The 72,089-nt window shown below is 38.7% G+C and overlaps 2 protein-coding genes across 3 annotated transcripts; one reads left to right on the top strand and one right to left on the bottom strand.

Annotated features, from left to right (window-relative positions):
* Positions 1-79: 79 nt before the first annotated feature.
* On the bottom strand, positions 80-1,315 carry LOC104434662 (chitinase CLP). Its single transcript, XM_010047547.2, has one exon. The coding sequence runs from the start codon at positions 1,313-1,315 to the stop codon at positions 80-82; it is 1,236 nt and encodes a 411-aa protein (XP_010045849.2).
* Positions 1,316-53,667: 52,352 nt separating this feature from the next.
* LOC104437117 (disease resistance protein RUN1-like) lies at positions 53,668-58,922 on the top strand. 2 transcript variants are annotated; one of them, XM_039305928.1, is made up of 5 exons: positions 53,668-54,160; positions 54,273-54,892; positions 55,750-56,866; positions 57,226-57,597; positions 57,685-58,922. In XM_039305928.1, the coding sequence occupies exons 2-5, from the start codon at positions 54,342-54,344 to the stop codon at positions 58,885-58,887; spliced, it is 3,243 nt and encodes a 1,080-aa protein (XP_039161862.1). In that variant the 5' UTR covers positions 53,668-54,160; positions 54,273-54,341; the 3' UTR covers positions 58,888-58,922. The 2 variants fall into 2 exon arrangements, with proteins under 2 accessions (XP_039161862.1, XP_039161860.1); XM_039305926.1 differs by having other exon boundaries at positions 53,668-54,892.
* Positions 58,923-72,089: the final 13,167 nt, after the last annotated feature.

The following is a 72,089-nucleotide window of genomic DNA, read 5'->3' as shown; positions in this document are numbered from 1 at the left end:
ATTTTACATAAACAAGTCCATGAAACTTTATTTCAACAAAGTGAACATTGTAACGTTCATCAAGAAAGAAAGAAGCAGCTCAAACAATGCCTGAAACTGTGAAATTGAAGCCACCACATGTAGCCCCGTAAGGCAGCAAGGAAGAGCTGAAACCCAATCTTGACTGATTGAAATCAAATTGAAGCAAGTTATTCTCAATTTGATACGTCCCGATCACGACAGCTTGCTCTGCAGTTTCCCCTCCATCAACGAAAGCCAAGCACCCAACATTGTCATTGACTTGCTTTATCGAGTTTGGTGGATAGATGGTCCATTTCTCTCCTTTTCCTAGCATCAGATCGATCTGGGGAATGTGTAGCCCATTGTTGCTCGATCCCATAGTGCTAATATTGAAGCACAAACGAAACGGATCCACATTGGTCACTTGAACGATGCCTTTGGCCGCCTTCTTAAAATCCCTGATAAAAGTCTTGTAAATGTTGCTCTTTAGTGTAGTGTATGGTACAATAGTACTAAGCTTCACGCTCTGATTGACATTGAAGCTCTTCTGTGGAACATTCATGGCCTTCCCATTGATCGATATGCCAGTGAGGTTGATATAATATCCCAGCAAAGTTGGATCAGCTTGCAAAGGAGTGTAGGTGAGTACTTTTGCCGCATCAAAGTCTGTCGAAGGACCAAGATTGTACGGACCATCACCGAAGAATATAGCCCCACTAGCTTCACTCGAGCTTGGGAGGCAAAGTGCAAACTTCCTCGCGACCAACTGGTCAGGAAGATCGCTGAATGCATATGGCAGAGCGAGAGAAGACCACGACAAGGCACCAACGCCAATCACTTCTTCAGGTAGAGACTGCAGAAGAGACAGCGGAGCACATGATACATACAAGCGATTGAAATCCATAGCTCCCAGGAGAGATCGGCCATCTGTCCAATATAGGACCATATCTTTGTAGGTCATTTGCGACGGAGCACAGGACTTGGTGATCGGGTTCACGGGCGCATCGTTGCAGTAACACTGACTCTCTGTAAACGTGTTATTGACGGGACATGAGGGAGGGATGTAGGTCCGAGCAGTGGAGCATGCGCCGTAGTTACAACCGACTGGAAATTGAGGGGATTGGCATTGGTACCAGGTAAAAGGAGCGTCGAAATCAATGATATAATGCTCCCCACCGTTAAGCGTGATGCTGTAGAGAGAAGTGTTTGTGTCTGTGTGTTGGAGGATGGGTGCTACAAGAATGTGAGGAGGTTGAGCGAAAACTTCAGTGGATAATGTCCACGCGAGAATTAGCAAAAGAAGAAGAGTGTTCATTTTCATCTTTTTTGGAACGTGGGAATGATAAGTGATTTGAAGGTTGAGAGGAGGAGGGTTACATAGAAAAGAACATGGTTGACTTTTGAGATGGGGGCCAAGGGGTATCTTGTCAAATTCCGAAGCTTTTTAAGGTTGAAGGGAAGCAAAGTACTCCATTGCCCGAAAAGATATATAAAAAAGCCGTCCAAATGCTCCAATTGGATCTCGGGCCGTTTGTACATAAATTGCGGGCAATGTGGACGCTCAATGAAGTATTCCTGAAATCTAGGGAATTCCATCGGACTTTCAGAGTGCTTGTACGTAAAGTAGAGTGTAAATTACATGTATATGACCTTTTCTTAGTTTATATATGGGACATGTGCACCCTAAGCTCTCGATTTCTACGAGGAAACCAACTAAGTCCTAAGTTTTTTTATCGATTTGACAAATCCTAATTCTTCTTCAAAATGTGCAATCACGTCATTTCAAACCAATGAATTGAAATATTGTGCTACTAACAAAAGGAAGAATTGGTTGAAAGTGCTTTTAGAGGGAAAAGTACAAAAGAAGTTCTAAATTTATTATATTGGTATTAATTTAATCATAAATCTTTTTACTTGGACTAATTTAGTCTTAAGTATGTTCATATTTATACCAATTAAGCCTAACTTGTCAATTTAGGCCGGAAATTACTAATTTAGACGTTGGCCATTCAATATGACATAGTTGATACTAATATGGACATTTTTTTAAAAAATTCTTATTGATTATTTCTTTTCTTTTCCTTTTATCCTTCTTTCCTTTTTTTTATTTATCTCCCTTCACAAGTTGCTAGCCATCTTCACCACCCCCAACGAGGATGAGGCTTGGGACACCCTCATTGGCCACAAGCAAGACCCCTAACAATTTGGGCGACCCGGTGACCTTCGCCAGCCATCAAGAAGGCTAGCCACTAATGGAAGGAAATAAGGAAAAAATTAAAAAAAAATAAAGAAAAAGGAAAGAAGAAAAGAAAAGAAAAAATTAATCAAAATTTCCAAAAAAAAATATTGAAAAAAAATTAAAAATGTCTATGCTAACACTAGTTATGCCATATCAGAAGGCCAGTGTTCACATTAAAAGTTTCCAACCTAAATTGATCAAATGGATTTAATTAATAAAAATATGAAAATGTTTAGGATTATATTTAATTTAAATTAAAAGTTTAAATTGAATTGGTATCAATAGAATTGGTTTTTGGCTTCTTCTTTTTTTATAATACTTTTCCCATATTTGGCTGTCACTTAGTGGGTGCCAAACGATGGATTGGGTATAAGAAAAGCATGACATGCATAAGGTCGATAATTCGAGGTAGTGGGCACTTTCAGACTTGCGTAAAGGGACATCTGGATTCTCTTCGAATTAGTATCAACAGAGTTGCATTTTCTTTACTTGGATGGAGGTGCTGACTAGGGCTGCCCAATTGTACCAATGATCATGTGCAAGTCATTACTGAGGGTTGAAAATGGCATGCCTCTTTAAAATTTCTACGTATAATCTGATATATAATTTAATAAATCATTTTAGTGGATCTGTTTAAAATATCTAAAATCACTCATACATAAAGCCATAGCTTTAGCCAGCCTTTTAGCTAACATCAGTTCGAAAGAATTTGAGATGCTTCCTTTGGCTTTACTTGTCAATGATAAAAGTAAATCACAGCTTTTGAAAGAATTCCCACATTTTCTATATTGCACAAGTTGAAAGCATCGATGTACCGACTGGATTATATTAGGTTCATCACAAGCATCGAAAATGAAGGGAGAAGTACTAGAGCCGGTGATCATCAAGGGTGGATTTTTTTGACGTCTAGGGATCGTTTGCTGATTCGTCTATTCTACAGCTTTTTTTTTTTTTGGTCAAAAGATAGCATTCTATTGCTTAATTATAGAGGAGACTTACAAAAAGCAGATGCGGAAAGATCTGCACATAAAATGTTCCATAGTGGTAAAGGTGGGGAAAACAGCCAATTACGTGGAAGAGACCGATGGCAGTGTTTCCTTGCTATCTAGTCCGCAGCTTCATTCGTTTGGCGGGGGCAATAGGTCACCGAAATATCTTTATTTCTACTGAGCCCATTTCGGCACCTCTGCACTATCTCCACAAGATTCCAATCTGGTTGAGTCCGGCCCATGATCATGTCCACAACGGATGAACTGTCACTTTCAATAATCCACTTTCCTGGTCCTGTTCCGAAGACTTGCACGTGAGACGACTTGAGTTCGTGCGTATAGGAGATCCCATGTAGGATTGCTTGGGCTTCCGCTTCACTTGCCGAGGAAACCCTAATCGTTGCAGTGAAACCCTCGAGCAGTCTTCCTTCCCGATCATGAACAATACCCGCCGCAGATCCGAGAAATTCACCGGAGCACCATGCCACGTCGACATTTATTTTCAGCCCATCCCCTTCCGGAGGCCTCCATCGGTCAGGTTTTGCTAGATCCGTTGATTTTTTGCTTCTCTCTGTTTTTCCTCGACTGAAGAACTCGTTTTGTTCCCTGGTTGTACTCACCGGATCTACGGGTCTAGGTTCTTTGGATCAGAATATCCAGTTGTTTCGCGCCTTCCAGATGTGCCACAAAACCATTCCCGTGAGTTCTCAATCGGGTAAGCTCTGATTTCGATGGAAGGCGTTGGCAATCCACTGATCTGTTCTCCTGAGACTTCCATCTGGTTTTATCTTCTCAAAAATTTGTTCTTCCCATACTCTCTTCGTCCACTTGCATAGAAATAACATGTGTTCTGTCGTTTCAATATTCGACCAACGAAGGGCATAATGGATCGTAACCATTTTCTTTTATGTAGGTTTTCCCTCGTAGGAAGGGCATTCGACGAGACTCCGGAGGAAGGATCGAACTTTCGGTGGCACATGCAAACTCCAAATTTGAGTCCATAAGGTACGCGGTGGTTGATAAGAGCAAGAGGGTCGTTTGCTTGGTTTATCCGCTTTTCCCGTGCTCGATTGTATCCGCTCTTGACAGAGTATTGGCTTGTTTTGTTGCCTGTCCATATTAGCATATCTGGCTTTGCTTGCTGACATATAGGGATTGCTAATATTTCATTTGCAATTGATTCATCATACAATTGAAGAATTAGCTGTTGTTTCCATACTCTGTTCTCTGCATCTATCAGTCCGGAAACCATTTTTGGCTCTGTCTTATTTGGTTGTCCTCCTATTACACCTTGCGTTAGCCATCTGTCTTCTCTGATACAAATAGTTTCTCCATCACCTACTGACCATATTATGTTATCCTTTATGGTGTCTCTGCCAAGCATCAAGCTGTGCCAACCCCATGATGGTCGGTGGCCCTTCGAAGCTGTCCAAACATCCCCATTGGGGAAATAAATCCTTTAGCACTGCTCCATAGAGCTGTGGGGAAGTGGCTAATCTCCAAAGTTGCTTTCCGAGCATGGCTCTATTGAAGGTTAGAAAGTCCTTGAACCCTAAACCTCCTGCATCCTTTCGGGTCTTCAATGTCTTCCAGTTTTTCTAGTGCAAACCTCTTTTTGCATCGCCATTTTGCCACCAGAATGATGCTATTCATTGTTCTATGGCTTTGCAGATTGATACGGGCAGCTTGAAGATGGACATTGCATAGGTAGGTAAAGCTTGTACCACGCTTTTGATTAACACTTCCTTGCCTACCTTTGTTAATAATTTTTCTTTCCAACCTGCTAACTTTGAATTTACTCTGGCTAGGATCCATGCGAACAGCTCATTTTTGGAGTGTCCCCATTCAGTAGGTATTCCCAGATACTTTCCCATTCTCTGTTGGATAGGGACTCTCAATTCTGTGGCTAGATTCTGTTGTAGCACTGCTGGACAGCTAACATTAAAAGAAACTCCTGATTTAGTTAAGTTGATTGTTTGACCCGTAGCATAACAATATTGATTTAGAACTTGGGCTACATTCTGACATTCTAATATAGTTCCATCCAGAAAGAATATGACATCATCAGCAAACATTAAATGTGATAGCTTAGGGCAATTCCTGTTAAGCTGTATTCCTGTGAGTGTGCCTTCTACTAATGCTTTTTTCATCATCTAGGTGAGCACATTTGACATTAGAATGAAGATATAAGGTGAAAGTGGGTCACCTTGTCTCAGACCTCGCGAAGGATGGAAGAAGGGGGTAGGTTCTCCATTTACTTTTACGCTGTAGGTGACTGTTGAGATGCATTGCATAATTAAAGAAACCCATTTGACATGAAACCCCATGTGCAGCATAAGATCCCTCACAAAATCCCATTCTACCTTATCATATGCTTTCTGCATATCCAGCTTCAAGATGGCCTGATTCTTTTTCCTCCTTGTTGTTTTGCGTAGGTGATGCAGTACCTCCTGTACAATGAATATATTGTCCTGGATTTGCCTCCCTGGAACAAAGGCCCCCTACTCTGGTTCAATGATAAGTGGCAGCCATCTTTTCAGTCTATTGGCTAAAAATTTTGATATAACTTTGTAGCTAAAATTGCACAGACCGATGGGTCTGAATTGGCTGATATTTTCAGGACTTTTTACTTTGGGGATCAGCACAAGGTGGGTCTGGTTTATCCGGGGGTCGAGGACTCTTGTCTGGAAGAATTTATGTACTAGCTGCAACAGGTCAGGTTTTATAGTCTCCCATGATTGTTGGTAGAACATTCCATTGAAACCGTCGGGGCCAGGAGCCTTATAGGCTCCCAATTGAAACACTTCTTTGCGTGGATCTCCTCTAAAGTAGGAACTGTCACTAGTTTTCGTTTATATGGTCAGTTATAGGGGATGGACATTGGTTCAGGATAGGCTGGTAAGATCTTTGACCATCGGTTCGTATAGGTTCTCATAATAGGATTGAATGTGTGCTTGTATCATCATGGGTTCTCTAGACCATCTGTTTTCCTCTAATTGCAGCATTGAAATACGGTTTTGTTTTCTTCTATTGAATGTTGTGGCATGAAAAAACCGTGTATTCTGGTCCCCCCACTGAAGCCATTTAATGCGTGATCTCATTCCCAATTGTTCTTCTTGTTTTACGAGAAAATCTATTTTGTTGATGAGTTGCCGCTTTGTCTCGCTTACTTGTTTTCTGATCTGTTTGATTCATCAGACCTGTTAGTGCTTGCTTTAGATCTTTGATCTCTGTGTAGGCATTTGAGAAGTGCTATTTGCTCCACTTAGTTAATGCTTATGATGTTCTTCGTAGTTTCTCTGCAAATGTGGCTGTTTGACTTGAATACTCTGCCCATGCTTGCCGGATAAATGCCTGATACTCTGTATGTTCTGTCGAGAAGACTTCCATTCCGAACCGCTTTGTCTTTTTCTTGCTCAGGATCTGATTGAGAATTAAAGGACTATGGTCCGATCCTATGGCTGGAAGGGCGGACTTCAGCATCATGGAAGGTAACTCGCCATTCTAAAGAACATAGTACTGTCAAGTCTCTTTTTAACCAACTCGCCCCCTCCCGTTGTTTGTCCATGTGAAAGCACAGCCGTGACATTCTACATCCATTAGGGCTAGATCATTGATCATGTTTCTAAATGCTGCAATTCTTCGATTATCTGCTTCCCTTTTTCCCACTTTCTCCCATTCATATTGAATCTCATTAAAATCTCCTATACAGACCCAGGGAAGAGATGACAACGGCTTAATATTTCCCATCACATGCCATAATTCCAGACGCTCGCCAAAATCAGTGGATGTATGGACAAAGGTGATCTGCATAATCTGTTTACTTTCAGGGTCAATACATTGCACGTCTATGAGTTGTTTAGAACTGGTATTCACCTGTAAATCAATCTCCTCTTGCCACATGATTGCCAGTCCTCCTGCTATTCCTGTTGGATTAACCAAGTGTGATTTCTGAAACTGAACTTTTTTGCGAATCTTTTCCACCATGACTTCTTTATTTTTTGTCTCCATTAGAAAGAGTAACTTAGGCCGTTCAAGAGCTATTAAAGCTCTTAGTTCTCGGATTGTCAAGGGGTTGCCCAGCCCCTAACAATTCCAACTAACTATTTTCATGGCTTCTGTGGTGGCTTATTAGGGCTAGCCACCAAAGCCCATTCTTGTCCTTCTTGGACCAGTTGCACTGGGGTCTCCATGAGTTCTATTTCATCTGTAATCAATGGGGGTGATGCTGGTAGGCATTTCTGTCTTTTTGCCTTTTGTACTTTCATAGACTTCTTGCTACTGTTCCCCACTTTTGATAACAAAGGTTTCTGAATTAGTAGTGCAATTTTCAATATCATTCAACCAAAAGGATTTGATTGTATTTTTTTACCAAAAAATAGGATTTCAACATTCGATAGAAAAGTTAGGACTCATTTGTTTTTTACATAAAATGGGAGCTTACTGTGCACGTCTCATCTATAAACTTGAAAAAGCTCGTAGCCTCATACATGTGTAATTAGCACTCTACTTTACACACAAGCACATTCCTATCCACTTCCCTAGATTTGAGGAATACCCCAATTGAAGGTCCATTGCCCGAACTCCATGTACAAATGCACAAGATCCAGTCGAAGCATTTGAAGGTAATTGATATTGTATAAGGCCTTTGCACATGCTATTCTGATGCACCTTTTCAGGCAATGTTGTGCTTTGCTTCCCTTTATCCTTATTTCCCCTTGGAAGAGCATTGCGGAAGTCTCTCATTTCCACAATATATCTCTTGACGCATCGCAAAAGTCAACCAAATTCATTCCTATATAACCCTCCTCCCATCCTTCAAATCTCACATTATTCCAAATCATATGCTTTGCTTTAATTGAAAGTTCAAGAGTGACATCATATATTAAATAAATGCTCAATGACTACTAATTTGCTTTAAGAAGCAAATTGAGATGTACCACGTACGAAAATGTTGGACTTCACTGCATTCTACTTATTCCTTAGCCCTCCATTCACGAAGTTCAATCAAATCGTATCAATTAATTAATTTTTCTTTTATGTGCAATTAACCAAACTGTCTCGCTACGGATAATGCAGAAATCAGCACATCATACGTTGGCATTAATTGTACATATGCTCGAATATCAAGTGATATAAGAGTTGATAGAATTAAGTTTTTTTTTTTTTTTTTTTTTTTTTGTGAAATGACAAACAAAATTTGGTATGCAATAACAAAAGTTGATAAAATAAAATAAATAATTAAACTTCTGCAAATAACTCAAATGAGAGTAAGTCATACCAATCACTATTAGGTAATTTAATTGGGAAAAAGTTGATATGTCATTCAAATAAGGATTACAAACTTTATATAAGAATTGATAGATTTAAGGTATAAGTAAGAAAGTAACCAATAAGTTACGAAGAAATCAAGTAACCTAAATTTCTGTCTTTTCAAATTGAGTGGCTTAATTACGCAGTCATAGTTTGCTTGCACTATATTCATTCTTTTATTTTTGGATAGAACTGCAATACGGTTTCCTCTTTGTTAATCTGATAATAACGATAAACGTATTATTTCTGGTCATTAGAATCACAGATGAGTATTACCATACAAACTATACTCCAGGACACGGACGTTTATCTTCGAATGCTTTATTTTATGCAAACAAGTCTACATTTCGAACTTTATTAGTTGTTTAGAGGAGTAAACATTCATCACGAAATAGCAGTAAGCGCTCAAAAGTAGCTTCCAACAGTGAAATTGAAGCCAACACATGAAGTCCCGTAAGGTAACAGGGAAGAGCTGAACCCTAATCTTGATTGGTCCAAATCAAATAGCAAGAAATTATTCTCCATTTAATACGTCCCGATCACAACTGCTTGCTTTGCCATCTTCCCTCCATCGACGAATGCCAAGCACCCCACATCCTTATTGACTTGCTTTATTGAATTTGATCCGTGGATTGTCCATTGCACTCCGTTTCCTAGTATCAAATTGATCTGGAGAATGCGTAGCCAGTGCCCTCTGGATCTGATGGTGGTAGTATTGAAGCACAAGCCTAACGCAGCGACCTTCTTTGCTTGAGCGATGCCTCTGGCGGCCTTCTCATAATTTTTAAGAATTGCGCTGTAAATGTCGCTCGTAAGAGTAGTGTAAGGCACTATGGAAGTAAGCCTTGCGCTTCCATTGACGTGAAAATCAAAGGCATTCCGTGCATTTTTTTATGGCCTTTCCATTGATCGATATACCGGCAAGGCTGATAAGATATCCTAGCGATGAGATCTCCATGCAAAGGAGTGTAGGACAATACCCCTGCAGCAGCAAAGTTCGTCAGAGGAAGAAGATAGTATGGACTATCACCGAAGAGTATCACGCCACGAGCACGGCTCGAGCTTAGGGAGGCAAAGAGCAAATTTCCTTGCAACAGGGCCGGAGGGATAGGTGAATTGATACAATAGAGAGAGAGAAGACCATGAGAAGGCACCCACGCCGATTGCCTCCTTAGGGAGAGATTGTAGAAGAGACTGCGGAGTGGTTGATGCATTCCATTGACTGAAGCCCATACTTCCTATTAGAGTCCGAAGATTAGGCCAAGAATGAGAGAACACTTGTAATTTTTATGTATTTGGTCGTATCTATTTACATTGTATAAGCTCATATTTATAATATATTGAATGTCTAACTAAGGAAAAGAAAGGGAAGATACATCGAATCAAATCCAATCACACATTGACGTAATTAATCAATTATAATCTCCTATGATCTTGGAGTGATTGATCATAATCTTCAGCTCGATCCTTGCATATCTCCAACACTCCTCCTCAAGCTGGTGGCTAATATATATCCAAGAGACCCAGCTTGCTTAGGAGATATGCGTGTTGTCTTTGACATAATGGTTTGGTAAAAATACCAGCACGCTATTATGCAATCCGATTCCGTTTGTCTTGATTACTCCTTCTTGGATCTTATCTCAAGTGTACTGGCAGTCTACTTCAATGTGTTTAATTCTCTCATGAAAAATGGGACTTGCTGCAAGTTTGAGTACTACATCATTGTCACAAAATAAGTCAGTTGGCCCTTTGACTCGTATCCCAAGATCTAAAAGCAAGCTTCGAATCCAAACTATTTCACAAACGGTTTTAGCCATGGCTCGATATTTAGCTTCGGCAGATGATAATGATATAGTTGATTGCTTCTTCATTTTCCACGAAAGCAACGACTTTCCCAGCTTAATACAAAAACTAGTGATTGATCTCCAACTCATGGGGTATGTGGCACAACAAGCTGTCATTTCTAAATTGCAATCTAGAGAGAAAAGTATTCCAAGACCTGGAGATCTCTTCAAATATTTGATAACCTTCAAAGATGTATTCATGTGAGATTCCTTTGGGTTATGCATAATTAATTAAGTGTCTGTACCACATAACATATGTCTTGCCAAGTCATGGTGAGATATATAAGTTTCCCTACGGGCCTTTGATAGCGGGATGGATCTTCAAGCAGTGGGTTGTTGATCTTAGAAGATGATCCAGTGTCGTAGTCAATAGTAGTTAAGTTGATGATCAGATCGATAGGAATGACAGTCGGTTTAAATCATGATAAGTCTGCTTCTGATATGATCTCTAACACAAATTTCCGTTGACTAAGAGAGATTCCTAGTTCTAAACGAGCAATCTCAATACCAAGGAGATACTTGGGAGGTCCCAGATCTTTAATATGAAAGCTGGAGTGCAGATATTCTTTAAGTTTCTTGATGCCCAATTCGTCGTTTCCCATAATAAGTATATCATCAACATATATCATCAAGTAGATTGATGACATACCTTTTGTCCAAGAGAAGAGGGCATAATTGTGCTTGGATTGCTTGAAACCAATGGCTGTAAGGGCTATAGTAAACTTTGCATGCCATTGACGAGCAGCTTGCTTGAGCCCATAAAGGGACTTACGAAGATGACACACTCGAGACTCCCCTGTCGCGGTAATCCCAATGAAAGATTCATATATATTTCCTCATCAAGATCTCCATGAAGAAAAGCATTGTGGACATCCATTTGATGTAGCTGCCAGTCTCGGAAAGACCATGGAAAGGAAGGAACGAATAGTGACATCCTTTGCAACCGGAGAGAATGTCTCATGGTAGTCAAAACCTTCACGTTGCATAAAACCTTTTGCCACTAAGCGAGTAGCATTCAACAGAACCATCAGCCTTGTACTTGATCTTATATATCCATTTGTAACCGATTGGTTTACGATCAACGGGCAATGGAACTATATCCCATATGTGATTCTCTATTAAGGCATGCAATTCAGCTTGCATAGCCTTCTACCATCATGGATCACGAATAGCTACATCATAGGATGATGGCTCCATTTCCTCTAAGATACGACTAATGCAGCACATATGTTCCGTAGATAGGCAATCAAACGAAACATAAGAGGAGATAGGATATGAGTACCTGATGAGTTGAGAGAGGCACAAACATAGTCCTTCTTCCAAGTAGGGGAACGAGCAATCCGTCCTAATCATCGTGGGGGAATACGATCAGGTGTCAAAGATGATATCTCCGAAATAGACTATGAAGACAATTGTTCTAAATCAGATTTCTCTTCAATTTGCATTGTAGACTCTACAACTGAGTACTTTGGGGTAGATGGAGAGACTACATTGGTTTCGATCATTGGAGAAGAAGTCGGGACATATATATAGTGGGAATTAGCCAATAAATCTTCCTCAAGTAGAAAACATATGTTCTATTGATTTAAGCTTGGAGGTTCACTTGAAGATGCCTCATCTTGAAAAGGGAAAACGTCTTCATGGAAAACGACGTCTCTACTTATGAAAAAGTTACCTATCGATGGCTCAAAGACACGATAACCCTTCTGGAAAGTTGGATACCCCATAAAAATGCATCGTCAGGCTCGAGAACTCATCTTATCACGAGGACCCAAGGCAGTAACATAGCATAGGCAGCTAAAGACTCTCGAGTGATTAACTTTAAGCTTCTTTCCAAATAGAACCTCAAAATGAGTACGTCCATTGAGAACCCAAGTTGGCATGCGGTTGATCAGGTAAGCTGCTGTAACCACACAATCTCCCCAGAAAGTCTCAGGAATGAATGCTTGAAATTTAAGGGCACGTGTGAAAGGGCTAGTATGAGCACCTAGAGGGGAGTGAATAAGTGATCAAAGAAGTTTTTGCAAATCTTATCAAAACAAATTAACTTCTAAGAGTAAACTAAAGTCGTGAACAACTATAAACAGTTATAGAGCTGCGATTTAAAGTAAAGAGTTTAGGGATAAAGAATCAAAACACAAGGTTTATAATGGTTCGGCTTAGACCAAGCCTACGTCCACTCTCCCGCACTGACAACCCACTGGCTGAATTCCACTAAAAATCAAAAGAGATTTTACAGTCTCACGTCCTTGATTCCACAGTGTAGAGACTTTGCTACACTTCCTCAAGATCTCACAAGTATCTAATCTCTCTTTTGAGTACAAAAATCAATTGAAACAACAAAGAACAAGAAGCTTCAGACTTTGGAATTTCTCTATCTTTTCACACACTCGAATAACTAGAGCGTCTTCCTTATATACTCCTCCATGCCTTCATAACCTTTGACACCTTCCAAAGGAATTTTTCCAATCAACCCGTTGAATAGAATCAATTAGGGAGATCTCGAGTTATTTAAGGAATATGATGATAGCCCACCAATCCTGCTTGCCCATACAATCAGGATCTAGGTTTCCATAAGTAGAACCTTCCAAGTATACTTTGTCAATCAACGGATCTAAAATACTCGAATTAATTTCAATACGAATAATAGATCTCAAAGTGCAATCTCCAGCCGTGAGATCTTCTTCAACCGTATGAATCAAATCCTTAAAGATATACCCGTATTTGGATAAGTCTTGTTCAACGGATAATACTTTTTCTTCGTCAATCTAGAAACTGTCAATGATGGTAGACTTTAAATCTTAAGTCTAGAGGTCTTCAGACTTTGACGATAGAGTCTTCAAATCTTCAAACTAGACTGATGGAAACGTTTTGTTAACTTCAAAACAAATAGGAAAGATTTCTCCAACAATCTCCCCCCTTTTTATGATAACAAAACTTTCCTATAGATTTGGATACTTTAGACCTACAAGACATCACTTAAGCAAACAAAGATATCTCATAAAAGATAAGTAGATTAGGATAAAGATAGTAGCGATTTTGCATCCACATAAAACAAGTTAGTCTTGTAAAATCAACTATCTTTATCAAAATCATCAACATAGCTTAAGATATTGCAAGCATTAAGAAGGTCAAACTAGTCCAAACCAATCACAATCCAAACAAAAGATAGAAGTAATCAAAGCCAAATCAAAATCGAGTGTCAAATCAAGACCGACTTCTCCCCATTTTTGTCAACAGCAAAAAGTAGAGAATATAAAGAAAATTGGATAAAATTAAGAGTGTTTGGGAATGCAAACGAGCTGGAAATCTATCATAGACTTGACAGTTTCCTCCAGCATTTTTAGATCCTCCTTTAGTTGCGCTAAATCCTCACCCTTTGTTGTAACTTGAACTTGAATAATAAGGGCTTGAACTTGTTCGTGCAAAGAAACTGAAGTGGCTTGATGAACATTCGGCATGCTCTGAAATTCACATCCCAAGGCATAAATCCGACCTTTGATTTCTAGAAGAAGTTCAAGCAATCTTTTAAAGTTTGCTAAGTTGTTAGTTTGAGTACTTGCTTCAACATGATCAATTTATGGAGTGTTGCCAGATGATGGAACTTCAGCACGAACATCCAAACTTGGAGATGAAGCCTCATTACCTTCTTCAGGAAAATGAGAGTCATGCACTTCCTCTGGATCGGCAGGAGAACGACTAACATCATCACTGGTAAAGGCAAGTGAAAGAGTACGTCTTTTATCAGCAGCCCCCCATGTTTCGGTGCATTCAGGTGGAGAGAAGTACTCTTCTTGCTCTGGCTCTTCTCCAATGTCACAATGATCTTGTCCTTCTTCCTCTGCTGGAGAATCACCATGACTTTCTCCTTTTGTTTGTTCTTCTCTTCGCTCTTCTTCTTCTGTTCTTCCTTCTCCTTCTTCTTTCCTCATCGTGTCCCTCTCTTCATTCCTTTGTTGTATCTCCTCTTTGTCTTGGTTTTCTCTAGTCTTTGTCTCAGGAACAAGACGCTATAAGTTTTTTAAGGCAAGAGTTGAGATAGTGATGTCATCCTCATCTTCCTCATCCTGCAAGATGAGTGCTCTCCTCTTCTTAGATGGAGCTGTCATGGGCTCCTTCCCTTTTCTTTTTATAGCCACAGGGTCTTGTCGAGTCTTGACAAGTGTCTTCTCCTTAAATCACTCTAAAAAAGCCTTGTTTAGTTTCTTCATACGCATCTTTGAAACCATCTTCAATCCTACCACCATTGGAACACTAGTTCAAACACATAGAATTATGGGAGGCTGAATGTTAAGATGTCTGAATAGACGAGTAACAAGAGCAAAGTAAGGAAGTTGTCCCTTGTCCTTTACCATTGACCGATACATGTGAAACATTATGGTATGAGGTAGAGAGAACTTGTAACCAATGTTGATGGCGTACATCAGCTTCGCTTCAGAATTGGAGATATCAGTCTTTGATGTGGATTTGAGTCTGAGATAGTTAACCACAATCTTATGGAGTAAGACATTAGAGGCACTCATCCTCAAATACGAAATCCGGCCTTCTGCAATTTTATCTCAAATAAGCTCCATAGTGGCATGACCAATAGACACGCTGATTGTTTGGAAAATCCCTCTCTCCACTCCAATCACATCAACTAAAGTATCCATATCTACCACATAATCCTGATCTCCAATACTAAAGGAAAATCTATTCGCATCTAAAAAACTTAGATTGGAATATAAATATGTTGTAAGTTCCAAATAAGCTACGGTTGTCTTAGAGCAAAACTGTTCAAGTTGAAGTAAAGAAAATTTCTCCCGTAACTTTACGTTCAATGAATCAAGAAAATCAAAATCCACACTCCTTGGGTTCATCACCTCTCGCTTCAGCAGTTTAGCATAAACTCGTTTGTGTTCCTCAGAACGAAACAGGTCCATTCTACTTCCTCGAATTTTCGCAGTAACACCCATCCTAGACTTAAAATGAGTGAACATCTTTTCATCGTCTTCTTTACCCTCAGGTTGATTTAATCCTCCAAAACATAGATCACTTGGAAAATTCGCAAAAGCCCTTTCTGCCGAATCAGTAGGAGCAATTCCCAAACGTTCCATTGTTCTTAGAAAATCGGTTTCATTTCAGTACCCATTTTCTTTCAAAAATTCATCAATAAAGGTCATTGGAGAACCACCTTCCTTCAGGGCGGTGTAGAGTTTGAAAGTAAATGCAAGCTTAAGAGTCCTTACAGGTTCAACATCGTCAATAATTTCTTCATCTGCCTATTGTTGTTGGGGCTCTTGTGATCTAGCCTGAGAAGAATGGCACGATTAAGAATATTGTTGTTGACTTTGCTACTACCTTGAAGAATCTTCTTCCTCAATCGATCGAAGTGCGTATGACCCTCACGCATATGTTGGGTCCCTTGCTTGCTATCCTTGAGGAATTTCTTTGGGAAGACATTGTCCCGAGTCTTTGAGAGAATTTTCGAACTTGATTCGCGAGAAAGATGAAAACTTTAAGGACTAAACTAGAAAGAAAAAGTAAGAAAGTGAATCTATGCTCTAGGGTTTGTTAGTAAAAATGAAGAAGAAATATAGTATATAAAGCAATCGAAATGAGGTATGATGATCGTCATAAAAGGAAAAATAAAAATGCCTTTTCAAAAATGAATAACTACCTTTTTGAAAATAGATAATTGTCTTTTCAAAAATAATAACTTCCTTTTTGAACAAGAATAATTGCTACAACTTCAAAAACTTGGAAAGACAACATCAATCAATTGGCGATTAATAAGCAATCGTACATTTTCGAGTTTGAATCAGAAAGTTAAATTGTTAGAACCGAAATAACTTACAGTTGTAATTCTTGGTCTTCTGAGTCTAAGCATCTTCAGACTTTAACCCTGAGTCTGAGCTTTTTCAGACTTTAAGAGATAAGATGTTAAGTCTAGAGCGAATAGACTCAAATAAGCTTTTCTCTAGAGGTTTTATGAATATGCCCGCCGGCTGATTCTTTGAGTCAATGAATTGGATCAAGACTTCTCCATTTTGAACATGATCTCTAATAAAATTGTGTCGAATCTCTATGTGCTTTGCTCTTGAATGAAGAATTGAATTCTTTGTGAGATTCATTGCGCTGGTGTTATCACATTTGATCTCGGTGCATGAGTCTTCAATTCCAAAGTCTCTTAGTTGTTGTTTTATTCATAAGATTTGAGAACAACAACTTCCAAGAGCCACATACTCTGCTTCTACTGTTGAAAGAGCTATAGTACTTTGCTTCCTTGAAAACTAAGATACTGTTCTGTTACCAAGCAATTGACAAGTGCCTGAAATGCTCTTCCGATCAACTCTGCAACCTGCTAGATCCACCTCTGAATATCCAAGCAGAGTAAAGTCCCCTTCTGTGGGATACCATAGACCTAAGTTTGAGGTAGTTGCAATGTATTTGATGATGTGTTTTGTGGCGCTTAGATGAGACTCTTTTGGATTAGATTGAAATCTAACACAAATGTAAACACTAAATAAAATGTTAGGTCTAGAAGTCTAGAAGCAAAGAAGTAAACCAATGATACTTTGTACGGCTTCCGGTCAACTTTCTTTCTTCCTTCGTCTTTGTCTAGCTTGAAGAACTTGACATTGGTATATTGGTCTTTTCGCGATTCTCCAATCTGAACTTTTTAACAAGTTCTTTAGCATATTTTTCTTGGTGAATGAAAATTCTTTCCTTCAATTGTTTTGCTTGTAGTCCGAGAAAGAATGATAATTCACCCTTCATACTCATCTCGAATTCATCCTACATAGACTTAGAAAACTTCTTACACAAGTTTTCGTTAAGTGAACCAAATATAATATTATCAACATAAATTTGAACAAGTAAAAGGTTTTTACCTTCCCTTTTAATAAACAAGGTAGTGTCTACTTTTCCTTTAACAAAGTCATTTTGAATTAAAAATGTACTTAACCTATCATACCAAGCTCGAGATGCTTGCTTTAATCCATATAAAACCTTTTTCAGTCTGAATACAAAGTCTGGTTTCCTTGAGTCTTCAAATCCGGGAGGTTGTTCCACGTAGACTTCTTCTTGAATAAATCCATTTAGGAATGCACTTTTGACATCCATTTGAAATAACTTGAAATTCTTATAACAAGCAAAAGCAAGCAATAATCTAATTGCTTCAACCTTACTACAGGAGTGTAGGTCTTATCATAGTTTATCCCTTCTTCTTGTGTATATCATTTGGCCATGAGTCTTGTTTTATTCCTTATCACTTTTCCTTTTTCGCCCATCTTGTTCTTGAAAACCCATTTAGCTCCAATAATAGACTTACATTTTGGTTTAAGAGTTAATTTCCAAACATCATTAATGCTTAACTATCTAAGTTCTTCTTGCATTGCTTCAATCCAGCTTTTGTCAGTTAAAGCTTCTTCTATACTTTTGGGTTCTATTTTAGAAAATAAGTGCCACCGCGCTAGACTCTTCTTGTCTTTTGGATCCGGTACGAATCCCTTCGTTAATATCGCTAATAATGAGTTCTTTAGGATGACTAGACTTATGCTTCCAGTTGCTGGTCATTCTAACAGATTGTTGGTCTTCTTCTTCAGTTGAATCTTTGACATCCGTTCGTTGTTTTTCTTCTGGGGCTGAGCTTCTTCAGGGGAGGTAGACTTTGTAGAGTCTAGAGTAGGCTCAGATTCTTCAGTTTGCGTCTGAATCGATTGATTTTGCAAAGAGTCTTGAAATCTGACATTCATCTTCCACAGACTAAGTCTTCTTGTTGAATATTCTGTAGGCTTTGCTAGAGGTTGAATATCCAAGGAAGATTCCTTCGTCTAATTTTTCTTCAAACTTACCAATTTGATCATTTGCATTTTTCAAGATAAAACATTTGCAACCAAACACATGAAAATAAGAAACAATTAGCTTCTTTCTTTTGAATAACACTCATAGGGAGTTTTCTCTAGAATAGGCCTTAAGAATACCTATGTTAATAATATAACATGCTGTAGAAACTGCTTCAGCCCAAAAACAAAAAAAAAAAAAAAAATATTACTTTTAATTAAAAGTATTCTTGTCATTTCTTGTAAAGATCTATTCTTCCTTTCCACAACTCCATTTTGTTTAAGAGTGTATGGAGAAGAGAACACATGCTGAAAATCAAATTTATCACAGAATTTGGTAAAGTCTTGATTTTCAAACTCACCTCTATGATCTATTCGTATTCTTGAAATAGCATAACCTTTCTCATTCGGCACATTCTTAGCAAACTTTGAAAAATAAGTGAAGGTTTTAGATTTACTTGCCAAAAAGTAAACACAAGTAAATCGCGAATAATCATCCACTATTACTAGGCAAAATCTCTTTCCACCAATGCTTTGAGTTCTAGTTGGTCCAAAGAGATTCATATGAAGGAGCTGCAGCACACGGTTAGTGAAACTTGATTTATTGGCTTAAAAGAACTTCTAACCTGTTTTCCCAACACATATGGTGTGCATAAGTCAGATTTTTGGTATTTTAGGTTGGGTAGTCCTTGAACAAGCTTCTTGGAAGAGATTTTGGCAATTTGCTTCATGTTGATATGGCCAATCTTTCGATGCTAGAGATTCGCTTCGTCTTGTATTGATATCAGGCATTGAGGTCTTTCTAGTTTTATATCCAGAAGATAAATATTCCCATGTCTATGCCCGGTAAAAGATTGAAAGTGGTCTTTACTGTTTCCTGAATATGTCCCTTTCTAAAAATTGATTTTGAACCCAGTGTCGCACAGTTGGCTTATGCTAAGTAGATTGTAGTTTATTCCTTCCACTAAGGAGACATTATTGATTATGAGACCTCCAATCTTTACTGTTCCGCATCAAATAATTCTTCATTTGCTATTTCCACCAAAAGAGACTTTTCCTCCATTGATTTGAACAAGCTTTGTGAAACATCTTAAATCTCCAGTCATGTGTCTTAAATAGCCACTATCCAAATACCATTTAATTTTCTTCTTGATAGTGACCTGCAATTAAAAAAGAAACTCAAGATTTCTTTGGTACCAGCATTTTCTTGGATCCAATGGAATTAGTGCAATATATAGTCTTTGCCCAATCCTTCTTAACAGGTCTCCAAACCATAAGACATTTTTTCTCAAAGTGTTCTGAGCTATAACACTTAGAATATTTGAGAGCACTTCGACCTACAAGTTTTACAAAGACTTTTTGAAAATGATTTCTCTAAAAGGCATTTGTAGGTCTCTATTTGATTATTTCCTTTACTTTTGGAAAATCAATTAGAGGAATGGTTTCGGAAGTCATTCCTAACCCTGATTTGTTAAAGTAATGTTTTTGTATCGAAAGAATATTTTCTAGCTTCACAGATCCTATTGAAAACCTTTTTGAAATATTTGAAATGTCATTTTTCAAACATGTATTTTCTTTTGAAAGAGGGTCTGCATTTTTTTTCAAAATGACAAAATTTTTGTCTAAATTATCAAACTTTTCTTTCTAAGAGATTTCTTGTTGCTTCGGTGTAGAATTCTCCTTTTTTAGCTTAGAAATCCTCTTAAGAAAAGTTTTGAGATTAAGACAGAGTTCATCAATAAATTTCGAGACTTTAGTAAGAATTTTTAAATTGCTAACCTCAATTTCATTGTCTGAGTCTAAGTCTGTATCTGTCTCAAAGTCTGAGTCTAATTCTGATTTTGATTTTGCCATTAAACAAATATTGGCATAATCATCATCACTTTCTTCGCATTCAATATCACTCCATGTTTCTACCTTGAGAGGCTTTCTGTATTTCTCAGTTTTTCCTTTCTTTTTCTTCAACAAAGGATAGTTAGGTCTGATGTGTCCATTTTTCTTGCATTCAAAATAAATCACATATTTATTGAATTCATCATCATCAATTGATTTGTTTAGAAACCTTTGAGTACTTTGTTTCTTCCAATTGAATCTTCTTCTCTTTTTGTTCAGTTTCCTGAACCTTCTTATAATAAGTGCTAGCTCTTCATCGTATAAGTCTTCTTCAGAGTCTGTAACATCATAATCATCGTTAGATTTTAAGGCAATAGATTTCTTACCTTTGGGATCTTCTCTATCATTGATTTGTTCCACTTCATAGGACTGAAGTGTGCCAACTAGTTCGTCTATGGAGAGCGACATGATCCTATGTGTTTCCCTTATTGAAGTCTTTATGTGATTCCAGTTTTTGGATAGTCCACGCAGCAATTTGTTAACTTTCATGGATCCTGAGATTGGCTATCCCTGATACACTAGACCATTTGCAATTTCAATGAAGCGACTAAACATATCAGTGATGGATTCTCCTATCTTCATCTTGAAGGCTTCATACTGTCCGAGTAGAATATTGATTCTCGTTTCTTTCACTCGATCAGTTCCTTCATAGGTAATGTGCAGCCTATCCCAGACTTCTTTAGCTGTTTCACAAGAAGATATTCTATTATATTCAGTGGGAGATAACGCATAATATAAAGAATAAATCGCTTTTACATCAAGAGCTTGTCTCTTGGTTATCTCTTCTTGTGTCATCTCACCAACTTCTACAACTTCTTTTCCCCTCTCTGAGACTGATGTAGCTTTAGGAATGATTCTTTTTTCTACACATCCCATTCTAGAGGATCTTTCGATCTTAAGAATGCCTTCATCTTGTTTTTCCATATGCTATAGTCATTTCTATCGAAGCAAGAAGGTATGGTTTTGCTTTGGCCTTCAACCAAACCTAAAGCCAACATACTAGCCATAGATCTTTAACTCAGAAGTAAAAACACTTCAATTTAATGAGTACACAAGCTCTAATACCAATTGAAATGGCTAATATGAGCACCTAGAATGAGGTGAATAGGTGATCAGAGAAGTTTTTACAAATCTTGTCAAAACAAATTAACTTCTAAGAATAAATTGAAATCGTGAATAACTATAAACAGTTATATAGAGCTACGATTTAAAGTAAAGAGTTTAGGGATAGAAAATCAAAACACAAGATTTATAGTGATTCAGCTTAGACCAAACCTACGTCTACTCTCCCGCATTGACAGCCCACTAGCTAAATTCCACTAAGAATCAAAAGAGATTTTACAGTCTCACGTCCTTGATTCTACAGTGTAGAGACTTTGCTACACTTCCTCAAGGCCTCACAAGTATCTAATCTCTCTTTTGAGTACAAATTTAAGCTCAATCAATTGAAACAACAAAGAACAAGGAGCTTTAGACTTTGGAATTTCTCTATCTTTTCACACACTCAAATAACTAGAGCGTCTTCTTTATAGACTCCTCCATGCCTTCATAACTGTTGGCACCTTCCAAATGAGTTCTTCCAATCAACCCGTTGGACAAAATCAATTGGGGAGATCTCAAGTTATTTAAAGAATATAATGATAGCACACCAATCCTGCTCGCCCATACAATCAAGATCTAGGTTTCCATAAGTTAAACATTCAAAGTATACTTTGTCAATCAACGGATCTAAAATACTCGAATTAATTTCAATACGAATAATAGATCTCGAAGTGCAATCTCCAACTGTGAGATCTTCTCCAACCGTATAAATCAAATCCTTAAAGATATACCCGCATCTAGATAAATCTTCTTCAACGGATAATACTTTTTCTTCGTTGGTCTGGAAACTGTCAATGAGAACAGACTTTAAATCTTGAGTCTAAAGGTCTTCAGACTTTGACGATAAAGTCTTCAAGTCTTCCGACTAGATTGATGGAAACGTTTTTTCAACTTCAAAACAAATAGGAAAGATTTCTCCAACAACGTGCGACTTCCAAAAGATGGCAGTGTTTATGCTCAACAACACATTTTGTTGAGGCATATAAGTGCATGTGCTTTCATGTAGAATTCCATGAGAGGAAAAAGTGATTAACAATCATGATTAGAAAAGTCTTTCCTGTTGTCTGTTTGAATACATTGAATAGATTTTCCAAACTGATCTTTTGTTAGGGTAAAGAAATCTTTTTAAGTGGGAAAGGGCTTAACTCTTTAATTGCATAGGAAAAACCCATGTATTATGAGAATGATTGTCTACAATAGTAAGAAAGAAACGAGACCCATCACGATGTGGGGTATGATAGGGACCCCAAATGTCTACATGAATTAAGGAGAATTATCTGTAGTTCGAGATTTGCTTGTGGGAAACGAGGCACGTGATTGCTTTGTAATAGCACAAACATTACAATGAGGATGTGGAAAGAAAGCATTGTGACCCAAACGTTGGTGAGAAATGATAAATTTATCATTGGCAGCAATGTTACACAATGATTTTTTTTATTCACGGAAATACATGATAAATCAAAAATTTTGGGAAAATTTCTCCAAAAATATAATTCTTACGAAAGGCTATCCAAGCCCATCAGTTTACCAGTCAAAAGGGCCTAAAAGAAACAAGTGTGAGGATGCGGCATGAATTATCCTCATAGGCCATTGATACTAAGATAAGATTGAATTCAAACTGAGGGACATAAAGCACATTTCGAAGGGTAATGGAAGGACTCAGATTTACTGCCCCTATTTTTGTGACATTTTTGGTATTTCCATTTGGAAGTTTCATAGTGACAAAGAAAAGATATTTATGGGTATGAGAATATTTCCAGCAATTTTAAGGTCCTCATGATTTGCTGCTACTGATTTTAAGTAGTTAATTAATTGATATTGTGCCCAGTGACTTGATTAGCCAAAGATTCCTTCTTTCCCTTCTCCCTGGGTTTACCGTACAATTTGCAACAGGTTTCCACTATGTGATGAGGGCGTTTGCAATAGTCGCAATACAATTTCCCTTTTTCTTTAGTATTTCCCTTCAGGGATGATGTGGCATTACAAGGACCATATGATCCTTTTAAAGAAGATGCCATCATGCCATGTTGGGAGCTGTTGGATTCAACTAAAATGATGGCTGAATAATAGTCGTCAAATCAGGAGCATGAATCTGAGCTGTCCATCCGAAAAAAGGTAGGGTTTCCTTCTCCTTCTTTGGATCTTGCAGCCGCTCATGGAGTTTTCTCTCCATGGATGCCGAGGACCTATTTGGTAGGAGAGAGGGTGGGTGAGGGGCCGCCGATCGATGAGAGGCTAGATCCAAGGGTAGCAAACGCTTGTGAGGGGCTGCCGGTCGATGAAAATCCAGATCCAAGGGTAGAAGGTGACTCCATCTCCGGTTCGTGCATGCCTAGCTACTACCATCCTCTGGCTCTTCTCTTGGACTGCCAATTGATAGATCTGCCTGAGCGGTGGCAGCGGCTTCATCACAAGTATTTGCGACCTGAAATGTGGGTAGCTTTTGTTTAAGATTAATAAGAACCGAGTTGCCTTTTCCCTTTCTCGTATGGTTTGATATTGTCGAAGCATTTCCTCCCGTCCCTCGAGCTACTCCTCAGTGGCCTCAAGTTTGTTCTAGAGGGTTGAAAGCCGGTTGAAACATGTTGTAATGGACTAATTTCCTCATTTTAGTTTAGACACGGCTCGAGTGAGCGAGAAGATCTTGGCCCAGTCAAGTTTTTTGTACATCTCGCAGATGTTATCTCATATCATCTTTGAATCCTCGGTTGGTGGAAATATGACAGCCATCTCAAGAGCTAAGCAATTGTTGATCCATGTCCACACAAGCTAGCTACATCTACGCTAGTGTCGTCATGAGCGCTCACCGGACAAGAAGGCTACGGTTCCATCAAGGAACCCGTCTTTGTCTTTTGTCACCAACGCTTGCCGAAGGTCTCAAGCTCGTCGGAGATCTCGAGCCCAGCTATTGTAATTTTCCGGTCCAGTAAGCTACAAGGAGATGAGCTGCAGCTCGGCGCCATCGCCCAGGGACATGTAGAGTGGGTTGTTGGGCTCCGGCCGATCGCTGCTAACTGGAACGGTGAAGGGCAAGAAACCGGGTCCCATATTTGGGTAAGGATTTGCTCCTTGACCCAGAGGACTCGAGTCCTGGGCCTGAACCTACCTAGCCTATCCCAACGTTGAGAGGAATTTATCCTCCTTCGGTGAGCTGGGCTCCAAAACTCGGAAAACCTTCTCCAGATGTGTCATATGAAACCCATGGCTGATTTGCCCTAATTCCTCACGGGCCCTGAAAAGGGAACCATGGGACTGGTGGCCATTGGACTGGGCCGAAAACATTTGCTAGAGCAAGAACCGAATTAGCAGTAATTTGGGCCGTGGAATTCTCCTCTTCAGTTGGGTCAACTAGGTCCGAATTTATGCTTTGTGGTGAATTTGGGATTTCTTCTACTGAAGTGTTTCGTTTGGTGTTCTTGGCCATGATACATCTAATGGTGAATTCCTACTGTTGGCTGATTTGCTTTGCGGGATTTTATTTGCAAAAGCAAAAACAAAAAGAGGGCAGAGGCAATTTGTGGATTTGCGGGAGCTAGGTTGGAGAGGGTGGCTCTTATACCATGTCAGAATTCGAAGATTAAGCCAAGAATGAGAGAACACTTGTAATTTCTAGTAATTTTGTGGTATCTATTTACATTGTATAAGCTTCTATTTATCATACATTGAATATCAAATTAAGGAAAATAAAGGGAAGATACAACAAATCAAATCCGATCAGAAATTGACATAATTAATCAATTATATATCCTGTAATCTTGAATTGATCGATCACAGTCTTAAGCTTGATCCTCGCATATCTCCAACACTTCCTGTGCAAAATCTTCCATTCGTCCAATATAAGCTGAAATCTTTATAGGTTAACTGAGACAAGGCGCAGGACATGGTGATGAGGTTCACCGGTGTAATGAGGCCATGACATTGGTAGTCTCTGCCTATGTCATTAACGATGGGACATAAGGGAGAAAGGTAACTCTGAGCAACGGCGCATGCGGGTGTGTCACAACTGAGCGAACGGGGTGACAGTTGGCCCTGGTACCAAGTGAAAGGAGCATCGACATCGATGATGTAATGTTGGTAATCGTTGAGGGTGATATTGTTGAGGGCGATGCTATAGAGAGGTGTTTTGCGTTTGTGTTTAAAGATGGGTGCTAGAAGAGCGTGATAGGGTGGTGGAGCTAAAACTTCTAAAGGTAATGTCAAAACAAGAATGAAAGAAAGAAGACGATTGTACATTTTTTTTCTCTCTTTAGGAATGGGGATTATAGAGTGATGCGGTACCGAAGGTTCTTTTCTTTTTGTCAGTACGGTACCGAAGGTTCAGAGGGAGATTATATAAAGAAGAAAGAGTTGACCGTTGACTCTTCAGCTGTATCAAGGACTTTACCAGTCATAATGTTCTTTCCAAGGGGCAAAAGCCATCGCAAAATAAACAATCAGTAGAACTCCGCAACGTAGAAGTGGAAAAACGAATTCCTAGATTATCAAAATATATATACACACAGATGTAAATGTCAAAAACCATGTGCAAAGGACCTTTGAGTTTCAATGTCATCCATTGGATCCAATTGGATCACGTGCATCCGTACAAATAGTACGTGGAATACTACTTATCCATGAGGATGAAGCTATTTCCACCTTACAGGATTAAATGTACCTCATTATCATTAAAGAGATAAAATTGCCTTAATCATCCAACTGAAATTTAAGGTGGTGAGCCCTAAATTTATTTCCTTATCTTCTTTTTTCATTTTTTTCCCATCAATAAGAAAATCAAGTGGCATATTCCTTTTTATATTTAAATGAGCAGTACCATTCATTTTAAAGACACTATACTTTCTTCTTGTGATTATAGATTTTACATAGATTGTTGAAATTTAAATTTTGACAACCTATTTAGACATTTATTAAAAAAAAAATAGGGTTCGATCAGGACCCTTAAAACAAAAAATATATGTTAAATTGCATATTAGTATTAGGAGCATTTAACCTAGCCCTTGGATTAGAGTTAAGGGACTAAAGCAAATAGGGACTAAAGGAAAGGGGTTCTGATTTTACTTGAATTAATTGAACTAAGCCTATGTTGTGACCTACCCTTGAGGTGCACTACCTAGGGGTTCGACTAATGGATTATTAATTATAGACTTGATTTGGGCTCTCACAAACTCATATCAATATGCCACTTAGGATTAAAGTTCTTAACATTCAAATGATTTTGAATAAGAAGTCGTAACTAATTAGTTTATGATAAGTCAATTAGAAATCCAAGTAAAATAATGGGAGATTTATGTTACTTCTACAAACTAGAGATTTTGGGTACGGGGACTTGATTACATCATATTTCTCTAATGTCCTTTCGAGACTGTTCTTTTTATATATAAACATTTAGCAGACAGCATAGATTGGTTTTATTGCATTCTAAGCGGACGTGCAAACCAACAATATAACGCCCAATAATCAAAGTAGTAAATAAATTGTATGGAGAAGGTACTTATCTCATAGTAATGAAAACATTTGTGATTTTAGTTAAAAAATCACATCAACAACATAAGATTTTTAAGTAACACATGATTCACTCAATATTTTTAAGGTTTACACTTATTTGAATGAAATCTAAACTATGTAGAATGCAATGATGTACAAAATATACATATACTAAACATGTAATTAAATAAATCTAACATGCAAACTATATGTCATTCAATTTTAATTGAATGACCAAACTCTAATGACAAGCAATAATTAATATGCAATTATACTAACATGTTATAAATTTTAATTTGATGACCTCAAACATGTAATTACCAAATGATGTGCAGTCAATGAATCTAATTTTACATGACATGCACATGATTTTTTTATATATATTTTTAAATTGAAACACATAATAGAAAATACCCACTATTTAAACATGTGATTTAAATATATAAATAAATAAATAAGGTATCTATTATATTCTAGGAAAAAGATTTGCATTTTTATTTTGAAAATTCAGAGTAAATAAATTACTTAATTTAAATATGCAATTTAATCTAAAATAGGCAATTTTATTAACAAAGATCAAATTGAGTTCTATCTAATCTTTTTGGATTTCCATTATAGAAACTACCATGTAAAGATAACCATTCAAATCAAATAATGCAATTCACAAAGCTTACCTTATATGTATAACTTTGGAAACGGAATAACCATCGATCATATCTAAGTGGTTAAGAATATCAATGGAAGGTTTTTCGTTCAAATTTAAAAATGGGTAAATCAACGATCATATTCAAATGGTTATGGATAAGATGGAAGATTTTATGTGCCGTTGGATATCATATTTCATAGTTAGAGATCGGATAGCCGTTCAAGCATGTTGTTAACTTGGGTGATCTTTTGGATTGTGTGGGTATGCATATTCACATTGAATATTCGAAAGAAGATAGCAATCATTCAAAATAGGCAATCGAATATTTCAAATCAATTAAGGATAATATAATCCCTAATTTGAAGATTAGCTTTCCAAATTTGAACCTTGACATAATTGGATTGGAATCGTGATCACAAGGCTCGGCAGCGGCGGTCGACGACCAGAACAGTGATAGCGTGATCAATGGCGACTGGTTAGCATAGCAACAGTAGCATCCCATGAGCTACAACGGGACAGGGGCAAGGGTGCCGTAGCAGTGAGCAGCGTGGGTAGCTCGGCTTTGTCAGATTCCACGGCAGGGCATCGAGCATCATCGTCAAGACAGTAACTCTGCAGGCTGCACTGAGCTTGGTTCACAGCAGGACACGGCAGACCATCAAGTTAGAAGAAGGGAGCTCGGCGTGTCGACAGGGCTTGGGTCTCCACAGCTCAGCACAGCCGGGACAATGACAAGTCGTTGTTGGGGGTATAGCGACTTAGCTCATAGGTTGTTGCAGCAGAAGAGGCGGCAGCAACGTCGTGCAGGTGCAGGTTGCGACCAAGGGAGGAACTGGCTAGGTCTCAAGGCAGCGAATCATCGACGTATGGCGTCTCGGCTTGGCAAGCAAGGAAGCGGGTGGCATTGTCGAGTAGGACAGTGCAACAAGGACAGTAGGGCTCAACTCTGTAAGTGGCTCATGGACAGACATGGCAAGAGGCAAGGCAGTGTATGGCGTCATCGAGGATGATGGCGTGGTGGCAACACGACATGGTAGGGGTCTCAGCTAGGGGTAAGCATGGTCCGGGTTGGGTTAGTCCACCTCCTAACCCTAGGACCAACCTGCATAGTGCTGGTCCTCAATTTTTGGGACCGAGGACCGACCCTATTAAGCTTGGAATTGAGGATCGGACCGAACCCCCGGCCCAATAGGTTCGATCCAGTTCTAGGGTCAACCCGAGACCAACCAATAATTTTTTATTTCATTTTTTATACTCCTTAGAAAAACGATTGAGGACCAGACTAACCCAATGGGTTCAGTCCGGTTTCAAGGTCAACTTAGGACCAACCGATAATTTTTTATTTCATTTTTTGGACTCCTTGAAAGGGCAACCAAGGATCATACCGACCCAATGGGTTCGATGATGAGTGAGGTCAACTAAGAAAGGCAAGCGATGAGGGTCGGGTATGATAAGCGTCAAACAGAATGAGCATCAAATGTCGAGCGGGGAGCAACAAGTCAAGCGAGCATCGAGTGGCATGAGTGACCCAAACCGAGCGAGGAGTGTCAAGTGGCAAGCAGAGAAGTTGTTTCTTTCGATTTTGACAAATTAAAGACTAAGAGGACAAATAAGACAGAAGAGAACAAATATAAGAGGAGGATGCCATAAGGAGCTATTTATGCCTTTTTGGATGCCGTGAGGACTCCTCAAAAAAAAATCCTCATTTGTAAATTATGATTATTGACGCCATAAAAGACATTAAAAATCTAAGTTATTAAAGAATAATATAAAATTACTTAAACTCCTCACTAAAGAGCTGTTTAATGTTGTTGACGCCATTTATTTTAAGGTTTTCTAACTATATATAGTCAGGGTTGGTCCGGGTTGGACCGACCCGAAACTCTCAGGACCGAGGACCAATCCACACAGTGTTGGTCCGGAAATTCTAGGATCAAGGACCGACCTAATCTCCTTAGGAACTGGACTAAGACCGGCAGGGTTGGGCTGGTCCAGGGTCGGTCTAGGGTTGACCCTAGATCTCAGCCAAGGCTTGGCCGATAGCTCATCTTCTCTCTCTTGTCTCACATGTGTCTCTCAAGTGCTCTGGTAATTGTGATTTTCAGACCTCGAATTATGAGGCATAACATCCTATTTATAATGCAATCCTATGTTAAAACTTGATTATGCGACCTTTATATAGGCCTTTTCAATGTAATGGGCTCAATTGGCTCAAGACCTATCATTAATTAATCCTCAAGAGTTGAAATTAGATTACATTAAGCTCAATTCAGCCCTTTCCCCAGGTGAATTTAGGCCACCATGAGCCCCCTAGCTCTAGCCGAATTTTGCCCCAAGCCCCATTTATCAAATTTTTTAGCTCAAAATATCCACCACCAATCTAATGCTAATATGATGAAATAAACTATATAATAGACACTCCAAAAATTATATGATATGCAATTTAATTCTAATATTTTTGTTTAGGGATTAAGGATTAATCCATAATTTTCTATGCAATTAATTATTAAAGGATTAGTCTTGTCAACAACCTATAAGGTGAAAAATCAAGTTGAGCCCATTGGTTCCTCATCATGGCCGAGATTCATATTTGGATGACAATTTGGAAAAAATGATCTTGGGAGTATTATCAAATTTTTGGTCATATAAGGGGGCACATGCTTAATTTTGGAGAGATTCGTTGTTATAAAGTACGTAATTGGAATCAAGAGCTAAGAATAATCAAGCCAAAAAAAGTATATGCACCCACTCACATGGGGAAAGTAAGTTTTGTTTCCTTTCCTGGAGAGCACAAATTTCACACTTATAATAAAATAAAATAAAAAAGAGGGAGGGGGGAGGCGCCTCCACGACTACTCTTGCGTACGGAACACACATTAAAGCTTCATATAAAATGAGAGAATACGCACGGCTGTTCTAGAGAGAAGCTCCCGCTAGTTTTCTTGTCATCGTGTGCTGCCGTTCACTCCCGTCGAAGACACGCTTCACTAGGCTATCGGCTTTCTCGGCCCTCTTGTCATGGAGCCACTTGCGCTGCACTGGGCATATTCTTTCCGACATCAGGGCCCGCCTCATCTTCTTCCACTGCTTTCCACAGGGCGAAATGACGGCAGTCATGTAGCCACCACTGAACGCCCAGGCCACCATTGAGACAGGCCTCGATGCAAACGTGGCATCTTCCTCTGGATCGGTGACTGGACTGAAGTGCATGTTCCCTATGCAGAAGCACGTTGGGGGTGCAACTAACTCAGGCCATAAGGCGGGCTATGGAGGGCGTGGGAGCGAGTCGGAGTTTCCTTTGACGTTTTCACAACAAAATTGTTGTGATAATATTGTATAAGATGATTAGTGACATGAGAAGTAGGGCATTAGCAGTGTCCGATGCGGTGAAACTCACCACTATGGCGGCAATCGGAGTGTTGTCAACACGCTAGCCAGTCTTGGCCTACGGAGGTTTATTAGGATTCTGATTTTGGGATAAGGAGGAACATAAGGGGAATTATGCTCGAACATACACGTATATAGAGTGTTGAGAAACAAGTGTAAAATGGTGTTAGAAAACCTCATCTCAAAGAATTGGTGTGATATGGAACAATGAATATAATCTAATTGGTTCATAACTCATTGACTTAAGTTTTTAAGTGAATGTAAGTCTACCTTAATATGTTGACAGACTCGAACTTGTACTCTCCCTTGGCCATCTCCTTGAGTGAAGATATTGGAATTCTGCTATATGCCCCCAACAAATGATATCAGAGCCGATGGTAGATTGGAGGGCCCCAATCCATTCTAGTGTTTAGTAAATATCTCAAAGAAAAAATCTAATGACCAATGCGATTTTTAGGCAGTGAATGTTGTGGCGTAGCAATGTGGGTTCAATGGTAGACTTCATCATACGGTCTGAGGAAAGAGACTAGGGATAAAGTTGAATGTTGATGGAGATTCAAATTGAAATATCATGGCATAGAATGATACTTGAATTAATAGGGAGCATATCTAACATTGACCTCACATGTGAGGGGAATTATTGAGACACTAAGTTGTGCTAAAAAAATCTTTCCACATGTTCGTGACCAGTGCGTGGTGTTTGGTTATTGGACGTGTAACAAAACATCTAATTAGGCACCATTCGGACGCCTGACTTGTAATGATGGCAAAACACGACAAGAATTCGGTGTTGGAGTTGGTTTTGGAAAGGGATGGTCTTGCATTTGGGATATTTATTACATGCTAGTGTTGAGCACGCGCTACACGTGTGCAAAGTTGAATAGGTATACAAGGAAAAAATTAGTAGGGTGACATGCCTCAGAAAATAAAAAACTGGCGGCTATGTTTTGAGTGGAGAAAAGGGATGATGATAGTTAATTGTTCAGTTTTTCTAATTATTTATGGTAGATAGCGGAGAAAAAGAGACGGTATTTTGGCTTATAAATATTCTAGATCTTGAGCACATTCTATGCGCATCCGTGGTTGCTTTCATGCTCTTCAAAAGTTGCAGTCCGCATCGACATCTGAAAAAATATAGAAAAATTATCAAAACAATTGTAAAGCTATTGTAATTTTTCCAATTCAGCCATAAATCTTTTTTGGCCAATTCAATCCTAAACCTTTTGCAATTATACCAATTTAGTCCATTCAACCAAATTTGGTAAGCAGATGTGACATGTCAATTTTTTTAATTTTTTTCAATTCATTTCTTTCTTTCTTTCTTTCTTTTCTTCTCTTCTCTCCTCCTTCTTTCTCTCCTACTTTCTCCCCCATCTAGTCACTAGACCTCAGCAATTAGCTAGAGGCATTTGCCAGAGAGGGTGAGCCTCACTAGATTGAAGGTGAGGTCAGCCTCACCTTGGGTGGGCAAGGCCTTACCATTGCCTCACCCAACCATGGTGAGGGCGAGCCTCAGCCTTGCCCACGTAGGGCGAGGCTTGTCTTCGCCAACCAATGCCTCTGGCGGGTCGCCAAGGTCCAATGACTGGTTAGGGGAAGAAGGAAGGAGGAGAGAGAGGAAAAAAAGAGAAAGAACAAATAAAAAAAATCCTGAAAAAAAAAAAATATTGAACGTGTCATCGTCTGCCGGTCAAATTTGGCCAAATGGACTAAATTGATATAATTACAAAAAATTTAGGATTAAATTGGCCCAAAAAAAATGTTTAGGACTGAATTGAAAAAAAAATTACAATAAATTTAGGACCATTTTGGTAATTTTCCCAAAAAAAATATCTATGTGAATATGTGTAATTAAATTAAGCAAGTTTACAAAAGGACGTTTGAAATAAGTGGTTGGCAGAAAAATTTCCTTGCCTAATAGTATGGTTAACAATCATCTTTTTGGACACAATTTGTGCAAATTGTGTGTGGTTATGATAGTATATCAGTGGATTCCATATTCTTTCTAGATGGTAAGCTCCTGAAATGTTAGAATTTAGCATCAACCTTGAATTAGTATTGTCTAGCCTCTGGTCCACCTATAAAACTAAACAAATTAAAGATTTTCTTTAGTAGGGACTGTCCTTAGAGCTTGAAAGAAAACATGAGGAGGGAACTAAGAGTTCCTTTTATTGATAAAACCAATAAATATCTTCGGATCCCTTCAGATTAGGGGGTATTGGAAAAGCAGATGTTTGTATGGATTCTGGGATGTGTTAGTGCCAAGTTGGAAAGGTGAAAGGAAAAATTAATGTCTTAAATTGGAAAAGTTTTTTTATCAAAACTGTGATACAAGCCCTACTGCAATATGCTTTGTCCATATTCAAAATTCCAATCTCTATTTGCAAGGCTATTGACAAAAGATTGCCTCCTTCCAGTGGAGAAAATAGTGAGACTAAAGCGGACATTCACTAGAAGAGATGACAGGATTTAGAGTCGAGGAAAGATGATGAAGGGCTGAAATTCAGGACCTAGCCTTCAACAAAACGAATTTAGTAAAGCAAGCATGGCGATTGAGTACCAGCCCCAGTTCCTCTCGGAGCTAGCTGTTTAAGGGACTTTACATCCCTCAAAGAGATTTCTGGCATGCTGAAAAGGGACAGCATTCATCGTGGGGCTGACAAAGTTTGACTTTGGAAAGAGATTCCACGTCACCCTTAATCATGGGGGTAAGTAGAAAATGGAGCAAAAATAAGAACGAGGGAGGACAGATGGCTAAAGAGAGGAGTATAAGAGGCCTTGTGATGTAGAACAATATGCAAATGCCTTTCTGGAAACAATGGAGCGTCATAAGAGCGGGCGGTCCCACAAATCAAAGAGGATTGTGTGATCTTCAAGATTGCAAAAGGGATTACAATATTTGATTCACGTGTTTCCCTTTATTTATTATTAGATTTCAGATATTCTGGTTTATCTGAAATATTCTGGTTTATCAATATCGTTTCTTTAATTTGTTATTAGATTTTAGATTTTCTAGTTTATCAATATCTTTTCAATTTTGTTACTAGATTTAAGTTATTTTGTTATTTTCTAGATGGCGACCTTCTTATAAATAGGCGCCAAAGATATTGTAATCAGCACTTCATTATTCAAAATAAACACCATCTTTTGGAATTCTTTCCAAAGCATCGCTTTCTCTGCATCATTTGGTATCAGAGCAGGTTTCTCCTGTGACGATGGCTAATAACGTTAATGTCAATCTCCCCGTAGCTGAAGGCCGCAGAAACGAGCCTATTACACGGGATGAGTTCAACCAATATGCGGAGCAAACCGAATGGAGGTTTCAAGAATTACTTGTCGCCATCCAGCGTTTGTCTACCAACCCCATACCTAGTGTTCTTCTGGCTGAACATGATCAGGTAGCTCGCGACCCGGAAATAGCTATGGAACGTGGGGCAAATCCCCGACAGAGGCGACAAGCCTATGTCGAGGACTCTGAAGGAGAAGAAGAGTTCCTGGATCGGCCTGTTCGTGGAGGCCATCGGAACCGGGGATATCGACGAGACCCCGAGCAATATCAACTTAAGGTTGACCTTCCGACCTTTAATGGCAATTTGAATATTGAAGACTTTTTGGATTGGCTTTGGGAAGTCGAGAAATTCTTCGATGCCATGGAGATTGAAGAGGATCACCAAGTAAAATTGGTGGCATACAAATTGAAGGGCGGTGCCTCAGCGTGGTGGGAGCAAACGCAACTGACCCGACGTCGACAAGGAAAAGCTCCCATCCGAACATGGAATCGGATGAAGGAAATGTTGAAGGTTCGGTTCCTCCCAACCGATTATGAGCAATTATTATTTCAACAATTTCAAAATTGTAAGTAGCTAAGCCGATCAGTCCAAGCTTACACGGAGGAGTTTCTCCGACTTTCCGCCCATAACAACCTGGCTGAGTCGGAGGCACAACAGATTGCGAGGTACATTAATGGTTTGCGACTTAATATTCAAGATCGTGTTTCACTACATCGTTTGTTCTCTGTTGAGGATGCTCAAGAGATGGCCTGAAAGGTTGAGATGCAATTAGAGAGAACTAGCCCCATTAATCGGGCTAACAATTATTCCGCTCGAGGATTATCTGAAAAGGGGAGACAACTAGATGTTTCAGAATCTTCCAACCAACAAACCAACACTATGAACCAAACTTCGGGAAGTAGTACTGGGGTGCGCAAGGAACCAGTCATCGCAAACAACCGTAACACCAATCAGAGTGCCCAGAACCCATACGCTAAGCCACCACCAATCAAATGCTACAAGTGTAACGAAGTAGGACATCGTTCGAGTGATTGTCCACGGCGGAAGATGGCCAATGTTGTCGTGCACGACGATGACATTTACAAAGATGACTGGATTGATGAGGAAGAAGTGGAGGATGAGGAGGGCGAGCATGTCAATTGCGTTGTTAGGAGACTGTGCTCGCTCCGCGAAGAGAAGACACGCAGCGGAATAGTCTTTTTCATGCCCGTTGTACCGTCAACGGCAAAGTTTACGATGTCATCATCGATAGCGGAAGTTGTGAGAACATAGTGTCCAAGGCTTTGATGGACCATCTACAACTAAAGACAGAGTTACATCCCTCCCCTTATACAATCGGGTGGATTCGTAAAGGGGCCGAACTCAAGGTGACGCAAGTATGTCATTTACCTATTTCAATTGGAAAGTCCTATAAGGACACCATAATTTGTGATGTAGTGGAGATGGATGCATGTCATGTCCCATTGGGGGCGACCATGGCAATACGATGTTGATATCACTCATAGAGCTCGTGAGAACACATATTCTTTTTGTGTGGAAAAAGACGAAAATTATTTTGAAGCCGATGAGTAACACTCCCAGGCCCAAAGAAGCAAAGTGCAGGAATTATGCTAAACGTTCGTAAACGTGAGGGCATGTATATGATTGTGGAGAAAGGTAATCAAGAAGCCATTATTCCAATTCCGGTGGCTCTTCAGCCCTTATTGAGGGCATCTGGCGATGTTATTTCGAAGGATCTACCTGTTGGATTACCACCCTTGAGGGATATCCAACATGAGATTGACTTCCTTCCAGGAGCGAGCCTCCCTAATTTGCCGCACTACCGGATGAATCGAAGGAGAACCAGATTTTGCAAGACCAAGTGGGAGAACCGCCGAAAAGGCTTCTGCGCGAAAGCATGAGCCCTTGTGCGGTACCCGCACTCCTCACTCCGAAGAAAGATGGAAGCATGCGTATGTGCGTTGATAGCCGGGCAATTAATCGGATTCTGTCAAGTACCGATTCCCAATCCCTCGATTGGATGACATGCTCGACCGGCTTGCGGGATCAAAGGTCTTTACAAAGATTGATCTACGTAGCGGATACCACCAAGTACGCATCCGCCCTGGCGATGAATGGAAAACGGCCTTTAAAACAAGTGAAGGTTTGTATGAATGGCTTGTCGTGCCATTTGGCCTCACGAACGCGCCTAGCACCTTCATGCGTTTGATGACTCAAGTTCTTAAACCTTTTATTGGCAAATTTGTGGTGGTCTACTTTGATGACATTCTCATATATAGTCCCGATAACCAACAACATATGGAGCATCTAAGGGACGTCTTATCGGCCTTGCGAGACAACCAATTGTACATTAATTTGAAGAAGTGTAGCTTCATGACTGATCGACTTCGCTTCTTAGGATATATTGTCGGAGCGAAGGCCTTCAAGTTGATGCATAAAGGTAGCTACCATCCGCGATCGGCCGACTCCCCAAACCGTTGGGGAGGCGCGTAGCTTCCACGGGCTTGCGACATTCTACCGACGCTTTGTCGGAATTTCAGTTCTATTATGGCTCGATTGAGTGCTTGAAGAAAGGAAAATTTCATTGGGGTGACGAAGCGAAGCCAACTTTGCTCTCATCAAGGAAAAACTTTCCACGGCACCAATACCGATGCTCCCGAATTTTGAAAAGGTATTCGAACTAGGCGTGATGCTTCTAGTGTAGGAATTGGTGCTGTTCTTTCCCGGGAAGGTAAGCCTATTGCTTATTTTAGTGAGAAACTTAATGATGTTTGCAAGCGATGGTCTACTTATGAGCAAGAGTACTTTCTTTGTAGTACGAGCTATCAAGCATTGGCAACCCTATCTTTATCAACATGAGTTTGTCCTTAACACGACCATCAGGCACTCAAATATATTAAGAGCCAAAGATATCTAAATCGAATGCATGGACGTTGGTCTCCTTTTTGGAGCAATTCAATTTCGTGCTTCGACATAAGGCGGGCCACTTGAACAAAGTCGCGATGCACTTAGCCGTCGTCTTGCAACACTTGTCACCATGCGCACCGACGTTGTGGGCTTTGACCACCTTTGTGCTCTTTATGCTGATGATGAAGATTTTCAGGAAATTTGGGAAAAATGTTTTGAGACAGGTTCTCACAGTGACATGATCGTTCAAGACAAATTTTTATTCTTTGGCAACAGGTTGTGCATTCCTCGAAGCTCTTTGCGGGAACAACTTATTCGAGAGCTGCATGGTGGTTCCCTTGGAGGACATTGTGGGCGAGATAAAACTGTTGCCTTAGTTGAGGAGAGGTATTATTGGCCTCAATTGAAACGGGACGTTGGACGATTTGTGAAAAAGTGCTACATTTGTCAGACTACGAAAGGCCATTCTCAGAACACTGGACTTTACACCCTCTACCTATTCCTTCGGACCTTGGATAGACATTTCAATGGATTTCGTGTTGGGGCTTCCCGAACCCAACGAGGTATGGATTCTGTTTTGTGGTAGTGGACAGGTTTACAAAGATGGCACACTTTATCCCTTGCAAGAAGACTTCCGATGCTTCTCATGTAGCGAGTTTATTTTTTCGAGAAGTAGTTCGTTTGCATGGTGTTCCAAAAACTATCACCTCTGATCGTGATACCAAATTCCTTAGTCATTTTTGGAGGACCCTCTGGCGTTTATTTGGGACGGATTTGCAGTATAGCAGTTCCTTTCATCCTCAAACCGATGGGCAAACTGAAGTTGTCAATCGTACTATGGCGGATATTATTCGGTGTCTTTGTAGTGACATGCCAAAGCAATGGGACCGGTATCTTGCTCCTGCTGAGTTTGCTTTTAACAACACCGTCAACCGTTCCACGGGCAAGTCTGTTTGAGGTTATCTACGGGCGAACGCCACAACATACACTTGGATCTCATGCCTTTGCCCAAAGTCCCAGGATATAGTGTTGCGGCTGAAAACTTAGCAACAAAATTACAAGAGATACAAGAGGGTGTGAAGCAACAGCTAGAAGCTTCCACTACGTTTACAAAGTTGCTGCAGATAAACATCGTCGCCTCAAGGTCTTTGCTGAGGGTGATGAAGTAATGGTCTACCTCCGCAAGGAACGGTTTCCTGTTGGTACATATAACAAGCTGAAGTACAAGAAAGTTGGTCCCTGTCGAATTGTGAAGAAAATCAATGACAATGCCTATGTTGTTGATCTTCCTAGTGACCTCAACATCTCCCCGACATTCAATGTAGCGGACCTATTTGAGTATCATCCTCCAGATACTCCTCTTTATCCTAATCATAACTCGGGGTCGAGTTCTTCTGAAGTGGAGGGGACTGATGTAGAACAATATGCAAATGCCTTTCTGGAAACAATGGAGCGTCATAAGAGCGGGCGGTCCCACAAATCAAAGAGGATTGTGTGATCTTCAAGATTGCAAAAGGGATTACAATATTTGATTCACGCGTTTCCCTTTATTTATTATTAGATTTCAGATATTCTGGTTTATCTGAAATATTCTGGTTTATCAATATCGTTTCTTTAATTTGTTATTAGATTTTAGATTTTCTAGTTTATCAATATCTTTTCAATTTTGTTACTAGATTTAAGTTATTTTGTTATTTTCTAGATGGCGACCTTCTTATAAATAGGCGCCAAAGATATTGTAATCAGCACTTCATTATTCAAAATAAACACCATCTTTTGGAATTCTTTCCAAAGCATCGCTTTCTCTGCGTCACCTTGTTAACCGAGATGAACCAAAATTTGTCTTTGGTTTCATTGCAAGAAAGGAATATAAATGGAATGAAATAGTCTAGAAAGATTACTTTGATGATGAAATAGTAAGAGAAATTCTTGCTATCTCGATCAAACCTCAAACAGAGAATGACCAGCTAGTATGGATGGGCACACAAGCAGGCAAATACATAGTCAGGAGCAGATATGACCATATCCGAGAAACAGGGGACAAGCAAGTCGAAAATAAAGCCTCAACATCCTTCCAACCTCCTCGCATCTTATGGACAGATATCTGGAAGTTAAACACTTCTCCCAAAAATCAGAATCTTTGTGCCAGAATAACCTTCCAACTAAAGAAAACTTGCATTGAAGGAGAATTGTGCTTGACCCTGCACTCCCCTTATGTAATCGAAGCGCCGAAACGGTGGAGCACCTATTTCTGCTATGTTCGTGGATGAAGGAAGTCAAGTCTAACCCGTCACTGAACATTCACGCATAAAGTCAGGGACTAATTCGAATTGAAGCATGGGTTTGGAAAACTATAGCATCTCCCCGAATCTGGAGACGTTTGTTGCGGTACTGTGGAATATTTGGAAGTTGCGAAACCAAGCTATCTTAAGGAACCAAAAACCAGAGCCAAGCAACCTTGTGGAGTCCGCTTTAGCTGGTTTGAAGTGCTTCAGCAGATGGAACCCAGAACCAACCGAATCAGGTAAGACTAGGGATGGCTCGTCATGATTTTGGACCCACCGCAAGCTGAAACACTAAAGATAAACATAGATGGTGCCTACGAACCTGGAGCTACTGGAGGTAAGACCGGTTGCGTCTATTATGATTCTTATAGAAGGTTGGTGGGCAGAGTGCTGTGAGCACTAGTAGCGTCATTTGCGTTTCAGGGTTGGAAGAGAAATAAATTTTTCTATTTCTATTATTGGATAAGTTTCCGAGCAAATATTCACATTTGATAACGATACAAAATTTCTATTCTCGAAATAAAAATTGCTAGATAACAACACAAAATTTCTTTCTCGCGGACAGCAACAAACGGCAGCTAACAACCAGCGAACGATAACAACATAGGGTGATGAGTGAACGGCGACCCAACAGTAGCAACGGACAGCGTCTGGCGATATACCAACGGCAATTGGGTGGACAGCGGATGGCAGCGGGCAGTGTTAGAAGGGTGGCCAGCTAGCAGCGAAGACAAACAAGGAAATGAGTTTTTATTTCTCATTTTTGTTCTAAAAGTAAAGAAAAAAAATATATTTATAATTTCTATTCCAAATTTATTTATGGAGTAAAAATCAATTTCAAAGAAGAATAATTAAATAATTTTACTAAACGGATTTGTGTTCTAGAAACAAGTCTAAAACAAAAAATAAATTCTAAAATAGAAATAGAATTATTAACATGCGCGTTCTTAGAACCCCTAACTCATATGTATTATCAAAGAAACGAGATCCTTGTACTTGACTCTGGCAATTTAGACTTGATCAAAGCTATGGGGGAGTTCAGACTGATTCACGTGGGAAACTCATGCCATTATTCCTGTAGTGCAAGGATTTGGCATTGTCGTTTTCAAATATTCAAATGATCGATTGTGTTGAAAAGGCTAACTCAGTGATGGACTGTATTGTCGAGGCTCACAGGAGAAACTGTCTCTGAATTGCGTTTTGTCCCCTCCGCAACCCTTTTGGACTTTTATGTACTGAAACCCATTAACCAGGGCCTAATATCTTTTCTAGTTAATGAATATTTTCACTTTATGACTCCCAAAAAAAAAAAAAAAAAAAAGTAACATGCATTTCTCTTATTATTTTGACCTTTTTGGCGAGCGATAAGAGTACCTGCAACATCTTGCACGATTGATTAAAAGTGGGTAAAACCCTGCATAGTTGTGCCACATGTCATGGTCACTGCAAGTTTTATCTTGTTTTTCAGATTTCCGGGAAACTCTAAAAATTAGTATTTTGAATTGACGATTATGATGAGTTTTTGAGAGAGTTTAATAATATAGGGTAATCCATAATTATAAAAAGCTAACAAAATGAAATAAGTATATTTTAAAGGATTCACTACAGGAGTCCACATTTTACAAAATATGCGGACCTTATTCTTGGTTAAGCCACATGGCACATTCACTTACAGGCTTTAACATTCAGTTTTCGTTTTATGATCACTTTAACAATATTTTGATCTTATCAAATATCTAATTCTGCATTTGTAGCTCTTATGCATATTTTGGTAATAAACCTATGTTAATGTGTATATATTAATTCAATTATGAAATGTCCATATTCTAATTATGTTAATAAGACAAATTCTTCAATCTAAGATATAAAAAATAAAAAATCAAAATCAAACGCTTAAAACATTATATTCCATGATTACACATATTATGCATCTAAAATTATCAATACTAAAATTATAATGATTCTTTAAGTTGATGAGAATAAAGTCTTAGATCTAAGTTACATAGGCTGATGTCCAAGTAGACTTAAGAAAAAGTTGATGAAATAAGTTCCTCCATATAAGTTACGAGATGCATCACCTGTCAGGACATCACTTTAATATTGAAATTGTAACAGCGTTGTGTGCATTTATTGGTCTGGCTCCTAGTGGGTACCCGGTCCCATAATTTTAGACACCATAATTTTCATGAAGGGCTATGACAAAAGGCTTGACTTTTCCTACTAGTCATTGTTGTTTGTTAGTTGTGCGACTCATCCCGAATCCAAGACGAACCGTTGGATAAGAAGAGAACAACCGGCGTCCAATCGGTAGATGGACTCAAAGTATCAATACGGAAGTAGAGATTGGCCGAAACTTACTTCCTTGAGATTGGCCATCCTGAGAAACTTGGTGTTGAGATCAACGAGAAAAGTCATGATTGACTGGACCCGTTTTAATTTGCAGTAAAATATCTACTTGTCCTGTAATTTTCGGCTTCATAGAGATCAGAAATCTCCTTTTGCTAAATTAGTGCGACTTTGGTGCTTCATTTTTTGTTTGATAAAGTAAGCATAAACTTAATTTGGATTCATAGAACTCTACAAAGCAGGTGGAATCATCTAGGGGTTTAGCTAATGGATTGTTAAGCTTAAAACTTAATTTGCGTTCTCCCAAGTCCATATCAAATTGCAATTTATGATTCAAGTTCTTAACATACTAATCATTTTCATTTAGGAATTGTCACTAGTCAATTTATAGTGGACCGATTAAAAGCCCAAATAAAGTATTTGGAGAAATGTTCTAGTTCTACAAATTAGGGATCATGAATTTAGGAACTTGGTTACACCAGATTTATCTAATATCGGTACTGTTCTTTTCATGAAAAATGTTTGGTAGGCAACTTAAATCAATTTTATTACTCCCTAACATATGAGGTGATCATGCGATTATGCAAACCATCAATCTAAACCCAATAAAGCGATAAATAAAATGAAGGACTAACCTCATATTAACAAAAACATCTGCAATGTTAACTTAAAATCATATTAACAACTTTAGATATAATTTTTAATTAACAAGAAGATTCCATTTTTTGGGATTTTCATTTGTTTAATGAAGCCCAAAAACTATGCGTTATGCATGCAATGCAAATGCAATGACGTACGAAAAATCTACACTAACATGACACGTGACATATAATTAAATAAACCTAATCATGCAAAACTTTATGTCATGCGACATTAATTAAATGACCTAATCTAATGACGTGCAAATATTAAATGCAATTATGCTAACATGTCATATATTTAAATGATCCTAAATATGTGATTGCTAAATGGTGTGCAATGGATGACCTAATTCTAAGTGACATGTCATGATATTTTTATGTTTTCTTTTTCCTTTTTAATTAAAAATTGAAATTAAAATTATTTTTTATTTTTTTATTTTAAAAATTCGGAATAAATAAAATCCCTAATCTAAACATGCAATCTATCCTAAAACAAGCAATATCGTAGCAAGAATCAAATCCAACTCAAATATATTTTTGGGTTTTGTTTTTAAGCAAAGCAATCAAACTATGGATAAATATTTAATTATATAATACAATCCATAATCTTACATTTTCTATCTTAATCAGGAGATGAAATAAACCAATGATCATATCCAGTTTATGGATATTGATGGAATGTTATCCATTAAGTTTGAAAATAGGTAAATCAACGATTGTATCCAAATAGTTATGGATCTAATGAAAAAAATTGTATCTCGTGATTAAAGATCATCTAGCTACATTGTTAAGTTAGGAAAATTAAGGGTATCTTTGGATATTGTGGATATTATATTATTTAATTAAATATTTAATAAAATATACCTATTGCTAACAGAATATATCAATCCATGCAGAGTATATCAAATCACTCAAATGTCTCAAATACACTAATAATGAACACCTTGCTTATTTTGAGGATATTCTTGCCAAATTTGAATGCAACGCAAATCAGACTGCGATCGCAACCGGTTCCTCGATGGCGAGTGGTGATGGGTGGTAACAAGCTCGGCAATGGCTTGGGTTGGGCTCCAGTAGCGAGGACAGCAGTGGTCTCGGTCACGACAGTGCAAGAAGCTCTCGGTAGCCGTCGGGTGATGATTGTCGAAGGCGCACGGTGATCTCTCAACTAAATAGGGTTGTGGGGGTCATTGCTCCCGTTGGAAGAAAAACTCGTCCTCACTATGTCACCGGATAACTAGAAAACCTGCAAAGGACAGATTATCACGACAATAAAGGGCAAAGCTCGGTGGACGCTGGACGTCGATGAGGTGCGGTGGCGCAAGGAGCTGCTGCAACTTCTTCAAGGAAGATCCATCAAATGATCCCAAAGAAATTTTCTTTGGTCTTCTTACTTTGTCCAAAAACAAACCTTGCTAACCCTTCAACTTTTTGACCGAATCTGGCTGGTTTTGTGACGGTCTTATTTGATTATCAAACTTACTTCCTAAGCCCCACAATCAAACTTTCCACCTGTCTATCCTCGATGTCTCCGTGTGTACCAAGGAGAAAACCTGCAACAAAACTGAAGTGAATTGTCCATAGAAAAACCGGTGTTGCTTGAGTCCACCGCAATGAAGATAGGTCGGCGGCAAAACCAGTCTGGTCGTGCAAGGACGTCGGGCATGATTGCGGGATGCTGCTGGACCGGTTGACGGCCTCACCTAGAACTCGACAAATCGACGAATAGAGAAGCCTGGCACTAGTGGTGTCATCTCAGGAGATCACGGTGGTGGATGGCAACAAAGAAAATCACGGCCGTGAGGAATACTCGGCCCTGACTCTCTTTCCCTCAATTCTCCCTTGTGTTTTTCTCTTGCGGGCGCTCTAAAATTATGATTTGCCGACCTCTAATTTGTGAGGCATAATATCCCTTGTATAGTGTAAACCTAGGTTTAACCGGATTACATGGGCTTGAGCTTCGGCCTTTTAATTTGATGGGTTCTAATATCTTAAGGCCATTCCGTAATCATACTTTAGTGAGCTGATTTAAACTCAAATTAGACCAATGAAGGCCCTTCTACCCTATGAATTTCGGCCACCTAGTCCCCTAGCCTTAGCCGAATTTTAGCACCTTTTGTGGGCTCAATTCACTTAATTTTTAAGCTCAAAACCGTCCATCACCAATCCAATGCTAATGCAATTAATGAAAACATAAATAAAACATGCTCCTAAAACTATGTGATTTTATTTAGAGTTTAAAAATTAATCCCTAATTTTCTATGCAATAAATGAATAACTAGATTGCTAAAATTCAGGTTTCAACACTCAACAACTAATGCATTAGAATGTGAAGAGAATGTCCCTATGTCTTCATTCTCATCTCGTCATTCAAAACACTACTTTTGGCCAAATCCATAGTATCCAGGAGCTGAATTAATAAAGACGTTCCCACGAGTCTAGCAAAATACCAAGCAACTATAATGCTAGTATCTCATTATCAAACTCGATTCCCATGACAGCCAACTAATTTATAATTCCTTGAAAAAAATTAATGAATTAATCAAATGAGCACTATCTTGATATCTCAGAGCCCTCATCTGTTCATGAATAACTTATTATTCCCATCTTTTGAACATACAACCGTTTGAGCTTATTCCGCAAATTGTGTGCATATGTTTCCTCCATAATATGGTTCAAAATATTATCATCCATCAACTGCCTAATATAACCACAAGTACTTGACGATGAAATATAGACCATTAAGCGTCAGTTTTATTATTTGGTTTCTCTTCAGCAAATATGGACAAGTAATAATCTTTTACATATAATAGTTTTTCTATCTTCCCTTTCGAAATATGATAATTCGAACAATTCAATGTAACCATTCTACTCATATTTATTTCCATTATTTAACACAAGCCAAAAAATTAAGCAATAGCCAAAGTTCTAATACCACTTTATTGGAAGAACAATAACAACTTAAATAATATTGAATTAGTGAGAGCAAAATAATCTCCTCTCTTGTGCAAACATAATAAGAAATGATATGATAGAGCAATATAAATACTAAGCACGCAAATATAAGGCGATTCTTTATTTGAAAACCTCCTCGATGTGAGGTGATAAAAAAACTACGAGACCAAAGTCCATCCAAAAATCTTCACTATTAACAAAACTAAGTGAGCAAAATTTTATCTAGTAAATACTAGAGGAACATAGCAGCAAAGACATCAAGGATATCATTCTTGGCAATACACATGAATTTCAAGAGATCAAGGATAAATCTCATAAAAAACGTAGGTTTTGTTTAACCCACGAAAAACCTGATGTAGGAAGCTTCAAATGAAAATCAAACCGTTCATATTCGGAAAGAGTGTGCCACAAACACGCTGACAAATTTTAGCTCAATCGGACCATGAATCGACTTCCGATACCAACTTAATATAAATCAGATACTACTCTCAACCCAAATGTTATGTAATGTTTTCTCTTTCTCTCTTGTTACTACATCTCAACTAACGTTCTTTGTGACTACTATATAAAAGATAGTGAGAATCCATATTTCTTTATATGACTTATCATATGAATTCATGCCTTTGGACTTACAATTCATTGGGCTTCCTCTACATCAGAGCGAACCTAACCAACAATTTGTGCGTTGTTTGGTCAAAACGCTAATTAAACTTACCATTTTATTTGTTGGGAAGATGCCTACCTTAATGGTGAATTTCCCTCCCAAAGGATTTATTTTAAATTGTGATATTTTTCTTTATTTTCAGCATGAATTTGTATCTACTCAATGCATAAAATAACGTCCCATTTTGTCATACATGTATTTCAATAAAGGTAACAAAATTTCCCAAGTGGTAATTTTGTATCAACATTAATTTCATGGCAACACACCTATATCATCAATCGGGGAAAAAAAAACCTCATTCTGTGGTATTTTATTCTGAAACGTGATAAAAGGATCATTTATGGTGCACATATCTCAAATGTGGGGCACTATATCTAATAATAGTAAAAATACTTATTTTATTAATATATGCATCATTTTAGGGTATCCATATGATGAGTATGAGCGAAAACTACATTTTTTTTTTTTTTTTTTTACATGTTTTTGTACCTTATGGTATGACAATAAGTCTACATCCAATATCTCGGTCCGTTAGTGGCAAGGAGTGGGGGATTTGGGATGCACCAGGGATCAAACTCCGGTTAATTAAAAAAAGAGTTGACGAAAAGTCTCATTTCGCAGTAAATCTAGCTAAGTGGTAAAAACGTCGTTTCATGATAAGTATGCACCAAAACTGGCAAAAGTTAATCGTGACAATAGATCTAGATTTGTGGTGAACATCTTGTCTTAAAATAAGCCATCTTTTATAATAAATCACTCAACTTTTGAGAAGGATTATCATCGTTTGTATAATGGTTCCTTGTTAGTATTTTCCTTTTTACAGTAATGAAATCCTAATTACAGAAACTGGGTTAACCCATATCCCCTTAGTGGTTTGTTAGTGAATCTTTAGATACTGCCAATAGCGCTGATGGGAGATCATCAACGCTTATCGTCTATTCCCACCCATTCTACTTGAACTTTTTAAATATTGTCGAACTAGTGCTAATATCTGCATACTTGAAAAATTCTAAGAAAATGTCATGATTGATGAACAATAAAAAATTTCCTAATTTGATAAGCATCAAGAAAATATCGAGAGATGAAAATGATACAAGGATTTACAACACCCTTTCACTAGTTGGATGAAGATTAAGGATCCACTACTTTTCCACATTAGAATATCAAATAATTTTTGAAGAAGTTTGAGAATTTTCTATGAGAAGAAGCTATTTCTTTAAGTCATCCCACCAAAGACATGGCCAACGAAAGTTGATATTATTTCTTGGGATCATTGCGATGACTATCATGCAACTTGACCAATGATCGATGCTTGCCTGCTATGAAATGAACATGCCAAATAGTTCTAGGTCACAAAATCTTCACAAGATCCAGCTTCATCATTGAAAGATCCATAGGGTAGACCACTATCACAAGATCTTTTTCATCATAGTAAATTGCAGCTTGCACTCAGTTTAGACCTTAACAGAGGAAGTCCATCACTCCAACTTGGAATCTACCCTAACTTGGCATTCCATCAAGCTCCATTGACACTTTAACAAGCTTTCATCAGTCATCCAAAAGACAAAGGTCGTCTGAATTAAATGCACAAGTTGCTCCAACAATTGAAGAAATAGATAAGCTCCTCAAAGCACTCAAATAGTAGTATTTGAAGAGAAGCATTTTTAATTCTCCTAACATTCCATCCAATTCTTATCAGCTCCTAGATTATACAAGTACTGAAGCTCTAGAACTCGAAAGACTCATCAGTGAATACCGAAGGTAGAAATATTAAGATAACTTAAATAGTTAAGACGATAACTTTGACAAACCTATTTATAGGAACAATGAGTAAAGGAGTTGAAGAAGCAATTTAGATAGAAGAGTCAAATGATCCATATGAAGAAGCTAAAAATTTTCACTCAAAGTACTATAGCATATTGTTTGGCACTATTTTAGTTCTGTTCACAACACTGTAGCATATTATTTGACACTAGTTGGTACTATTCATAATGCTATAGTATATCGTTTGGTATTGTAGCAAAGTGGAAAAAAGTGGGATAAGAGTCTGTTAGATGTGGAAAAGTAAGTCTGAGACTCGACAAATGCAAAAAAATGAGCCATTGTCGGCCATAAAGGGTTTGTAAAATTATAGTGCGTTGGTCTTTGTCAATTTTTTTTTTTTTTTTTAAGCAATTTAGATATAAGGCAATGTTTGTAAATATTAAAGGGCAGAACGCACCCTACCTAGAAAATAATATTATGTGCTTTATTATGAATTCCTAAAAGTCTCTCGTTACTTCCTTTCTGTTTAGTATGATTTTTCAAGACTAGAAATTTTCTGATCAATCTTGATAGCACACTCTGCACTTGCCATAATGTAAAATCTGTATATCAGAATTCTACTACCTTAAAATTTTCTATAATACAAGTCAAAAAATAAAGATGAATTTAGTAGCTAATAGGCAATCTCTATTATGAGATCACGGAAGGGCCGTGCTTGTAGGATAACATACCTCCCGCAAATTCTATTTCCGTTTTCTTTGACTCGTATCATAGTACAATCCCCAACAACAAATAATCTACTAATTTACGATCTCTATCTCACAACTCAAAGATTTTTCACATTTAGATTAAATATAAATTTTAAATGTTTACAAATAAACAATTTAAGTGGTTATAAAAAAATCACGGCACGATTCCAACGGATGTTCAAGCTCGGCCGACGGCCAGGAGCTTGTCCTCGTGAGACCCATGGTTTTTTCCTTCTACGCGCCGCCGCTCTCAAGGCAGTTATCGTGCGGCGATCAAATCCCTGCTTGCCGTGCGGCTACAACTCCCGCTGGTGGAGCCCACCTGCGGCTGGACTCGTGGAGAAAGAGCGACCTAGGCTAGAGAAAAAAGAAAACCCTATATATTTAGCTTTCTTTTGTTTTCTTTTTTATTTCTAAACGCTAGGTGATCCCAGACAAAAACACACATACATAAATATCTATTAGGAAAATGTCACAAATGCCCCTATACTTCTTGACGATGCTTGATTTCGTCCCCCGAACTTTCGATCGGCCACGATTTGGCCCCGAATTATTGATAAATGCCCAATTTAGTCGCGGACTTGATCGGGCTCAATTTGATCCTTAAACTATTCATAAATGTCCGATTTAGTCCTTCGTTACTGTTTTTCCTTTTTTTTAATTTTTTAAAAATTTTTTTAATTTTTTAATTTTTTGCTTTTTCTCCTTCCCTCCGCCGGAGCCGGCGGAGGGAAGCCGGCGTCCGGCGAGGGTAGCCCTCGCCGGCGTCGGGCGAGGGCCGTCCTCGCCGGACGCAGGCGAGGGCGGCCCTCGCCGCTGTCGGGCGAGGGGCCCTCGCAGATCTGGCGAGGAGCTCCCTCGCAGATCCGGCAAGGGGCTCCCCTCGCCGGCGTCGGGCGAGGGAGCACCTCGCCAGATCTGGCGAGGGCCGTCCTCGCCGGACGCAAGCGAGGGCGGCCTCGCCGCTGTCGGGCAAGGGAGCCCCTCGCCCGACGCCGGGGTGCTCCCTCGCCGGCGTCGAGCGAGGGGCTCCCTCGCCAGCGTCGGGCGAGGGGCTCCCTCGCAGATCTGGCGAGGAGCCCCTCGCAGATCTGGCAAGGGGCTCCCCTCGCCGGCGTCAGGCGAGGGAGCACCTCGCTAGATCTGGCGAGGGCCGCCCTCGCCCGACGTCGGCGAGGGAAGCCCTCGCCAGATCTGCGAGGGAGCACCCCGGCGTCGGGCGAGGGGCTCCCTCTCTGCGAGGGAGCCCTCGCCCGACACCGGCGAGGGTCGCCCTCGCCTGCATCCGGCGAGGACGGCCCTCGCCCGACGCCGGCGAGGGCGACCCTCGCCGGACGCCAGCTTCCCTCCGCCGGAACCGGCGGAGGGAAGGAGAAAAAGCAAAAAAATTTAAAAATTTTAAAAAATTTTAAAAATTTTAAAAAATTTAACAAAATTTTAAAAAATGAAAAACAGTAACGAAGGACTAAATCGGACATTTATGAATAGTTCAAGACCAAATCGGCCGATCAAAAGTCTGCGACTAAATGGACATTTATCAATGGGTTCGATCAAATCGTGCCCAATCGAAAGTTCGTGACGAAATCGCACACGCGTAAAAGATGGACTATTTGTGACATTTTCCCTATCTATTATTCTAGACCCCCTTCTTTTGTCTTATACTCCATGAAACACCTACATTATTAGAAAGTTTTCGTGTGGTGTCAGAGTATGTACGATACTCGATCAACGTATCGAATTCGAAAAATCCGATACAGGATTAATTCTCCTAACACACTTTGACAGACAAGTATTCCGACATATGAATTTAGAATTTGAACATGCACGAAATCAATTTTAAAAAAAAAATTCAATAAATAATGGGTCAAAATATAAATATGTAAGAAAGCAAAAAATATTAATAATAAAACTAATAGAGGGGAAATAAGAAAATTCTAAGATTTTCTTCTCTCTATTCTCATTTCCTATAACGCACAATTTAACTCCCAAATTTTTTTTTTCTTCTTTTCCAACCTACTCTGCCACACAAGTCCAAAATATGAACTATTTATTTTTTCTCCAAATTTTATGGATTATTGGAGTAGAGTTGAATTTGCCAAATTGAAATAATTAATGATATTAACAAATAGTAAATTAATATTTTTAATATAAATTTATTATAGGCTCTTTTTATTATTCATTTATTTGCGAATTCGAATTAAAATAATTATAAAAATGATGTATATTAATATACAACGTATCTCGATATGTCATTCCATAAACACCTCAAACTTGATATATAATTTAACAATTCTTCATATTGGCTTGACATTTGAAACTAAGTTATAGTAATTATCATCTATGTTGCTCTCTTAATACCTTAATGGGTACTCGCTCTCTATGAACTTCACTAAAGAAACATGATTAGTCACTATGAATATAACTAGGAATACCAAAATCTCAATAATACATAATGAACAGTGAAATATGGTCAAAGTGAATAGTGAAATATAGAAATATTCATTTAGTCAACTTTTAAATCACACATTAATGGTCTATTCCATTGGTCGATCTCAAATTACACATCAATAATCAATTCCATCAACTAATCTCATGTTCGATATTTATCACAATATAATGTCCAGTCACAAGGTGATCAATACTTCCCCCTTAGCAAGATCTTCACTTATTATAAGATAGCGGCTCAACTAAGAAGGACATTCTAAAATCAATATGCATAGTCAAATCTATACATATAGCCATTGACAATCCTTTCTGTAGAGCATTTCTCGTATCATTTCAAGAAAAGCTTTCCTATGTCATTTCAAATCACCAAAAGGCAAAAGGGCAGTAAATGTCCGATTTGCATTTATGCAACAAATATGTTTTTTAAAATTACATTTTCCAATTTCATAAAGGATATGTTGTGCAATTCCTTTCATATTCATATTACATATAATCTCTATCACTTTTAAGATTTGAATTTATAAATTTGAAAAAGAAAAAAATCACCACTCGAGAATTCTAACAAAATAATCAAAAGCTACTTAGAGATGACATATTCAAAAAATTTGAGCTCTATGAAATAAAATTAAGGGAAAATTCAATAATTTTATTTTCTTGAATAAGGACTCAAGTGTACTTTATTTTTAAACATATGTCTGAAATACCATAATTTTATCAAATAAAGATATGGAGTGGATGTTGTTTCAAATAAGGGTTTGAAGTGATTATGTATGTTTGAAAAAAAAAAGGCTTGACTTTTCGACTAGTCAAGGAATTTTAGTTATTTATCTTCTTTTTTTTTGCCTTTTCTAGCTTTGCTTTCTTCTTCACAGGTGGCTGGCTAGTCACCCGCAATGCTAAAAAGTGTTGGGCGAGGGTTGCCCTCGCTGATTTGATGAGGCCGCCACCCTTCGTCGGCTAGCCCTTGTTTGGGTCAACAAGGGCTCGATGACCCTCACCCTCGGGAGGTCGCCTTCATGGTCATTAGCGAGGTCATCCTCACCTAGGGTGAGGTTGCCCTCACTGGCCCCAATTGAAAGCTTGCAAGCCCTCACTAGCTGTTGGCAAGGGTTGTTGAGCCTCATTAGCCCTAGGTGAGGGTTGGTAGGCCCTCACCGATCGCCCATTGGCCCTTGTCGGAAAAAAAAAAAAATAAGAAAAGGAAAAAGGAAAGAAAAGAAAGGATAAAAAAATAATTTACAATTAAAATTGTAATTAGACGAAAACACCATTTATTGGTCAAAACATTTAGCTAGTTGACGACCGGCGAGGTTGAGCCCTTATTTGACATGACCATATCCACTTAGGCCATGTCCATTTTAAGCTATTATTTGAAAAAATGAAGGCACTTCAAGTTTTATTTGAAATTTTCCCTAAAATTAATCCGATTTGTTGGGGTGTAGAATGCATACCCAAGGCTCCAAATTTCTGTTCTTTTGTTTTTCGGAAAAAAAAAAAAAGAAGAAATTCATTTGATAATGTTAATTAATTTTTTTAATTTTTGAGAAATTATTTCTAAAAAGAAATATTATGGATCGTACGCTACAATCTTTCACTTAAAAAATATTTTATAAAATAAAAATACAAAAAAATTATTTTTAAAAAGAAATTATTTCTTGGAGCGCTATCCAACTACTCTTATTTTTTTCGTTGTTATTTCTCTCTTTTCTCTTTCCGCTTTGCTATTTCTCTCTTAGGGCCAAAAAGAAAAAAGCCTCTCATTGTCTCCCACTCCCTCGATTATCTACCCATCGTCGTCGTCTTCTCCCACTCCCTCAATTATCAAGGGCCAATGTTGGTCCAAAAAAGAAATTGTCAAGGGCCAATGGGCGACCAGTGAGGGAGGGAAAGAAAGGTCTCAGAGGGAAAAAGGGCGGAAGTGACAGGAGGTGAGGGAGGGAAAGAAAAGTGAAAAAATATGGGGGTGGGGGAAGAGACGAGGGAAAAGGGGGAAGTGACACGAGGGAGGGGAAGTGTCACGTGGCAGGGGAGGAAAAGAAAAGTGAAAAAAATATGGGAATGGGGGAAGAGAGATAATGGAAAAATGGGGGAAGTGACAGGAAGGAGGGGGAGTGTCAGGTGGTGGGGAGGTAAAGAAAAGTGAAAAAAATATGGTGATGGGAAAAGAGACAAGGGAAAAAGGGAGTTGGGGTGGGGTTGGGCGGGAGAGGGGAATTTAATCGAAAAAATAATTAAATAAAATTAAGAAGTAATTTCGAAAAATAAAAGTACTGAATATTGAATGAATATTGAATGATTAGTGTAAATTTATTGTAGGTTATTTTTAAATTTGATTTATTTAATAAATGTGTTTTGATGTGTCGAAATTTTTATTTTTTAGAAATGAGATGTCGACGTATCTTTGTCGTGTCACGTGTCGATACTACTTAGCCACTCACTCTCCGTCGCGGGGACCTAATTATCACGCTACAATCTTTTACAAAAAAAAAATTATGGATCGTACGTTACGATCTTTTATTTAAAATTTATTTTATAAAAAAAATTATTTCTAAATGGAAATTATTTCTTGGAGCGCTATCCATCGACTCTAATCTTTTTCGTCGTTATTTCTCTCCTCTTTTCTCCTTTCCGTTTTTGCTATTCTCTCTCTCGGGCCCAAAAAGAAAAAAACCTCTCATTGTCTCCCACTCCCTCGATTATCTACCCACCGTCATCGTCTTCTCCCGCTCCCTCGATTATCACGCTGTCGGTTTCTCTCCTCTCCCCTCACCCCCTCGCCGCCGGGTAGGACCCAATTATCACGCTGTCGGTCTCTCTCTATCCCCGCCCGCTTTCCCTCTTTTTCTCTTTCGTTTTTTTCCTCTTTCCCTCCTCCTCCTCCTCCTCCTCCTTACCCACCTCCCTCAATTATTTCCCTCGTCTCCCACTATCTCCTCCCTCTTGTCTTCTTCTTTCCGCTCTCTCTCCCTCTCACGATTATTACATCGTCAGTTTCACATCACTCGAATCGGCTCTGGCGGACTCTTGCCGTGCTTCATTTCTATGCGAGTTATTGATGGTGATGGAAACTCCTGCCTTGGTCATCGTCAATGACTTTGGAGAAGCTGGTTCATCCAGGTACTACAAGCTGATGCAAGTACCCGAAACCGTGGAAGGGTAAAACCTCGGGACGGGTAAACCCCTTCACAATCTCGCACTATGTGTGAATAAATATAATCACGCGTTTGTGAAAGTCGCGTGAAGACCTTGGAGCAGGTGACATGGAAATGACATGTATGTTTCAATTCGAATCATGAATCTGATGGCATCGGCGCCTTGACTATTCCGTAAGAGAAGCCAAAATTATCAAAATAGACCTGTAGAGCACGTGCTATGTGCTCTTGCATTTCCAGGGACAGGTGAGTTTCCCAATAGCTAGCTTGCCTGAGATTTTGCAGTCACGGGAAACTATCTCGAGACCAATGATGCAAGTCATAATCGATGTTTTACAGTAATATCCTACTCGTCTAGGTTCTTTCAGCTTCATTTTCTGAACTGGTACGACTGTGGTGCTTCACTTTCTCTGCAACTGGTTGCGCAATGGAGACCCCTGCATCTATAAGTGGCATTGGAGCAGCTGGTTCTTCCCGGAACCAGACACCGATGCAAATACCTGAAGCAGTACAAGGGTGTGGCTATGAAGTGTTCTTGAGTTTCAGGGGGCCTGATACGCGCATAGGAATTGCGGATTATCTTTACTGCAGTCTCAAAGAAGCAGGAATCCGTACATTCCGTGACAAGGAAGAGCTTCGCATTGGTGAAGAAATTGCCCCGGAGATTCTTGGGGCGATTGAGCAATCGAAAATCTCCATACCTATCTTTTCTAAAGGTTATACTTCTAGCACATGGTGCCTCAACGAGCTAGCTCATATGGTGAAATGCAGAAAACGGAAGGAACAGATAATCATGCCTATTTTCTATTATGTTGAACCATCCGAGGTTCGAAACCAACAGGAAGGCTACGGCAAGGCCTTGCTGGAGCACGAGAACAAGAGGCGATTAAAAGATGATACGACGATTCGGAAGTGGAGAGAAGCTCTCAAAGAGGTTGGAGGGTTAAAGGGGTGGGACATAACAAAGGAGGCTAACAGGTTCCTGATTATCTTAACTCTTGTCTTTCTCATCAACCTACACAACAGCGTGTTGCACCGTGATTGTGTCCTGCTACCCGACACAAAGAAAGCTTTTCATTCGTGGTGTTTGTGGTTCAAAAGAAATTTAAGTACGAATGCTTTCTGGTTTATTTATGGCCTTAGTGGACAGTGTATGCGCGAGGTTTGAAATATGTTATCACCGTTTTTTCTTTTTTTCTTTTTTTGGAAAAATTGTAGCTACGTCGATTCTTTTTGTTTGAGGAACGTCTACATTCCGACATGACGTTTTATTTTTGTTCATTCAAAAATTTTTGTAGCACTAAATATGAAATGATTTTTGCATATTTGCATAATGAGCACATATTCATTAAAGAACTTATACTGTATGCTAATTTCCTAGTCACATTCTTGTCTATTAAAGAACTCATACTGTATGCTGATTTTTTAGTTGCATACTTGTCTCAAACTAACGGAGAACATATAATGGATCTCTCGTTTATTGCTCATAACACTTGGGACATGTGGTATATGTGAATTGTAAACCTATTTTGAGAAATAGAATCTAGTTTGCTCATCAGAAATACCGGTAAAAATCATTGGCCTTTGTTCTTATTGGGAACATATTGTGATCATCCACTATACTTGACTGTTGCGTAGCTGTTCTAATTCTGCACAAAGTTTGAGCATCTGCCTTGCATGTCCATAAATTTCTTCTTCCTGATCAATGCGACATTTGAGTTACATTTGCAGTTGCAATTCATTTTGCCTGCGATGGCTTTGTTAAAGATTTTAGCTTGTCAATTCTGACTTACTTTCTACTTTGCCTTGGCCTTCCTCATCGTGTATATCGTCAGGCATGAAGGAGAGTTAGTTAAACAGGTTGTTACCAAGGTTTTAACTGAGCTGAAGAAGGCTTATTTGGTGGTTAGTGACTTCTTGGTTGGAGTTGACCATAGTGTTAAAGAAATTATGGGGAAGATAGGCACCAACACCGATGATGTAAAGATCATGGGACTGTACGGAATGGGTGGCATTGGAAAGACGACTCTTGCCAAAGTAGTCTACAATCTGCTTTCTCGAGACTTTGCTAACTGTTGTTTCATTCCCAATGTTAGACAAACTTTAAACTCAAAAGGAATTGAGTATTTGCAGAATCGACTAATTTCAGATCTCTCAAAACAGAAACATACAGGTATTGATTACATGGATCAGGGAATGTTGAAGATTGAAGACATAATGCCTGATAAGAAAGTTCTTATTCTTCTTGATGATGTCAATCACAAGAGTCAACTAAAGGCTCTTTTGGGAAGGCATGGTCGCTTTGGTCCTGGAAGCCGAATACTTATAACCACAAGAGACGCAAGTGTTCTTGAAGCAAGTGTTCTTGAAGCAGTCGATGTAAAATTGACTTATCCGGTTGATATATTGGATTCCCATAGATCCCTTCAGCTATTTAGCAAGCATGCTTTCAGAAGTGATCACCCTCCAAGTGAAAAATTAGAACAATCCAGAGAAATTGTGAGGATGGCCCAAGGTCTTCCGTTGCTTCTTGAGGTTATGGGTTCAGCTTTATCATCATGTGGACCAAGAAAAGAAATGTGGGACGAATACCTGGAGAAGTGGAAAAAGGGTCCTGTTGAGCAAATTCGAATTACGTTGATGGTAAGTTATGAAGCATTAGATCCCTATCAAAGGCAAATATTTCTTGACATAGCTTGTCTTTTGGCTGGATATGATAAGGATATGGTGATACATATGTGGAAAGATTGTGGTCTATGCCCAATAGAAGGTCTTGAAGTTCTTCAGCTTATGTCATTGATTAAAATTGGAGAAGATAATAAGTTGTGGATGCATGATCAATTCAAAGATCTTGGTAGAGAAATTGTTTCTCAAGAAAGTGGTGGGCAATTAGAGAAGCAAAGTAGACTCTGGAATCACAAAGATGCATTGAACGTGCTACAGAGAAGGAAGGTAACTTCTGGGTCTGATGTCTTTTTTGCATGAGAAATCACATCCAGCAATTGGGCGCAATCCCGTTGAGTGAAAACAATTGCAATTTATTCAACGTTTACATTTTTAAATGCCCCTTGTTCTTGGAAACACTTCTTAAATTATGAAAATTGAAATTTCCAAAACCATTTTCAATCCTCTCCAAATTGAATTTTAAGAATGATGAGAGCGGATTTAAGAATTTTGGGTATGCTCAATTATCTATAATACAATCTTTGTCTCAAATTCAAAAAAAAAAAAAAAAAAAAAAGCAATAATTTTTTCTTAATTAACTAATTGTCTCGTCCTTTTTCATGAACTTTTCTTGTTCTTCGATTCAGAGAAATGAAAAGCTCCTAGCCCTCTGCCTGAAGTTTGAGGTTTGGTCAGAGTATTGTTTTAGTCTTGAAGCATTTGCAGCTCTTCCAAATCTAAGGTTCCTTCATGTGGACAGCCAATCCCTCGCTTATCGTATAGTTGACTATCTTTTCTCCCAAGCTACACTTCTTTGGCAAAACAAGTCCTTGATCACGTTGCTGACAAACTTTTTACTGAGCAAGGACCAACTCCTTCCAAATATAAGATGGCTCTCTTGGCATAATTTTCCTCCGCTAATAATGAAGATAAGCAGTTTTTCATTGAGTAATTTAGTCATTCTTGATTTTTCAAGAAGTAAAATTACTCACCATTGGGATGGATGGAGGCATGTCAAGGTACCCTCAGCTCAATTCTTGTTATCAATTGTTACATTCTCTTGATGTATTCACGGTTTGCTAATAATGGTCTTATTGGTGCTACAGAAAGCAGAGAAATTAAAAGTTCTTGACCTGTCTAGATGTATGCACTTGACGAGGACTCCCGATTTCTCTGGATTCCTGAAGTTGGAGAGATTGATTCTGGAAAAGTGTGAAGGATTAGCTGAAATAGACTCGTCAATTGGTCAACTAAAGTGCTTGGTTTTCTTGAACTTGAACTTCTGTGGGAATCTTCGCTATTTGCCACAAGAGTTGGGTGGGTTGCCAGCTCTCACAGAACTTCTCCTTGATAAAACTTCTATACGACACATTCCTGATTGGTGGGGTAACGAGAATTTGGAGAATCCTCATGTTCAGATTTCACCATCAGCAAAAGCTGGAGCTTTAGTCAATTGTCTAACTTCTCTGTTGACACTTTCATTGGCCGAGACACCGATTACTTACCTACCCAGTTCCATTGGAGCACTGACAAACCTCAAAAGGTTATATCTGAATCAATGTTTCCAATTGAACAGACTTCCAGACTCCATTAAGGCATTACGATCATTGACTGAGTTGGATCTAACCTCTACAGCACTCGTTGAGTTACCTGACTCTATGGAAAGTCTGGAGAATCTAAATGCATTGAAGTTAAGCTTGTCTGAAATGTTTGAATCAGCCCTGCCAAAACTTCCAGAAAGCTTGACTTCTTTGGCCATCATATCTGATAAACCAATAGCAATTCCTGATTATTCCAACTTGATCAATCTAAAACTACTGTTATTAATCACCAATAGCCCTCATTTCTCTACCCCATCTGAACTGGTGCAAGATCCCATGCCTTGGTGGATTGGGACATTATCCAAATTGGAAGTCTTGACATTGGGTCACCCACGCCTTACTGACTTATCTCCCGAGTTGGGCGCACTTTCTCACTTGAAGACTCTTCAGCTTTTCAATTGCCGTGCTTTGGAATATAGTCCGCATATTCCCTCGAGTGTCACGAAGCTTCATATTGGAAATTGCTTTGCTCTGACCACACTTGATATCTCCAATTTGAAGAACCTATCAGAACTATATGTCATCGGTTCATCGATATATTTTCTTCGTGGGCGTCAACTTTTAGACAGTTTGTTAGAATGGATGATAACAGACGCTCCTGGGCCCAATTTGGAAAACGAAATTGAAGACATGATGTCGGAACAGCACGGACTCACAGAAGCTATCTATGAGGGCTTTACCCAATATGTAGTACGTTACAGTTATTAATTTTTACGTATTGAAAGCACTTCAAACCACTCCAACATTTAAGTGGCTTTTATTAATTTTTGATAGAGTAATAACTGTAGAGGAAACCTTACTTGCATTTTCTACTCGCAGCATAAAAGGAAAATTTAGTATGATAAAACTGTTAAAATTATATCTGAGCTCGTTATATACTCGATCACAATAATATGAGGACACATTGTACATGATCGGTGCGTGGTGTTTGGTTATTGGACGTGTAATAAAACATCTAATTATGCACCATTCGGACGCCTGACTTGTGATGATGGCAAAACCCGACAAGAGTTCGCTGTTGGTTTTGGTTTTGGTTTTGGTTTTGGGAAGGGGATGGTCTCGCATTTTGGGATATATATATATACACTAGTGTTGAGCACGCGCTATACATGTGTGCAAAGTTGAATAGGTATACAAGGAAAAAAAAATAGTAGAGTAACATACCTGAGAAAAGAAAAAACGGGCAGCTTGGTTTTGAGTGAAGAAAAGGGATAATGATGGTTAATTGTTACCTTTTTCTAATTATATTATGGTAGATAGCGGAAAACAAGAGACTGTATTTTGGCTTATATATATTCTAGATCTTGAGCACATTCTTTGCGCATCCGTGGTTGTTTTCATGCTCTTTAAAAGTTGCAATCAATATCGACATCTGAAAAAATTTCTATGTGAATTTGCGTAATTAAATTAAGCAATGCGCAAACATGAAACCTTTTCACACAGTAAATTGGAATACAAATTTCATGCTTACAAAAGTACATCAAGAAATAAATGTTTGGCAGCAAAATGTCCTTACCTGATACTATGGTTAACTTTAATCTTTTGGACACAATTGGTGCGAATTGTGTGGCTATGATAGTTTATATTATTGGATTCCATATTCTTTCTAGATGATGAGCTCGTGGAATGTCAGAATTTGGCAATAATCTTGAATCAGTAATGTCTAGCCTCTAGTCAAGCTATAAACCTAAATAAATTGGGAATTTTCTTTAATAAGGACTGTCCTAAGAACTTGAAAGAAAACATGGAAAGGGAATTATTAGTTTCTATTGTTGATAAAACCGGTAAATATCTTGGGATCCCTTCGAATTGGGGAGTACCGAAAAAACATATGTTTGCCTAGATTTTGAGACATATTAGTGCCAAGCTAGATGTGTAGAAGGAAAAACTGACGTCTCAAGCTGAAAAATAAGTTTTTATCAAAATTGTGGTGCAAGCTCTACGGTAATATGCCATGTCTATTTTCAAATTCCTATCTCTATTTGCAAGCTATTGAACAAAAGATTGCCTCCTTCTAGTGCTAAAAGGGAGACTAAAGCCAGAATTCATCGGAACATATGGGATGTTTTAAAGTCAAGGAAAGATAAGGGAGAACTGGGATACAGGGACCTACTGGCCTTCAACAAAGTGAATTTAGGAAATCAAGCATGGCGACTGAGTAACAGTGCCAATTCCCTTTGGAGCTAGCTGTTTAAGGAACTTTACTTGCCGTACAGAGATTTCTAGCATGTTGAAAAAGGACAACGTTCATCGTGGGGGGGGGAAGGAACTTGATTTTGGGAAGAGATTCCACATCACCCTCAGTCATGCGGGTGGTAGGAAATGGAGCAGAAACAAGAACTAGGGAGGACATATGGCTGAATAGAGGAGTTATAAGGGGCCCTGCTAACCGAGATGAACCAAAATTTGTCTCTAGTTTCATTGCAAGAGAGAAAAATAGTTGGAATGAAACAGTCTTGAAAAATTATGTTGTGGTGACCCAACCTCAGTGCAAAGGTAGGATTTAGAAGTGCTTGACCATTAGAACTTCCTCAGTGTGTAATTCCAAGGATATCAGCACCTCATTCTTTGGGATCGACACTATGAGTTCATTCGATTGTGGTGTGAACTTTCCCGAGCTCTCCCCTTGCGTGACGGTGAGATTTCTCATGACCCAATCTTGAAAGAATGAGTTAAGGTATACACGATCATGATAGCCCTCTCAAAGGTACATTGGCCAAAGATGGCATCACTTCATCTATTGGCTACACCACTTTGAGTATGCTAAAAAAATCACGATTATGAATTGCTCACGACAGGTTCATTATTTTTTAAGGTGTTTTAGGCAACCTATGTGACATTTAGGAGTTGCCACTAGCCTCGTTTTAGAGGCTGGTTAGAGTGCCTAATCGAGGGTTAGGAGTGGTCCCTCGATATTTGCGCAACTAGAGAACTAAGGTTTAGGGACTTGAGTTACGCATTGTTATTAGCGCCCTTTGGGTACCTAATTGGCGTGTTTTGTTAGCTAACGTGATCATGCATTTTTTTTTTTCACATTTTCATGCAAATTTAAGAGACAAAAGTGATCATGCATGGATGGTTCATTTCATGACATTCAACTCTGTACTAAATGAAAGAAAGCAAATCAATCAAGTAATTGAAATTACGGTTTGGGTAAGTAAACACCCAAAAATAATGAAAGTGCAATATAGATAGGGCCTACACAATTCTAAGAAAGACAATAAGGAAACCCGCAACTCGTTGGGTGTTTATACAATGCCAAAAACAACTTGAGACACATGTCGGGAAATGAATAGTACAAATGAGAGGTTGGATTGGATGTTGACCATTTGTTGTCTTCATGTCTTCGGAATCGCCACCTTCATGGGCCTATCCTAATTCTAATCCAATGCTAAAGCCAATATGAAAAGTATAAAAACAAACAATCCATGGCAATCCACAAATATGATACTACAGATCAAAACTCAAGCAAAAGAAATCAAGCAATCATGAATGGCCTCGAGGTCGGCCTTTGAATTCACACACCAACTTGCCTAGGATGCCTACCCAATTTATTTTAATGTGACATATAGCTATTAGCCATCATTTTTATTCACGCATGATGACTAAAACTATAAGGTTCCTAGGTCAAGTTCTATATGACATTCCAAGGGAAACCATTTGATCATGCATTGCACCTCATACATTTAAAAATCACATGCGAAGTATATAAGAAAGGATGCGTGCATGTCATATGACCTTATTCTCAATTAATGCAAATAAATTAGTGAACCTACAAAGAATCACTTGTTCAAACACATGCGCCACTGGATATGCTCATGCGACACATATATTCAACATAGACGAGACAATTGATATGCAATCCATGTGATACCCAAAACTATTTTACATTCATTGGGCAAAGGAATATGTCGTAAAAAAATAATTTGATAAAAAATGGGGGATAACTTCACCGAGTCATGGAAGATGTATAGCTGTCAAGGCAAGCTCGGGTGCGTCATGGGCACAATTGATCAAGCATTGCAGACATTCTAAACATAAACCATTACTTCAATGAAGGTCACATCAAATCATGGTTTGAGAAAACGTCAAGTAAGGATATAGTTTTATCAAATCAAGAATTACATCTAGTTGTCAAGGCAAGCTCGAATGCATTTGAAGCACAACTGGTCAAGCATCACAGATATCCTAAACATGAATCAATGGTTCGATAAGATCATGGCAAATCACCAGTTGAGAAATGCCAAATGACTTTTAAATGAGTATCACACGAACTATTAAAACTTTGCATGAGTTGAAAACCGAATCGAGAAATAAAGATTTCAGAAAGTCTTACAACTTTAGGATGAATGATAAAGCTACCAAATCACATTTTTAAATATAATTTTTAATTTTAATAATTATTTTTCCTTTTTCTTTTTTTTTTCTTCTTCTTCGTTGGCCGCCAACCACGACGATGGTCGGCAACCAGCCACACGTGAGATTGAGCTCACCAGCATTGGGCGGGGCTTGATCTCGCAATTCGGCAAGTTCGAGGCCCCGCTCGACACCGGCGAGCTCGAGCCTCCTTCAATCCGGCAAGGCTCGATCTTGCCGATGCCGGCGAGCTCGAGCCTCACCGGATCCGGCAAGACTCAAGCTCGTTAGCATCAGGTGGGGCCTCGGCCTCGCCGAGATCGGTGAGATCGAGCCCCACCCGATGCCTACAAGCTTGAGTCTCGCTAGATCCGGTAGGCTAGAGCCTCGCCGGATCTTGGGAGACTCGAGCTCGCCGGCGTCGGGCGGGGCTCGATCTCGTTGATTGTTGGTGACTTGCTTGTGAGCTCGAGCCTCGCCCGGCTTGTTGCTGGTGGCGAGCCGCCGGCTAAGGAAGGAAGAAAAGAAAGAAACAAAAAAAAAATTGAAATATGAAAAATAATTATAATTTTGATTTTTATAAAAAACATTTTTATAAAGTTAAAAAATGCCATGGATTTAAAGTGGGTTTCCTAATAACCCATTTAGACCCATTTCTTTTTTTGTGTTTTACTTTCTCAGACCCATTTGTAACCCATTTTTAACTTTCATTTGATCCATATATGACCAATTTAACTAAAAATGAGTCATAATATGGGTTTATGGCCCATTTTGCCAGCTCTAGGTTTGAGCCAGCGAGGGCCGATCACACGCAAGGGAGAGAGAGAGAGAGAGAGAGAGAGAGAGAGAGAGAGAGAGAGAGAGAGAGAGAGAGAGAGAGAGAGAGAGAGAGAGAGAGAGAGAGAGAGAGAGAGAGAGAGAGAGAGAGAGAGAGATTTTATAGCTTTTTTGTGATTTTTAGATCTGAAACTTTAGCAAATGAGATCACCCCTAAGTTTCAGAGGGAAAATGTCATATATACTCCCCTTCTAAATTGAATCTTAGCCGTCTATTCGATCCAACAGCTAAAATTTGATCAAAAAATCTATTAATCCATTTAGAGGTTAATCAAGATTAAAATGGGACATGTAATGATCCGGATGGTGTTGATGTGTTGAAATTGGAAATTTAAATTGAGTTTGCTATAACGCCTAGTTAGGGGCAATTTCATAATTTTATAAACTCGGGGCATTTATGCTAAATATGAAACATTGAAGGGCATAAGAAAGAAATACATACGATGAGATGCCCATGGGTGGTCACCAACCACCAAGAGCCAACTGGCAGAGGGCCCGTGGCCGATGGGACCGGTCGATCGATTTACACCAATTCGACTGGTTCAGCTAGTCTTTAGGTGGTTTAGTCCTTGGGCTTTTGAATTTATGTAATTTAGTCCCTTAAGGACTAAACTGAAAGGAAATCTTGTCAAATTTAATGAAAAACAATCCAAGTGAAAGACAAATTATCCTATTTTGAAGAAATTAAGCCAAATAAAGCATATAAACGCAATCCGACAACTTTCTATTAGCTTAATTTCTCAATTAACATGACAAAAATTGGACTTACCTTATGGGAACATGTTATTGGACTTTATAAGCTAAGTTGGACAATTTTATGTAATTTCTTTCTCAAACTTGCAAATTAATTAAAAATGAATTAAATTAATATTGCAAGATATCTATTGGATTAATTGCCCATACCTAGGGTAATCATTACATCCAAATTGACTTTAAATTGATGGCATGACTCTTATGTTCAAATTAAACCGAGATTCAATGGTGAATTTGATCAACTCAAATTTCATCGATTGGAGTTAATTAGCTTGGTTTTCTTACGTATAAAAATGGTAGATTCTTCAAATTGAGAAATTCCCGTATGAATTTCCCAAAATGGATTCGGATTCGGACTTATCTCACAAAAATGAATGGAATGGAAGTGTCTGTTTGCAAATCATGTAAAATTGATGTGTACTTAATTAGGCTAAAAATGATAATCCATATTTCGACATGACCGATCTCGAAATTGGCTGAACGAGTGAATGGGAAATGATTTTTAGATCAAATGTCATAAAATGAATTAATCCTAATTATGACTATAATGAAAATAATTCTATTATTGGCCGATTTTGAACGTAAAACCAAAAAAATCGGAAAATAAGGTTCTTAATCGATTTTTACAAAATTTTCAGTGCTAAAGTTAAATTGAGAGAAAAATAAAATGATTTTGTGGATTTTTGTGTTTTTTAATTTTTTTAGTTAAAGGTTTGATCAAAAGTCAACAATTTAGTTGACTTTTCCTAAGGAGTTGATTTTTTGGTCAAATCTTTGTAATTTTCGATTAACTTCACTAAAGTGAAATTAGGTATGACATCCTGAAATTCAAGCCCTCTGTGGGATAATGAATGTGAATTTCGTCAATGCGTTGTTGGTTGATCTCACTTAGAATTGATCACTCTTAAGATACTGACCAAGAAGGGAAAGGCTAATGAGGGGCAAAATTGTACGACTAAAGAACTTGACCTAGGAAAACGACTTGACCGTGAGACTTGCGTGAGAACAATCCTGTAGATAGGCAGGCCAATTTCAAGGACGACTAGAAGTTGATTCACGGACAGAACATAATGGAACAACAGGTGATTCCTTTTATTGTTATTGAGCCCTCGAACGACCCAAGGTCGATCCTCAGTAATCGTGTACTTTGAAATAAGAATCTATCCTCTGCAATTTCATGTAATCAAAGATGTTCATGTGTCGAGATATCTTGAACGTGGTTTGGTACGAGTCGGTTACGCGTGAATCCTCAAAGCTGCCTGTCAGTTGTACCCAGAATGGCATTAGGGTGAAATTGACATGGCATGAGAATCCAAGATTAGACTTTGAATTATCGGGAACATCCGGGACAGACTTTGGATGATGCTACTTTGACAGTTAGTAGTGTTAGGCAAGCCGAGTGTGGGGAAAAAAGACCTTACAGACTGAGCAGTCAAACCTGAGAGGACGTGGGCCGAGCAAAGCCAGTGTGGGCCTTAGGCCCAAGGTGGGACAACCACCATGGTGGGCCCAAGGCAAGCAATTGAGCCCATTGGGCCCAATTAACTATTTCTTCTTACAAGCCCATTGCCTAGCCTTAAGTCCATTTGAGCCCAATCAATTCCCAAGCCCATTTCTATTTATGGCCTAGCCCATTTCTTAGGCCCATCCAACAATTTCAGCCCAAGGGTAGATTGGGAAATGGTGCAAGGTGGAAATGACCAAATTGTTAAAAGCATTTGGATAAAGGCAAAGGAAGAGAGAGAAGAAGAGGTCATCTTGCATGGGGATTTAGGGCTTGCTTTATGGCCTTCTAAAAGAGTGCAACAGCCTTCACATCACTCTCTCTCTCCCCTCCTTCGGCCCTCTCTCGATCGACCTCTCTCTCTCCTCGTTTTCCCTTTCTTCTTCCTTCTTCTCTAGCAGACCTTCCTTCAAAAACAAGAGTTGATTGTTGGCTTCCTGTGCGAATCAGCTCTCGTGCCACCCATCACTATGCTTAGGACACCCAGACCGTTTGCCCTGACTTGGCTGTTCGCCGGTCGGAGCCGCTGGATGATCTACCGGCCAGCCATAAGCTAGCGGTAGTCTGATTGTCTGGTCCTGTTTTGCTCCAACTGACTTTCTTGTGAAAACTTGAGTTGTTTGTTGCCTTCCTGTGAGAATCAGCCCATGCTCCACCCACCATTGTCTTCAAAAGGCCTAGAACGTATAGACGAGCCCGGCCACTCGCCGAACGAAGCCGCCGGCCAACCCGTCCGCCGGCGAGAAGCCGCTGCTTGCCGGACCGCCTAGAGCTCGCCCGGTTCCACCTGTTTCGTGATTTCCACCATTTTCTCCCATTCCAACCCTTCCTCCACCTAGCCTAGCCACCAGCAAGTCCCCTTTGACCCCCAGGTGCCGCCGATTACTGGAGCTCCTATTAGCTGTGCATCTTCATTTCTCCTCCGGCAGTCTAGTTTTTGGGAGTTTTAGTGGGAGTTTGAGCTGTGGTTGCTATTTTGAGCTTAGGACTGCCTTGGATCACTGTGGTTGAGGTTCCCGAGCGTAGCCACCGTTGTTGCCATCATGTTCGTGTCTCCGGCTCGTTTAACAGGTGAGTTTAGCTTATAATCATTTGATTAGTGCCTAAACTTGCTTAGGGTTGGTTTAGTTAGTGTTAATTCTAGTTTAGGGGATTTAATTAAGTTGTATTAGCCCTAAGATAGGTGGTTAGATGGATGGATTAGATTATTTTAGCTTAATCTCGCTTTATGTGCTAAATGTGGTTTATGTGCTTAATTAGGTATGTTTAGCTTTAATTGATTGATTGTTTTCTTTAATTAATGTCGGGTTTAATTTATGAATTTAATTTATTATCTATTAACTGAAAATTTACTATTCACGCGATACTATTCACAAAATACTATTCATGTGCATTGTTCACGCGCACTGTTCACATGCACTGTTCATACATAATGCGAAAAGTTGTCTAAATTCATGTGCTTTAATCCTATGAAGTGAATGGATGTGTAAATGCATGGGCATCCGCATGAATTGAGTGATTTTCACAAAAATGGGAAAAACAATTTGTCCAAGGGACACCAAAATGGATCGTCTTTAGGAGAAAACGATTTGAAATTTGTATATGCAAGCATTGTGTGTTGCGAGATTCGAAGAGGTTTTGAGCAAGTAAAGGACTAAGTACTACACGAAGATGAGATTTCGTGTGAGTCACCTCTAGAGCCTTATACTATTGCTTATTGTATTCAAGTGCTAAGTGTTACATGACGACTTGAGTCGCATGAGAACTATTTCTAGAGCCTTGCAGTAGTGTCATGCATGGTAAATGACTAAGTATTACATGAAGATGAGACTTTGTGTGGGTCACCTCTAGAGTTTTGTACTATTGCTTATTGTAGTCAAGGGCTAATTGTTACATGACAACTTGAATCGCATGGGAATTACCTCTAGAGCCTTGCAATACTGTCCTGCATAGTCAAGAACTAAGTACTACACGATATTGACACTTGTGTGAGTTACCTCTAGAGCCTTGTACTATTGCTATAGGTGGTCAAGGACTAAGTATCGCACAATGATGAGACTTCGTGGGGGTCATTTCTAGAGCCTTTAGTATGTTATTGAGTTTGAAACGCTTGAGAGTTGAGTTCATTGCACCTTATTATGGGGTAAAATTGTGTGGCATGGTATGTGATGTGTCATAACGATTTTACTTTATAATCGGGACGCGTGAGATGGATTGATGCGGTTTAGGTGACAAACTAATGTGCAAGAACGCATGAGAATCATTGCATTGTTGATTTTGGTCATGCATAAGTTGAGCACATTGTTTATGACACGCACGTATGAATCGATAACGTGTAAGGTGTGGCAATGGCCAGGTGAGATCGCGTGTGATGCGACTCGTATGTGATTAATGAACTGCATCATCTAATGGCCATGTGCATTGTGTGTATTGTGCTGAGTTATAACGTACAGGATATGGCATACCATATAAGGTTGCATGCGAACCGACTATTGATTGTTGGTTATTAATTTGTGGTTTGTTTGTGGGGGTGGTTCTGAAGAGATACCCCGAGTTGAGTTGGTGCCTAATTAGGGGACTAGGGGGAAGACTCGTTGAGATTTATATCTCATTGGTTATTATATAACCATTTTCAGGTCCCTAGTGTGAAGAAACCGTAGCTTGAAGAAGGGTTAGGAGCATAGGTGGCTTAGTAGTTCTTTTTGAGATAGACCTTTTGTATAAGAACCTAAGGTGTTTATGAAAGTGTGTTTGGTTTAAAACTAGTTGTCCTGCTTTTCTATCCCATGTTTGTTATTGTCAGGGGATTAGTTAAATCACTTTTGCATGTGCAATAAAACTGAAGGGTCGGCGACAAGTCCTAGGAACATCGCAAAATTTCTATCGATTATCAAGAGATGTGCATGCGCTCGAGGTTCGAGACGTGACATTAGGACTGTAATCTTTTTGTGTAAAAAACCAACTTTTGACCTATGGTTGACTTTGGTCAAAAAGTTGACCAAAAAACATTAACTCAAAAGTCAACTCAAAGGTCAATAATTTGACTTTTTGGGTTTTTGATAAAAATGAATGAGAAATTGCTTAACAGTGAGAATAAAAAGAAAAAAAAATGAAAACGATACTTTTTGTTCAAGAAACGGGCTCCGTCATGATTGGAAATCCTAATCTTGAGTTTTCTACATTTATCAACACGTTGGCTAAAAATTAGATGTCAATATATGTGATTAATTTAGTCATCGATACATTGGCCATCTCTTACATTCATAAGCCGCAATCAAGATTGAGAGACTTCTAGATTTTGGGTCTAGGTGTATTCCTTTAGTTTATCCTGTGTCCATGCATCGATCCTAAACTATTCATCTAACAAACACATGCAAAAGGAATGTAAAATCATGCCCTTAGGTCGTAAGATCTTGATTCTCAATCAAACAACCAACAAAAGTAAACTGAAATGGGTTGCTTTCACGATCACGGCAAATACACTCACTTAAGTATGCACACAATGAGATCTTAAAGGAAAAAAAACCAAATAGTTTAAACTTCTCAAAGATCAGTAGAACACGAATTATGAGAAATTACAATCGAGGACAAAAGTTTGGACAAATTGCAATTGAGGACAAAAGTTTGAAAAAATTGCAATCAAGTCCTTAAAAGGAAATTTTCAAATTGCAAGTAATACTAAACAAAGATATTAAATTTCTTGGAATTTGGAGACAAATTTGTTTTCCTTGAGAAATAAATTTTAGAACCTGGGTGTGAATAATATTGGCATACTGATCGGGTCCTTTGAACCATTGAATATGACTCGATTCCAAAAAACTTAATATCAAAGGAAAGCTCTAAAACTTTCGGTTTTGAATATTTTCAGGAAAAGGTTATTAACTTTATTAAAGTTATGAAATACTTTTAAGGGATCAAAGAGGACTTGGGTGTAGAATTAACAGCACACTAATTAAGCTTCCTTTTGAATACCCTAAAGAACTTCAAACTTAACGAAACTAATGCCAAATCAAAGATTGAAATGCCTTTTAAAACTTTCATGAAGCATGCATTCAGAGATTTGGACTATATGAATTTATTATACTCAAATAGTTCACAAAAATCATTTCTGGAAAATGAATTGCAGCAAGCCCTGCAACTTTGAGAAAGTTAAAAAAAAAAATAGCAAATCAAGTTTTTATTTTCTGGAAATTTTTTACAATGAAGTTGAACATATCCAAACAAATCTCATGAAAATTTTTAATCAGATACATCATGCTTGGATTTCTAGAAATCAAAGAATTCAAGCACATCATTTTGGAAATAGAACATCACAAAAGTAGACATATCTGGTTCACAGTCATTTACATCATCCAAAAGTAACTCACTTGATCTAAAATTTCTATACAACATAGGTCATACAATGTGCTACCACTTTCATGAAGATCTAAGACCATTTCTATTCGCATGAACTTATAAAAATCATAATATAGGCATATGTCATTCAAGGCAGACAAATCTCAACAACAAGTATGTTCAGTTTAAACATGATTGACCCATCCTAATGATGTCCGATACTCATGCAAATTTTATATGTCGTTTACAAGGATGTAAAGAGCAACATTAAATGAAGAAACCAATTCCAGATTCACAACACATTATTTTATAAAAATTGAAGAATCAGTGTAAAATTACGAGGATGAGCGATCGGCCTAAGCAAATGAGTTTCAATTATCACGAAATTTTTATATGATATAGATCTGAATTGAATGACCAAATTTCATTAAGGCAACACTTTAAGAATTTAGCCTAAAAAAATCTTAGGAATGGCAAATAGTAAAGGTCACTGAAATAGAGCATAGAAACAGAACACTAATCATTTTCAAATTCTAGTTCGGTATTGTAAAAATCATTATACCTAGTAAATGATGACCAAATCATGAAAACTAAGTGTTAAAAGAAATCTCATGAGATCTTCTATGAATCCTTAGAAGGCTATGAACACAATTAAAATCATTTTCCAGCTCAGATGAAGACATTTAGCAAAGAGGTCCAATCTAAAACAGGACTTTACAGATTATGAAGGATTAACAAGTGATTAACCTAACCTAAGTGACCTGTAAATTTCACGGAATTTTTATATGATCTATAATCAAACATCATGATCAATTTTCATTAAGACATCAAATCGGAAATCATTATACAAAAATTCATGAAAAATCGTCAAACTAAATAGGTCAGTTACCATGATATTGCAACAAAACATCCAAAATTCAAAATTAACAATGAAGCTGTGACAAGCAATCAACAAAGCAAATGAAGTATGAATTGAAAAGCTAGTAAAATCATCTTTGACTCATATGAAGACGTTAACATTGAACGAGATCACTTTCCAGCTCATTTCAAGATGCTTATCAAGTCAGACCAAAACTAGCTATGATTTTCCAAAATCAAACCACGATATTATGATGAATTTTTGACAAGGCAAATGACACTCAAATCAGGTATATGATATGTCTTTGAAAAGCTCATCGGATCTAGTTTAAATCTCATGAAAGTATCAAAGTCAAAAAACCACATGTACTAGCTCATTTTTGGTCCTCAATAAGACTAGTCGGATGAGAATTTTGAATTTCTGGAAACATCAACAAAGCATCATTAAGCTCTAATATCATCATCAAACTTCATCAAACAAATCAATGATCATTTTCAAATATTCATATAGATCATATGAACACAAATCGTAACTTAAGTACGAATCCTAACCACGGTTACCTATTGTAACCTCGCTTCATTGAATCCACGATTTAAGAGAGATTACCTTGCTACAATTATTCTTCAAAGCTCAAACAAGCTAGGCCGGCCACCTATGAGCTTTGAGGATTGACCGGAATAGCTCCTTGAAGATCTAGATTATATAATTGAACTTCAAGTTAGATCTAAATGTGAAGTCGTGAAACTAGAATCAATCAAAAGAAATTAAGAATTTAGGAAGTGATCAGCTAAAATCAAGTCAAATTCAAGTAGTAGATAGCTCGAGGACTGGCTGAGCATCATGATTGCATGGTCTAGGGAGGTTGAGGAGGTTGCCGGACCACTAGAAATGGTCGTCGAAACGTTGTAGGACTTACTGGCGTACTCGCCGGTCTTTGAGACTGAGAGGAGAGCAGTGTTGATTGAAGCTCTCCAGTGAGGAGGACGGGTGATGAAGCTTGTGACGATGGTGGAGGATGTTTTGCGGTGGTCAAAACACTGGAGGGATGCTGAATGGGCGTTGGGACAGTGGGGAGGATGAGTCGGCCAAGAAGGAATTGGCGGGAGGGGGAGAGAGAGAGAAAGAGAGGGAAAATCAAACTTATACTTTCCCTCAAGATCAAATTTGGGACATTGGATTGATCCGATGGGTCAAATTCAATGCTTAATCCTATTGGTTTAAAATTGATCTCATGGATAAATGATATGTCAAGATGTATGGTTAGGAT

The sequence above is a fragment of the Eucalyptus grandis genome, chromosome 2, assembly GCF_016545825.1.
Source record: "Eucalyptus grandis isolate ANBG69807.140 chromosome 2, ASM1654582v1, whole genome shotgun sequence".
Taxonomy (NCBI): domain Eukaryota; kingdom Viridiplantae; phylum Streptophyta; class Magnoliopsida; order Myrtales; family Myrtaceae; genus Eucalyptus; species Eucalyptus grandis.
The sequence above is the reverse complement of the archived record's forward strand: the minus strand, read 5'-3'. Positions and strand labels throughout refer to the sequence as shown.

Coding starts and splice junctions, on each gene's coding strand:
- LOC104434662 (XM_010047547.2), bottom strand. CDS start 1,315: ATGAACACTCTTCTTCTTTTGCTAATTCTCGCGTGGACATTATCCACT.
- LOC104437117 (XM_039305928.1), top strand. CDS start 54,342: ATGGAGACCCCTGCATCTATAAGTGGCATTGGAGCAGCTGGTTCTTCC. Junction 56,867..57,225: donor ACGTGCTACAGAGAAGGAAG/GTAACTTCTGGG, acceptor TCTTCGATTCAG/AGAAATGAAAAGCTCCTAGC. Junction 57,598..57,684: donor ATGGATGGAGGCATGTCAAG/GTACCCTCAGCT, acceptor TTGGTGCTACAG/AAAGCAGAGAAATTAAAAGT.